At 44.3% G+C, this 72,089-nt stretch overlaps 1 protein-coding gene across 1 annotated transcript; it reads left to right on the forward strand.

Annotated features, from left to right (window-relative positions):
• The first annotated feature begins 6,842 nt into the window (after positions 1-6,842).
• LOC306662870 (overexpressed in colon carcinoma 1 protein) lies at positions 6,843-41,163 on the forward strand. Its single transcript, XM_079143071.1, has 6 exons — positions 6,843-7,028; positions 18,480-18,504; positions 36,243-36,278; positions 37,078-37,157; positions 37,918-37,955; positions 40,381-41,163. The coding sequence occupies exons 1-5, from the start codon at positions 6,983-6,985 to the stop codon at positions 37,920-37,922; spliced, it is 192 nt and encodes a 63-aa protein (XP_078999197.1). The 5' UTR covers positions 6,843-6,982; the 3' UTR covers positions 37,923-37,955; positions 40,381-41,163.
• Positions 41,164-72,089: the final 30,926 nt, after the last annotated feature.

The raw sequence follows: 72,089 nt of genomic DNA on the forward strand, positions 1-72,089 counted from the left end.
AAACAAGACATGGTTTCCACTTACCTACATATGCACAATTTTTATGTTTTGTGTATCAATTTAAAAATGATGCTAAATTTAAAAATAAAAGCAAAAAATTGGGGGCAGTTGGGCGTGGTAGTTTACCGTTATTATCCCAGTTATTTGGCAGTCTGAGGCAGGAGAATTGCAAGTTCAAGATTAACCTCAGCAATTTAGCAAGACCCCATCTCAACAATAAAAAAAAAAAAAAAAAAAAAAAAAAAAAAAACAAAACAAAAAAAAAAAAACAAAAAAACAAACAACAACAACAAAAAAAAAAAAAAACAAAAAAAACCAAAAAGGGCTGGGGATGAAGTTCAGGGGGAAAGCAACCCTGAGTTTCATCTGCAGTAGCAAAACAACAAACAACAACAAAATATTACACATTGCTTCTTGCTTATGGTGTGAGTTCTAGCTTGATGTCCCCTGGGGTCACCAGGGCCAGTTCATCCACTCAGCCCAGGCGAATCCAAGTCTCTCACGGCCTGAAGATCAGACACTCAAGGAAAACGCTCTCTGTTCCTTGGAGGAAATGATCTTTCCTCCGCAGTTTGCTTCCAAGAGGACATGACTGTGCTCTTGGTCTGCTCTCTAGGTGCCTGGAAGCAAGTACATCAACGTGCCTGTTGCAAGTCTTTCCCTAGTTTCTCCTCATCATATTCACATTGTAAATGACCAGCGACGGTAAACAGGCCCTTGTACTCCGGCTGCCCGTTGGCCCTAACGAGCCAGTAAGTTCAGGGGAGACAAAGCAACGTACACTCTGGAAGGGTTCATTTCGGATTTGTGAATTTTACTTCAACTTAAAAAATGTGAGGGTGGCGTCACTGAGGAGCGAGGGAAAGGGGGCTTGGCAGGGCCATCAACAGCCTCCATTCTGCTCTCTGCAGCTGAAATGGGCCAACTTTATACAAACTAGACAGTGGCCTGCAGAAAACGCAGTAGGTACACTGTGCGGAATAAAATGGGATCCCACTAGATGCCCGCCGGCGGACAACGACCCACCTCTCCTGCTGTGACTTCTCTCAAATCCTAGGAAACTGGCGGGCACACCTCTCCACTCTCCCTGCTCTGCCTGAGCCTTGCTTCTGAGCCCTGAGTCCTGGCCACCTGAGGTGCCCAGGCCTGACTGCAACCCGAAGCCAGGTCACTGTGAGAACCCTCGGTCTAATTCCTTTCCATTCTCAGGTCTCAGCCTGGATGTCACCATCACTATCTAAGTGTACCTCCACTTGTGTTTTTTAAGAATTTTTCTTATTTGTTCTTCTTAGGCATACATGACAGTAGAGTGTATTTTGACATATTACACAAACATAGAGTATAACTTACTCTAATTAGGATCCTATTCTTGCGGTTGTACGTGAAGGGGAGATTCACTGGTTGTGTGTTCATATATGAATATACTACTGTCTTTCCTATTCCCAGCAATTCCCTTTTGTCTAATCCAATGAACTTCCACCCCCACCCCCTGCCCATTATTGTGTTTTAGCATATCAGAGAGAACATTCTGCTTTTGAGTTTTTGGGATCAGCTTATTTAACAGATTAATAGATAAAGAAAATGTGGTGTATACCCAATGGAATATTACTCAGCCATAAAAAAGAATGACTTTATGATTTCTGCCAATAAATGGATGGATCTGGATACTATCATATTAAATGAAATAAGCCAATCCATTTGTGTGTGTACATTTTTTTTCTTTTTCTTTTTTCTTTTCCCTTGAGGGCATTTTATTTTCAAGATCAACCCACCAACTACCGTGCGCCTGTTCCCTGCAGGTCCCCACAAGATGCCAAGGCCAGGGCGCCAGGTCCCGACCCAAGTAGTTCCGAGAAATTGCGGGACGCGGGGGCGGCTTGGCCTGGACCCTCGCGAGCCGAAGCAAAGCCCCGGGACCCGCCACTCAAGCGACCCATGTCAGGGCGTCACCGCTGAGCATCCTGGGCGGGCAGGGGCGGCGGTATCTGGGTAATGGAGTCCCGGAAAAGCAACAGAACAGAGTGCTCCTGCCAGACACTCCAGCACTCACCGCCATAGTATGGCGGACGGAACACCCAGTACCCATTGGTGTTTTTAATTTTAGCCTGACGTATGGCTAAATATCTTCATTGCCCATATCTTACCTTGCGATTTGGGGGCATCTACTTGTCTTGGTTATGATTATTTTGCATATCTCCTTCTCTAGAAGGTGAGCTCCCTGGCAGCACGGATAGAGGCTCCCAAATATTCCAGAGCCCCTGCTTTGGTGCAAACACTTGAGTGAGGTGCTAGAGAAATGACCTCGAGCAAAACCAGGCCTGCTTTCTGTCCTAATGAACAACGTGTCAAGCAGGCGAGACAGATGCTTATCTAAGAATCACACATGGACAAGATGACGCACCTGGGATAATGCTTTGAGGAAAAGGAGAATCTGTAGTAAGGACATTGAAGCTCATCAGAGAGGTGAGACGAGGCTTCTCTGAAGAAGCAACACTTGTGTAAAGCCTGAAGACTGAGGAGGCATAGAGGAGCGGGAAGGGCTTGTGCAAAGGCCCAGTGGTTGAGGGCACAAAGCTTGCAAGGAGCCAAAGAAGGCACTGGAAGGAGAAAGGACGTAGGAGAGGTGGATGGAGACAAAGCTTCGTAGGTCCAGTTAGGGACTATCTTTATCATAAGAGCAATGGGAAGCCATAGACCATTCTAAGGGAAATGGGAGGAAACGCTTTGGTCAGATTGACATGCGGAAAAGTTACTCTCAAGTGCCAGCAATGGGAAGGGCAGGGCTGCTTGCCTTGAAGCCTGGATGGTCAGCTCTTCCCTTCCTCCCTCTCAGTCCACGCGGTCCAGGTGGACGAGCAATGGAGAGCCCTGGGTTTAAGCCCTGGTCTGTGTGCTAATAAAGCAACGCTGAGCGAGACCTCTGTGGGCCTGCTGGCCTCTGTTCGCTCATTCTCAAGTGGCGGCATTGGAGTCATGTTCTTACGGCCAGTGTCATACTTATTGTCCTGTCAGCTGTTGTTTTAACCACTCAGAAAGTACACCCTCTTTCAAGTTCCGGGGAACCATGATGGCAGGCAGAGCGCCCCAACACTGAGCCCGTCTCTAATGCAGGGAGGACAACTTCTTCTTCTCCCTAACCCCACGGAGCACTTGACCTTGGACTTTCCCTCCTGGGATTTTGAACCTTGAGTGAGTGGCACGTGGTTAAGTGGAGATGGGGTTGGGTCTGTGCCTGTAGCTATGGTGGGAGGCATCAGGGTGGCCCTGGGGACAGGCACCATGTGGCTGGCTGCACTGTTCCTCTCCTCCAGCCTCTTTTGCTCCTTGGCTGCTTCCCATGCCTGGCCTCCCTTGCCTTCTGTGGGGTCTGTGATGGCCGGACACCTCATGGTTAGTCCTTGTCCTGCTGACATAAGCCAGTCAGTGTCTCTTGGGTGCACCCACGTTCTCCTGGCTGATATGTACAAAACGGAGGACAAATATGTCATTAAAACGCAAAAGCAACTGCAGTGGTCTCCGTTTATCTGCAGGCATACATTCCAAGGCCTCCAGTGGATGCCTGAGACGGCAAGCCCTTTTCTATACTGTGTTTTTCCCCCTGTACATACATACCCGATAAAGTTTTGATTTTAAATTAGGCACAGTAAAAGATTATGTAATGATAAAATAGGACGATATAACAGGACACTGCCATGGAAGTTATGCCAACGTGGGATCTCTTGCTCACTCTGAAAATATTGTTCCCTACTCATCCTTGTTCTGGTGATGATGTGACGAGGGGACAGGAGGCAGATGACACAGACATTGAGGCACAGTTAGGTCACTATTGTCCTGAGGGTCATCCTGGCCAATGGAAAGGGCGGGGAGTGGACTGGGCCCTGCCTGGCTTTCCAAGGCACAGAGTAGGGAAAGGCCCTTTTCAGATGCAGAGTATTGTGTAGGGATGTGCCTGAGAGCTGAGGTGGCCATCTTGTCTCATGTCAACAGGGAAAAAGAAAAGAAAATCCAGGCTGCCAAACATTTTGTTGGGAGCCCTCTATGGGAAGAAAAGCTAAGGCTTACACAGCTCCGTGCTCTTCTGCTCCTGCTTGCCTCTCTCATCAGATCCATTTCAATCATGCACCTCTTGTCTCTCCAGATGAGACAGCTAAGTGGTGTGGTTTCTCTGTCACTGAGAGAGGCTGGCATCAGCCCATCTGGAAGTGGGGTGTGCATTAATGATTTTCTTTTGACCCTTATTTTTAGAAATGTCCAAATGCAATGACTCTTCATCAACAAAAAAATAAAATAAAATAAATCCCTGAACAGGAAAAAGGCGACCCTAGATTCCTCTTTGCTCCACATTATTTGTTGTATATTTGCGTCTTATTTGGAACTTTTCATATGCTGTCTCATCAAATGATGTTACACGGCCCTCTGTATAAATGTTAACTCCTTATCAGGTCCTGTCATAGTCAGAGTGATCTGACCTAACTCTTTCGGCTCCCCACCCCTGCCTGTGCCTTTTTCCTATTGAAAAAACATGCCCAGCATGCCCCTGCCTCAGGGCCCTTGCACTGCCGTTCTTTTTGCCTGAAATGTTCTTTCCTTGGGTTGTCATATGTCTGATATTTTGCCATCCATCAGACCTCAGCTAAGCATCCTTCCTTGGCTATCCTACCTAAAATAGCACAACATTTCTCTCCTACCCCTGGTCTTCTATTCCAGTGACATGCTTCATTTCTTTTCCCATTGCACTTATGGTAATCTGAAATGATTTATTTTCTTTATTTTATTTTGGTCTGTTTCCTCCCATTAGATTTCTCCTCTCCTAGTTCAGGGCCACATCTCAAGCATGCAAAGAAGGGGCTGGCACAAAGGAGATGCTGAATAGTGTTTGCTGAAACGTTGTATAGATGACACATACATTTTGCAACCTTGTAGCACATGCTAGTGACAGGGGTCAATGCCCTCCAGCCAAAAACACTAGGAACCCACGTGGAGTTGTGCAAATTGGGTTTATTACTGCTCACTGCAGTTAAAAAAAAAACAAAAAAAAAACCCAAAAAACAAAAAAACAACAGAAAAAAGCACAACATGGGTATCCATGAAGTATCTCAAGAGGAAGATGTAGGAAAGAATTGATAGGATTTATCAGGTGATTTTGGTTGGGATTTAAGGAAAACAGGGTGATTTTTCTGTATTGGATATCATCAGAAAACAAGGCATAATTCCATGGATATTTTTTTTTTTTTTTTTTTTTTTTTTTTGCGGTGCTGGGGATTGAACAGGACCTTATGCTTGCAAGGCAAGCACTCTACTCACTGAGCTACATCCCCAGCCCTCCATGGATATTCTTAATAAATCTCATCTACAAGGCAGAAAGACTAGAACTGATAAAAACAAACCATAATAGCTAAAGTAGCAGCATTTATATTTCCAGGACGGGAGGTGTTGGGGGTTCTTGGGGTTGGCACAGTGACTTTGTGTCAGTACTTAGACAACATTACTGACTGAGTCTTGTTTTTTTATCTCACTTCACCAATTAGAGATTGGCCTTGCGTGATGTGGTTGGTGTTCTGTGAAACCACATTAACAGAAGAATGCAAAAATCTAGTTAGTTCAGGTCAGTTTCTGGATGTCGGGATCTGTTCCTCTTTCTTACAGGTGTCCCAGGGATGACGTCTATTATCAGACAGCATAGAAATAAACAAAAGTATTTCTTTTGAGGACCTTCCAAATGTGGAAGATCACCCCTGTACTGGGGTGATCTTTGAACCAAGGCAGTGGAGGCCAAGGTAGAGAAGCAGTATTTCTAGAAGTCAACCGAAGAATATCTTTGTCCAAGGATTAATATCACCTCAGTGCATGGCCATGAATACTTAATTTTCAAATGGAGGATGGCATATCTCTGTATCCTGAATGGTAGGATAACCAAGCCTCACCATTACCTGTCTTCAGCCTGGTGAGGTTGTTTCCCATACATTTCTTTCCCTAGAACTTAACAAAGAACTTGGCACAGGCTAGGTTCTCTAAAACACTGAGTTTAAAATGGAACGTTAATTCTTGGCTTGCATTCGCTTCACAAACCACTTACTGAGTCTATGTTATGAGCCAGAAGAACAACACTGGAATATCATAGTCCTCACCTCCAAGGAATTTGCATCTACTCTTGATAGATTTAAGACTGATGATAATAATAGCCCGCATTAAAGGTCAGGCACTGTGTCGGTGTTTTACAGACCCGAGTCGAGGCCGTTTTGCAGGTGTCAGTGGGCAGACAGAGCAGGGCTTGGAACCCAGACAGTCTGACTCCAACAGTGCGGCCCAACACAGCTGGTCATTAACTCAGCGCGCGGGTTACAGCCGTCGTGACAAACACTCATTTTAAAGTGGAGTAGCTTCTATGACCAACCTGGGAAAGAACAGAGCCGCATTTAATCTCCTGTTAAAGCAGGAGAGAATTTTGTTTGTGGCTTCAGGTCTGAACATCATCTAGTCGGTCACCTTCCCTGGGCGTCCACGACGCTCAGAACAGGTGCACCCCCACTTCCTCTGCTCCCCACATCCTGGGGCAGGGAGGGGAAGTGAGGAAATGAGAGAAGGCGAAGGGGAAGCGGCGGGTGGGCGGGTGGGCATCCTGCGCTCGCCGCCCCGCCCGCGCCGGCCACGCCCTCGCCCCAAACCCACTTTAAACTCCCGCCCCCTCAGACCAGCCACCAATGCGCGGCCAGGGGCGCGCAGGACGCTGCGGATTGGCCGGAGCCGCGGTTGCCGGGGTGACGGGTGGGTCCGGCGGGGTCCCCGGCAGGGCGGGGCGGGGGTGCCGGGCGATTTCCGCCCCGCCCGCCCGCGCCCCCCGGCGGCGGGAGGGGCGTCCCCGGCGCGTCCCCCGCTCCGCGCCCGCCGGCCTCCCGCTCGGGGCGCGCCGCCCTCGGCTGGTCTCCGCCCCCAGGACCCGCGGCCGCGAGCTCCCGAGCGCGGCTTCCCGGCCGGCGGCGCGATGGGCTGCGGGAACTCCACCGCCACCAGCGCGGGCGCGGGCCGAGGTGAGCGCGGCGGGAAGCGGGGCGCGGCGGCCTGGGGCAGGGAGGGCGCACAGCTCCTCGCCGCGTCCCGGTTCTCGGGACCCGGCAGATCGCCCGATTCTGGAAAGACCGAAAGCACGGCGGGTCCCCTGCGCGGGGGCGGCCACGCCTGGACCGCGCGAGCCTGCCAGGCGAGCGGCGGAGGGCGAGCGGACGGACCGGGGCAGGGGTCCCTTGCGGGGTCAGGGCTCACGCTCTTCTGGGGCGAGGGTTCCCAGAGCGGCCCGCGGTCCGCTCCCTTCACCTCCCTCTCTCCCTCCTGGGGGCCTCGCCCCCAGCCCCTCGGATCCGAGACCCGGCACTTGGAAAAGTGCCGCAGAGCCCGCAGCACTTTCCGGTGGATGAGTGCGGGTGGGGTGCGGCTGGGGTGCGGCTGGGGTGCAGGAGGGGTGCGAACAGGGCTCCAGAAACGCACCCCTCTTTCCCGATTGCCTTTGCCCGGCTGCGTTGCTGTTAGGGTTGCTGTCAGAAGCTGCAGTAAGCTTTAGATGTGAGTGGCAGAGCTTCGTTATCAGCAGTTCTGTTGATGGCGTGTTTCGTTTAAGCACGTATCGAAACTTCGTTTTACACCCCTTCATTTGGTTGATTGGCGGGCAGGTCTAGATTCCTCTGGCTAACCAGGCTTTGTGTCAAGTGAATATTCTAAAACTCGACTCTTCCCTTTAACTCTGTTGGTGTCACCCTATTTAAGATAGTTTGGCCCTGTCAAAGCTGTCTGCTGACCTCTTCTAGTGTCGTTTCGATGAGAGCTCCTCTCCTAGCTCCTTCACTTGAGATCTGTCAGATCCCGCCCTATCCAGCAAATGCAAACAGCAGTCGGCTACTGCAGTATTTCTTAGGCGGGCATGGATGCCCCTTCAATGACTTTGTAACCTTGGGCTTGTCACTTCCCTTAACCTAGACCTGGAGCCTTATGTATTTTAAAGTTTATATTGACATTCACGTAGTGTTGAAATATGCTTACTTAATTGGCCAAGTTTATTTTTCCTTTTTTAAAGATGATCATATATGTAGAATATTCATTTTCAAGAGAAGGAGCTCAAATATGTGGGATTCTAGTCCTAGCGATGAGCCCAGGTAGTGATTCCTTGAAAGGTTTATCTGTTACATATAAACTTTACCATCTTAAATTAAATTCTGTCCTTGTGATATACAGAGAACCACTTGGGAGCAAATCTTTTATATTCACCTAACAGTGAGAAGCAGTTTATTTAGTTAGTGCCTTATGCCAGTGGGGACAAGGGCAGGATTCAAAGCTTAGAGGGGCCGGAAAGCTCTACATGGAAACCTGGAACAGTGTCAAGGCCACACCCACACAGAGAGCCCTGTCTCTTATCCTACCAGGTACTCTGGCCCCATGCTATCCACTTCATGTATACCCTACTGTGAAAAAGGTGAGAACAATTATCCACGTTAAAAAAAAAAAAAAGTGTAGGAAGGATTTGTGACAGATTTCATTAAAAGGTTGCTAGTTTATTTACTTTCTTTTTTTTAAAATTATTAATGAACTCTATCAGGTTTGGAGTTAGGTGGAGGAATACCATTGCTAAGTGAAAATCCGAATAATGATAAGGTATCTCTGAAATGTTAACCCCAAGAATATTTAAATATTATGTTTAATATTTCTTAGTCAAATATTTGATTGGCTTTTTTTTTTCATTAAGAGCACACCCCTTATTAAGTAAAGGGAGGTATAGTTACATTGAAAAAAAAAAAAAACACACTCCAAGGGCACATCTTTATGCATTGCATCACTTTGGTTTATGAAGGATGGAGCATATAAGACCATGCTGTTCTCTCTCACCTGCTCTTTGCTAAAAAATTACGTTCTGTTCAGAGAAGAATGAGCCAGTGAGGGCAGAGACTGTAGAATGGGAAGGAAAGCATCATGAGCAGGGAGTTGCTGCCTTACCTCTTTGGAGGATCTGCCTTTGCCTTTGAGAAGTCATTCCAGAACACTTCCCTGCTTGTGTGGATTTGGTCATTGTTATTTTCTGTCTGCTGATGGTGGGAATTAAGTTTCAGAAAGGCAATGCCTTGAGATGAGAGAGGGAAGGATGAGAAGAGTACACCACCGGATGGATGGGAGTGTTAAATCTTTCTCTACCCTGAGCTCTGACACCAGCACCCTACACTTCATTGCCCAAGCGCTACAAAGTTGCACTGAACCCAAGTGCTTCTGAAATGTGGTAAATAGAGGTTGTCCCTGTCCTCTAGGTACTTACAGAGCACAGCTTCAGAAATGTTCCAGGAGTCCTTCAGTTCAGTAGCCACATGGAGGAAAAAAAAGTCCAAAGAAGGGTGGTGGAAAGATACTGAACTTGAGGTTTGCAAAGCGAGGCTTACACTTGGCTTTGGCACTGTGCTGATGGTGTTCCTGTGGACATTTCATTCTGCTTTTCTGGATTTCATTTCCTTCATCTATATAATGAAAATATTTGGATGTACCCCACGTCATGGGGCTTATGTGAAACTCAGAATAATGTGGAAAAGCATTCTATAAATGGCAACTACCATTTTGTAGTAAAATATTATCATGTTAAAGATGAAGTGGCTTTCCTTGAATATTTTTCTATAAGAAAATGGCAAATCTACTTTTGTGTATTAACATGTTTTATAATGACCCCCAAACCTGAAGTCACCATTATAAACCCTCTTTTATTCCCTGAGCAATTCAGGTAAACCCAGATAATTGTTTCCTCTGTCTCTGAGCTACCTGGACTGTTGACTTACTTTGCTTTTGGCGGGTGAACTTAGTTAATATGGCAGATTGATGCACAGTAATGATGACTTGAGTAATTTTGATTTAATTGCTCACATCAGTGGAGAAAGTGACATATTAAAATGGTCCAGTGACATAAAGAAAGTGAGATGGGTCAGTCCATTAATACATCAGAGTAGATTGACCCCTTTGGGGGATTTCCAAGTGCAAGCTTATGCACGGTCTGGTCCTGTGTGCTGAGCACTCTGCTGGGAACTTTTGGGGGCAAGGATTAGGGCAGCCAGTAGTGGATGACTGTGTTATTGTCAGGGTGTCCCGTTGGGGTCCATCCAGGTCCTTGGTGTTCTGAATCAAGAGTTGAGCAAGACACACACAACTAACAGGCAAAGTAGAGATGTAGTGAAGCTGAAGGTGAAAGCTGCACTCTGGTAGGTGAAGCGGAGTGGGCTGAGCAAAAGAGGAGCTCAAGGCCAGATGTCTGGAAATAGTGTCTTACGTGCTGAGCTGTGAGGCTCTCATCTCTTTGTGGACCTGATTGAAGACCTTACCCCATTTGCCCCCATTGGTACCTGATTAGAACAGTGTCTAATTTCCCTCCGTTGGTTACTTTAGAAAACCTAATTAGAATACTGCCCACTTTACCCTCATTGGTCATTTTTAAAATTCTGAACCTGTGGCAGGAGTTGTCATGGTGATGAGTCCTCAGTGGTGGGAGTTGTCATGGTGATGGGGCTTACCGGAAACAGGGACATAACTTGTCTCTTGTCCTCCAGCAGCATCCTTCTTAAGCCCTCCCTCCGCCATCTAGGTGTCCCTGAACTCCTGCCTAACAATTGTAGAACGCAAACTTACTTGCTTTTGAGAAGCTGATAGTCTCAGAGGGGAGATCAAGCACGTGGAACCATTGCAGAGCAATATAGAGTAGAATGCACCTTGAACCTCCAGGTGCCCTGGAGGTGTTGAATGCCAGTTTAATCAGAGAAGCCTTCCTGGAGGAGGAGGTGAGCTGTTAGCGCATGAGGGAATGTAAGAATCCTTTTGAGTGCTCAAAAGCTCTCCGTTTTAATATGAGCACTCTCTCAAGGTAGGGATATGATTTTTCCCAGCCTAGAACTATACAGTAGGAGGGCTTCTTACATTTTCCATTTTGTGAGGACTCAGCACATTTTTCCTGCATAGTCTAGTCTAGATTCTAGACCTTCATCTGTGGAGATGCATCTGGATTAAATAGTCTATTTAACATGTCACATTTACTATAAGGCAGGGAGCATTTGTCACAGCCACAGAGACAGCTTCGTAATGTAAACCCAAACCCCTTTTTATGTAAACCAGGAGGTCCCTTAAACTTTCAAACGGTTCTAAATATCTCCAGTACCCTCTTTCAATGCAGACTAATTATTTGCCTGCAGGAGAGTTATTTTGTTGGCAATAGTTTGTTGAATCAGTTAGTTGTAGGTTTTGCCAGAGATATGTAATTGGCAACTCTCTGACCATAATTTTGTGGGAGGTTTATTGTCAGAATGTTTCTAAATTGGTTCTCCTGCTATTTATATAACAATAGAGGGTGAGGAGGAAGAAGAGGAGCAGGAGCTTAATAATTATTTATTTTAATATCAGTGTACCCAGGAAGTTAATAGATTCCGATTCCTTTTGAGTCCAATTATTTAGATTAGTTATTTCCTTGTCTTCAATTAGCTAGCTAATTATGTCCCCTTTTGCTGGAGCTCCATTGGTCCAGGCTTAATTGACATCTGTAGATGGTTTGGTAGTGTTGAAATGGTGCACCGGTGCTTAACATTGGTCCATGCCTCGTGGGGGAAACAATATAAAACGTTGTTGGTATCATGGAAGAAGTCATTTGTGTCTTGCATGACTCCCTCTTCCCCTCACGTGAAAATAGAAAGGTCACCATCCTCCTTTCTGTCCTTTACACATGCTGAGCTCCCTCTTGTCTTCTCTGAATTACTTTTTGCTGGGAGCTGACATTTGCCTCTTGTCTCTTGTGTCCCCCTCCCCGCTCAGGCCCACACATGTGAGCCCACACTTGGTCTTTACAGTGGACCCCAGCCTCTAGACCCATCGTCACACTTTTAGTGGAATTTATATTTTGGCTCTCAAAAATATTTGTTGAATATTTGTTGAAAATATTTGAGTATACTTGAGAAATGAAAGAAAATTAAATTCTATCTTAAGAGGCACACTGTCACTGACGTAGGAATTGAGGGGATGATATAAAACCTCAAGTATTCAGGGAAGCCTGCTTGGGAGAAGTGGGACTTGATTTGGCTTTGAAGAATAGTTAGGGTTCGGGCAAGGAGAATAGGGAGTGCTTGCGGGGTGTGTGGCCCGGCTGCCTTTGGTAGTTCGCGGTGGTTGCTGGGAGTGGGAAGAAGTAAGAATGTTCAGGATAGGGGCGAGGAGGCTGGAGAGGCAGTGAGGTTTCAGAATTGAGAGTGGGCTTTAGAGCCAGGAGGTCGGGATTTGAGACCTACTTTTGCTGTTCATCTGCTGGGTGACCCATGGGTAACTTGCTTAAGCTGTCTGTTCCTTAATTTCCTCAACTGTAAAATGGGGTGCAAGAATATAACCTACTTAAGATTAAATGAATCAGTTTACTTAAACTGTTTGGAACAGTCTCACACACCGCAGATACTCGTGTTATTATTGTAGGGAAGTCTGCATGTCACCTGTGGTCTGTAATGTAGAGGGAAAGACGTTTGTGGCTGGTGTGGAAGGAGATTAAGCTGCTGCAGGTGTGCCTATAGAAGCTGCTATCTGGAGGTGATGACAGGGAGGGGGATTCCTCTGCTCTGACTGTCACCCTGGGATGGAGGCAGGAGTTTCTGTGTGTCATCTGCACTCTGAGCTCACAGACTGGACGTTGCAACCATGTGGATGGTTCACAAAGGTGTCCCAGAGTTCCTCACTGCCACTTACGAGCCATTTACCTGCAGTTCAGTATAGACATGGTGTCAATCACATCGTAGCTGCCGACGTCAGCGCGCTACCTCATGTGGGTACTAATTATCTGGCTGCCTTTATTTTTGATTTTTACCTGCCTAAAATAGAACTGCTCAGCAAAGACAGCCTGTAAACAAAGAGGTTTTCTGTAAGAGCTTCCAGAGTCGTTGGCAGAATTTTTGATTTCTAGGACACATTGACCTGAAGTTTTTCCCATTATTTGAATAAATCACTTATGAATCTGTATTTTTTATTGGCTTCTTAAAAATAAACCCTGCTTGGGATATACTAATGAGCTGCTGTTCCAGTTCTTTTGGCCACACTGAGACTATGACATAGTTTTAGAACTATTACGGGTCAAAGGTACCCATAGAAAACTGTCAGAATTAAAGAGAATTTTGTTTATTTTTCTGTAGTTATGTTTATACAGTTGTCAATGGAACTTAAAAAAAAAAACAAGTAAAGCATTCCTACATGTTTTTATTATTTCCCATAAGAACCATAGTCATTTGTTTCTTATTATTTATGCTGTAAGAAGAGCGATTTGTAAATCTTGGGTTTTTTTTTTTTTTTTTTTTTATAAATTCTCGATGTACATGATTTTTAGTGCATGTCTGCCTGTGTATATGTGTATGTGTGGGCTGCCACCACTGAGTTTAAAGAATGAAATATGACAATACATACTTTGGCAATTTAGTTACCAGTGAATATTTCTAGGATATTGCACAAACTCTATAAAGTGTATATAGTGTAGTGATCAAACAAAGGTTTGCTTTGGTAGTCTGTTTTTTTCCAATGTAAAATCCTGTGATCTTTTAAAAGAGTAAGAGGCTGGAGGTGTAGCTCGGTGGTGGAGTGCTTGCCTAGCGTGACTGAGGCCCTAGGTCTCATCCCCAGCCCTACCAAAGAAAAAAACGTGTTTTCTCGGGATTTGCCGAGTGCGAGGAACCTCTCCCATCAGTGAGCACATGACTGTGGGCCACGTTGAAGGCGTTCTGGGCAGTGTGACTCACTCTTCTTAACTTACAAGACAGACTGATGAGATCTCAAAGGAACATCTGCCCATTGGAACCAAGATGATGTATAGCGCCACTTAAAATTACCAAACCATGCAGCTGGCTTGCTTAATCATTGGCTGGAAATACATGGTGTGTTTTGGGGATATATGATATGTCACATTAAATTTAGCCCCCCTCCCATGTTAATTTTGTTATGTTTCTTTTCCCAAGAGAATTCCTTTTTTTTTTTTTTTTTTCCAAGGAGGGAAAAAACGGGTAAGAATCAGTAGTCTGTTGAACAGTGGTCCCTGTAAGGTATGTCCATGTCCTCATCCCTGGAATGTGCAGATGTGACCTTATTTGGATAGAGGGTCTTTGCCAGTGTAATTAAGTGGAGAATTTTGAGATGAAGAGGTGATCCTGTGTGATCTGGGTGAGCCCTAAATCAAGTGTCCTCATGAGGGACCGAAGAGAAGGCAGATGCAGAGAGGAGGAGGTGCTATAAAGATGGAGGGAGAGTGGAGACGATGTAGGTACCAACCAAAGAGTGCCCAGGAGTGCCCACTGCCCCCGAGGCAGGGAGAGGCCAGGGCCTGTGGCTGAGGAGCTCCATTCTAGCTGACTCCTGATTTCTTGCTTCTGGCTTTGGGAAGTGTGAGAGCTTATGTTCCTGCTGTTTTAAGCCACCCGGTGTATGGTGGTTTGTTATAGCAACCCTAGGAAACGAATACTAAGAAGGTTCTTTTCTCCAGTTGTTTAGGAATAGCACAGAATTAGCATAGAGGAAAATATTGTTAGGAACTCTGCATCTGGAGTGTGAAAAAATACTTGCTGAAAGAAATACAGCATGGTTGGATCTCAGTGAACTTCAGGGCTGGTCAGAACCTGTTACTGTGAGGGTCCTACATTTTGATGTGAAACATGAAGAATGAGAGTTTCTTCCTTCCTGACACCCACGGATTCCCCATCATCACTGAGAGTCCTGTAGTGCGGTTAGGTTCTGATGCTAACTGCCCAGGGTTCATGGCAGACTCCAGGGCTAAACCACTGTCCACTAGACTTCAAATGCCATTCACAAGTAGGGGGCCTCCTGTTCCCCAGACTTGCAAGTTTGGGAGTCCCATGACCACCCTCTCCTGGTTTGATAATTTGCTAGGGTGGTTCTCAGAACTCAGGAAGGTGTTGCATGCATTTTGTCATAAAGGATCAGATGAACAGGTCACAGGGAAAGGCCTGGAAGTGTCCAAGCACAGGAGCCTCTGTCCCCACATGTTTGGGATATGCCACCCCCTGGCCTGTGGAGGTGCTGGCCAACTGGGAGGCTCACTGAATCGGGTCCTTTTATGGAGGTTTTAATGGATGTTCCCTTACATAGGCACGTTAAAGGAAGTCATTGGCCACTGGGGATTGGTTTATCTCCTGCCCCTCTTTCCTCCTGGGGATGGGGAGTGGGGCTCAGAGTTCCGAGCTTCTAATCAAGCCTTGGTCTTTCTGGGGTCCAGCTGCCATCTGAGGCTATCCAGGGGCTTGGCTGAGCATCACCCTAGTCAACCCTTACCATGTGGGATATGCCAGGGGTTTTAGGAGCTCTGTTCCAGGAAGCAGGGAAAAAGACCAAACCTCTTCTGTGATATCCCAATATCAGATTAAGGTTTTTGAATGCTGGAGCAAATTGAGTTTGCTACATATTTCTAAGTAAGTGAGACTTTTGACTTCAAGGCTCATGGATAAAATAAAGTCTTTTAAAGTGTATAAAGGGTAATCAATATGATCACAGTGAGATGAAATGATATTGTGAACAAAGAAACTATGTTTAAGTTTTAAAGAAAAAGATAATCCCAGAAGGAAGTGTTATTCCTTAGATATCCAGTGTATTTACAGTTTCTTTTGGGGGTGCTGGGGATCAAACCCAGGGCCCCAAGCATGCTAGGCAAGTGCTCCTCTCTGAGCTACGCCCCCACCCCTACAATTACTTTTTGGTCCTCGAATGCATGCTAGACCTTTCTGAGAACAAACCTTCCCCCTCTTCATTTTTTTAAAAGAAGACATTTAAAACTATCATTATCTTTATACAGTTTTGGAAGCTGGTCATTAAATCTTTTGACTTAAAAAAATTCTAATCCTTTATGTGTTTTAATACTTTATTTTTCCACAAGAAACATTATTCCCATCCTCATCTCTATTTCTTCTAATACCATTGATGTTAACCTGCAAGTCTCTGTTTAAACCATAAAGAGCTAGTTTGGCGGGAAATGAAGTGGTATTAAGAGGTGAATGATCCATCCCAGGGGTCCAGAAAGCAGAAGCACCACTGTAAATATTTGCTTTATAAATGATGGGTCACATAAATTGCAAATAAAATTTAAGCACTTGGGATTTTGTCACTATCTGAATAGTTCTGGTCAAAGTATTTTTGCATACCTTATCTCAAGTAGAAATCTTGATCTGATTATATAATTAAATGTGGTGTGATTAAAATATTGCAGTAACAGTGATCATTTTTCTGTTTCTGATCATTTTCTGAGTTGATTTCAGGACAAATCGACTTAATACTTCACATTTTACACACTGAGGTGCTCTGAGAGTTTTTCAAGGGTTTCTAACTATTGAAAATCTTTTTTGAAACTCCTAGGAGTTGCATGTTGGGGAGTTGTAGCCTGGTTGTAAGCGCATCTTTAAACACCAAGTTACCTTGCTTCCAAGACGCAGGATTTCTTCCCTTTTTGAAAATGGCTTGCACTTCCCAACCCTTTGTGTGTACTCAGTGGACTGTTTCTGACTTCGCCCCAGTTTACTAACTGCTGCTGTTATTAAAGAGACGCTGCCTTTGAATGAGGGACACTTGAGAACAGAAAGCTTGATCCCTCTACTTCCCTGGGAGGTGACACCCTGCCTCCTCTTGAGTCTGCTGGGTTTCCAAATGGTGAGCCCACAGGGAGGGAGAGGACTTAGCCTGGGGGTCAAGGTGAAGCGGGCAGACAGCTCCTGATGGCTGGCGGATGCGGCTGTGACCGCTCAACATGCTGCCCTTCAGGACCCACTAGCTGCGTGTTGCTGTGCCGTCCCTTCTTGGCTGCCTTTGCTGGTCCGTGTGTCCCTGTTTGTTGGCCCCTGAAGCAGAATGACGTAGTGAATGATGGGCAGGCCTCAGACCCTGACCCAGGTGTGTGCCTTCCAATTCCGGATGTCCTTACCCAACCCCTGCCGCCTGCCTCCCCTGCTGCCTTGGGGACTCTCCTACCTGCTGTTGTCCCCCGGATGGTGCTGGCTCCCCACCTTCAGGGTGGAGGACCCCAGGCCTCATCCTCACCTCCGTGAGACCTGCAGGATCACCAAGCTTCCGACCCCTCTGGCTCCCCTCCCCGACCACAGCAAGCCCCCGAATGTGCCCACTCCTTTCTGTGGAAATAAAAACAAGAGCAGGGCGTTATTTTCTTTCCTGACTTTTCCTACTTGTTTTGACTCTGAAATACAATGTTCATTTTCACGGGCTTGTGGTGGCACTAATCTTTTATTTTTTCCTATCAAAACACTCTGCTGTTGGCAGCTTTTCTGAAGATTTTTTTTTTTTTTTTTTTTTTAAATTTTAGGATTTTGTTTTAAAAGATCTCGGATTCCAAAGCACACAGCCCCCCCCCCCCATTCTAATGATAATTGTTTCACAAAAATGTTAGACGGAAGGATGGTCATGACAAAGTTCAGGTTCAGTGAAAGTCATAAAAGACTGCATGTGAGAAAGTCTTGCTTATCTTTATGATCGGCTTTTAGTGTTACAGACCTTAATGTCACGGAAGTATCGTTCTTGCAATTTCGGAGGTAACTTTTCCTGCTTTCTTGCGTACTTACTGAGTGGCACATCTTTTAAATTTCTGTGACTCGTGCAGAAGTTATTTTAGTTTTCACTTAATAGATGTGGAAGTTGAGAGGTGAGCTATGATTGGTAATGATAATTTGGTGTGCTATTTTTATGGGCCAGACTTTGCTGTTTATGCACATTGTCTTTTAAAATCTTCCCAGTAACCTTAGAGAATAACCTTTTTTATCCACTCAAAAGGGAAGTGAGGTTCTGACAGTTGTGAAGGAGGTTTGATGCCAGGTAGCTGCTACGTGTTGGAGTCAGGTTCTGTGTCCTCCAGGTAGAGATCCTGGGTGAGCAGAGTCTCTGATGGGTGATGGAATGGTGTCCAGAAGACAGGGTCCACTTTTGACACGTGGGTGGGAGGCAGAAAGGAGAAGGTTCAGCAGAAGTAGACAAACACTCGGCTCCTCGTGGAGCGAGACTGGTGTGCTTGAGACACTCTGATCCATGGATCCGTCACCTCCATTTCATCCTGTGACTTTGCTTTCTCTTTGTGGTAAGTATACAGTGTGACTTACAAGAACACAGTGTGCATGCCAGCTTAGAAGGGTGGCTTCAGAAAGAAAATGTTTCTCGGGGTCTGTCCGCTTCCTTCCTTATTTGTAAAGTGGGAGAGTGGCTTAGGCAACCTGTACGATCCTCTTTGGAACCCACTCCTTGTATAAGGTCTGATAAAAATGGGCAGAATAAATTCTAAACTTAAAATCTGGAACTTATGAATTGAATTTTGTACTTTTTCTTGCCTCTTTTCTTTTTGAAATGATTGAAAAATGTTCTTATCTCTTCTGGATGTTAGTTTAGTTAGGTTTTGGGCTTAACATGTTTGTAGTAGTTCTATTTACTGATACAAACCCATCTTTCCCCCCCTCCAGGTCCTGCAGGAGCAGCTAAAGATGTGTAAGTACATGATTTTATATTACAAGCTCTGTTTCTGGGGAAGCTGCTGTTTTTCACGATCGTGACCTTTAGATGTCTGTAGGTATGACTGAAAAGACATGAAAGGACTCTGTACTGTCACACGGTAAGATCCTCATTTGGTCACAAGTGCTTTTGAAGGATGTACTACTTGTGACTTCTGATTTTAGCCTTTTTTGACCTGGCACTTCAACTAAGAATCTTAGGAAAAGGTGATGTTTAATTGTGTTTCCATCCCAACTTGTGCAGAGGTTTCTTTTAGTTGAAAGTAAGCGATTATAGGAGAATTGAGCACAGAGCTCCCGTGACTATGGACATCTCAGGGTTGGGAAGGAAAGGCTAGAGCCAGCCATGTTAGATGGTTTTAAAGTTGAGAACGAGAAATTTGGGTGAATCCCTGTGACTGTTTACTATGGGTCCCCTGAAAGTTTATGTGTTAGAAACCTAATCCTCAGATTTACATGTCAATGATATTTGGAAGTGGGGTCTTTAGGATAATTAGGATTAGGTGAGGTCATGAGAGTCAGGCCCCCACCATAGAATGAGTGGCTTTTAAAAAGAGGAAGGGACTCAAGCTAGCATGCTTGCTCCATCTCACCGTGTGATGCTCTCAGCCTTGTTGTGATGCAGCAAGAAGGCTCTTGCCAGAAGCCAAGAAGATACTCTTAAACTTTCTGACCTCCAGCACTGTGAACCAAATAAACTTCCATACTTTTTAGATATAAATGCTTGGCCTCAGGTATTTTGTTATAGCCACAGAAGGTGGGCAAACACACCATTCAACATAGTCATCATTGAGCTGATCTTTAGGCCAATACGACAATTCTTAAGGGGCATCACCCTGCACGAACTTCTTTCTACTCAGGAAACCTTTTTAGGATTTCTGTTATGGCCTTGCTCTGTATCTTACCTGTAATCTAGATATGGACATTATGGGAATTTACTAATTAAGAGTGTCTGTGGTAGGCTAGGGTTGTAGCTCAGTGGTAGAGCACTTGCCTGGCATGTGTGAGACACTTGTTTCAATCCTCAGCACCACATATAAATAAGTAAAGTAAAGGTCCAATGACAACTGAAGAAATATTTTAAAAAAGAGAGTATTTATGGCTACCCTGTGGAGGTTGGGATCAACCCTCCTTCCCCATATTTGTTGCATGTCAAGACTGATGGAGCTACACAACATTAAGAGAGTGGGAGAAGATACATGACTCACATAATGTGACTTTCTGGGGAAACTGGTCCATTTGGTTTGAGTGAAGGAGAGGTAATGACTTTGGTTTTATTGTGGTTGGGGAGTGGGCTGGATGAGGGCTCTTAGGCAGAGGCCAAGGTCTGATCTTCCTGTTGGCACAGGATTCTCATTGGTTTTCACAGTGCATGTGTGTACACAAGGGGCGTGATGGGGCTTGAAAGCTGTCAATGGCCCAGTACTAAAAATAGATTCAGACTTTATTACAAAGACGTCAGAGAAGATTAGGATGGGGTTGTAAAGATTTCTGGGAATTAAATATTTTTTATGGGACTTTAAGCACCAAAGAAGCAGTAATAGATTGCTTCAAAATCCTGGTTGCAGGGCTTGAGACTATTACCAAAACATTTAGCAACAGTGAATTCTGCATCTTTACCTTATACCTATTATTGTAGTGCTTTAGTCTCTCCTTCCATTTCTGTAGCTGTTGCCAGGTTAATTTTCCTCAAGCTCTATATTTGTAGGCCCTCTACTCAGAACTGTTCCATTATTATCTGTTGCCCACTGGGTTCAGCTCAGAATTCCTTGGAAGTAGGAAGGACATTTGTTTTGGCCGTAAGCTAGCTGACTGCATGGTGTGGAAGGAGATGGCGGTTGGGAATGAGCAAAACCCAGGATTGGGAGGGAAGCCTGTTCAAGGAGACTGCTCTTAGAGTCCCACCTGGCTTTGCTTTCATTCTACTCTCCTTGTTTCTTGCTGTCCTTTGTTTATCCATCAGCTTCTTATTACTGTAACCAAATACCAGAGGAAATTAACTTTATAAAGAGAAAAGATTTATTTAGCTTACAGTTTTGGAGATTGAAAGTTCCAGTAGCATAGAATAGACTTGGTGAGGGCCACTCTTTGGTTTTATCACTTTGTGGCATGCATGGCAGTGGCAGGGAGCACATGTTGGAGCAAAGTGCTCACATCTCAAATCAGAGCAGAAAGAGGAGAGAGAGAGAGAGAGAGAGAGAGAGAGAGGATGGTCGAGGTCCAAAGCCCCACTGTGCATTCACCCCGTGACTTGAGGACCTCCCTCTAGGCCCTGCCTCCTCAGGGTTCACCATCTCCCAGTAGCACCAGCCTAAGGACTAAGTCTTTTAACATACTGGTCTTTGGGGGACACTCAAAGTCCAGACTCTACCAGCCTCAAATGTCCTTTTCTCCTATTCTGTTTGTAAACATGCCGTTTGTTCTTCAGGGCTTAGGTCTTATTCTTTGCAGGAGGCGTTTCCTGGAACCCTCAGCTGGATGCCGTGTCTCTCCCCCTCAACTGCTACAGCATTTGAGACCCTCTCTGTGATGCTTCACCTGAGGCTTTTGTTGCCGTTACTCATCTTCTCGTCCTTTCCCTCTTGGGCGTTGGAGGGGTGAAGTGTCTTACTGTAGTGATGTGCTGTAGAGTTGTTAGCATCAGACTTTGAACATAGTTAACATTTATTAAAGTGTTGTTGAATGATCATTTCTCTTTAAGAAGAGAGTGATTTTATGGCTTCCTCTTTTTTTTAGAGGAGTAAAAATTCCCAAAAAATTAACTGATGATTTTTGTCAACAGAATTAGCTACTTCAGGATGTAAGATGTCACTTAAAATTCTGAAATCTTGAGATTCAAATTTTAGAAGTTACACGTCATTGGATGCCATGTAACTAAAAGTTGTTTTTCATCATATCAGTGACCCTTTAAAAAAGAAATGTGATAAATATAATTGGAAAAGGTTAAAGACTATTATAGTATTACTTTTCTTTACTCAAAAGGTACATTCAAACACATTGTGTTTTTTAAAGAAGATACTTCAGATGTATAAATCTTAATGCTTTAGATGATGATATGAATGAATGAGGCGCTAAGTATTTAAGATAATTTAACATTTTTATTATGAAAAATTTAAATTTTCATTAAAAAAAACCTAAAAAAGCTGATTTGAAATCCAAAGAAGGGTCCCAAATAGCATAACGGGTGCCACAGGATGGAGAACCTCAGACTCGCCAACTCTCGCATTATACAAACCACATGAAACTCTTTTGGGAGAATTGTCATTAATTGTATTAGTTAATTAGTTATTAATTGTCGTTAATAGTAGTTAATTAATTGTAGTTAATTTTTGAAGCCAGAAATACTGTTTTACTCCCTTAATCTGTATTCGCAAATCAGTTCTTGAGAGGAGGCTGCAGTTCCTTCTCTCCCTTTTTCCACTCCTTTGCTTGCTCTCTGAAGACATGGAGCCGGTGTCCAGTGACAAGTAAATGATTCCTCTGCGCTTCAGTAGATTACTACTGGGTCTCCTGGGGACCTCATAGTGTGATAGGGCTGATTGTGAACACAGGCGGAAGGTCCTGGTGTGGGTCGTGACGCTGAGCCCGGGTGTCCACAGGGATGGGGAGCATGCAGGACCCAGGGTGTGTGAGTGGAAGGTCTCCTGGGCACAGCTGCCCAGCTGGCTCCCGCTGGAGCCTAGGGCACAGGCTTGGCAGAGGGCTGAGCCGAGGCTGGCCGGCTGGGACTAGCTTGTGAAGGACCTTTGGTGCCAGGCCAGTAATGGGACTTGATCTTGCGTGCTCTCAGGGGTCACTAGAGATTGTAAGGTGTTTTAAAGGATGGCGTTTGGGTGTAGGGCAGTAACTCCCAAAGGGGTGACAGTGACGTGGGGGAGGGGTGCGGGCACAGGAGTCATGGAGGTGAGGCTGTGGGAGGTCAGTGAGTGGATGGCGGTCACCGAAGGCGAGGTGGTCCATTCAAGATGCCCTGGGGAACAGGATAAGACTCAGTGAATGGAGGCGAGGGAAGGGAAAGGAACCCCCAGGGCCGGCACTGCAGTTCAGACCTGGGCCTCGGGAGGGATGGCGGATAATCCCGAAAGGCCAGGTGGCTGAGGAGCAAGAGAAGTGCTGGGGTGATGGTGGCCGCCTCGGTCTCCTGGGGGACGGAGGTTTCAACTGAGTGGAGTGAATGGCAACTGAGTCAGAGCAGATGTGGGCCAGGAGGCGGGCGAGCGATGCCCGGTGTTTCATTGTACGAAGGACGTTGCCCCTCGGGATGGGAAAGATGATGTTTCAAAACATGTATTTCTATTCCGAAAGGAATGCCAGGAAAACATCAATACAGAAAGGTATTTTTTAAGAATGTTTTTATGACTCTATTTTATTTATTTATTTTGATGCGGTGCTGAGGATTGAGCCTAGCGCCTCACACATGGTGGGCGAGCACCCCACCACTGAGCCCCAGCCCCAGCCCCCAGAAAAATATTTTATTTGAAAGAGAAAGAAATCAACTGTCTTCCTACCATCAGAGACAGCCATCGTTAACATCGTCTGCTGTTTTCTTTAAATTCTTCAGTTGCTTTTTTCTGCCTACTTGTGTGTATGGACATTATGCAAACTGAAGTCCATTTTTCTTCTTCTATTTATTGTTTGAAGTGGAGGAGACTCGGGTGTACCGTACGATAGAGAGAAGGAACCCAGAGAGTAAGAAGAGCTGAAGGCAGGTTTGGGAGGGGGCTCTCTGGTGAGGGAGAGAACCCTTGGTAGAGGTTGATGCTGAAATAGGCTTGCGGGGTGAAGACAGAGATAGGGGTGCCTGGAGGCTAGACTCCGCACAGAGAGAGTGCCCCCTTGCCTCTCTCCCTGGCCCTTTAAACCACAGTGCAGCAACACAGAGAAGTAAATTCAACATGACGACATTTGGCTGCTTTGCAGTCCTGCAAAAATCAGCCGTGCTTTTATTTTATTTCAGTGAATTATCTTAGCTATTTGGCACCAGTAGGTTATGTTGGGATATTTTTGGTTGGAAATGGCAGAGGCCCAGCTTGGTCTAAACAAACAAACAAAAAGGAATTTATTGGCATGTGTAGTGGAAAAGCTCCAGGGGTTTGGCTTTAGTCACAGCTGGATCCAGGTGGTCAAAGGACAGGAAGAAACTATCTCATCTCTGCTTCGTCCTTAGGAGCTTTCCCCAAGGGGTGGTTGACCTGGCCGGGTTCGCATCCTATCAGCTTAGTGTTTCTGTGGGAAACAGCTTTTCTTCCCGTACTTTCATCTGAAGTCCAGGAACAGCACTCTGACCTGCCAGGTGGGACTGTACCTCCTCTGAATGAGTCGTGGCCTGGAGAATGTGGGACTCTCTCACTGGCCAGGCCTGGTCAAGTGCCCCCCTGCTGGAGACAGTGGGGTTCTTACCCTGTGCCAAAGCACGTGATGATTCCCCAAAGAAAAATCAGGTTGGGCTACCAAACGGGGCAACTGTAACCAGGCAGGCAGAAGCCAAGCTCCTTCCCTGTACTGGTTACTTTTCATGTTAAAAAAAGAATCTCCAAACTTTCAGCCATATTTGTAAGAATATTATGAATATGTTTTGAATAAGAAACGGTCAAATAAGTCAACTCAAATTTAGTGTTTGTTGTTGAAAATAATAAAAAAAAATACCCTTTTGATTCAAACCAGATAATGCAAGCACTTCTTTCACTTAAAATTTACCAAGTGTCGTTTCACTGATTCCTTTCTTGACAAAGCCATTTTAGTGCCATGGAAGGTAACAACTATAGAGGAAAATATCTTGAAATGAACCAGCATAAAACACATTGGCAGTCTGCCTTTTTGAAAATGAAGTCATGGATCTCTAATCTTGATTTTTCCCTGGAATCCTGTATGCATTTCCCATGGCTGACGCTCCTATGTCGCTGAGCCCTTTCTACCCTCGTCGTTGCAGACCTAAGGGTACCTGGGGGGGCTCTCCTTGGTGTAGTAGGAGGCTAGACCGTATTCTAAGGATAAAGAGAGTGGGGTTGAAGTATTATTTAAAAAGCCTGCTGCTGGGAGCAGGGAGGGTTGTGCGTAAGAGTCCCTCCATCCTGTGCTCACCGTGTTATACTTGTCCTTAGAATGATCCGCTATAAGATGGTGACAGTGATTGTGCAGGGCCATCGTCTTCCTCAGTATCATCAGCATCATTCTTATGTCGGTAGCTGACCCTCATTGAGGACTGTGGGCCCTAACCTGATTTTCAGCATTTCCTCGTTGGTACATTGTCTCATTCCGTGCCCAGTCTGATGCAGGAGGTAATGCTGTTTCTTGTTCCCAATGGGATGGCATGCAGGGAGGTCAGGTAGGAGCTCCAGACTCAGGTGGTCATAGATCCTGAACCTCAGTAGCCTAGTGTGGTGCCTGGCATCGTGCTTGTTACCCTGGTAAGTAAACTTCTTAGGTGGCTGAAGGGTTGCTGAAAAGAAGTCCCAAGCCTCTGACATGATAGCAGAAGAGACAGCATGGAGAGGACCCTGCTGTGGTTAGCAGCCGCACGTGGTCAGGTCCACCTTAGGTGGGACCCCATGGGCTAAGCACAGGAAGAGAGAAAAGCAGGTCACCCAGGGACAGAGGCCTGGGTGGTGACCAGCAAGTGCTGCTGGAATGCCAGGCTGGAAGGCACAAGCCAGAGAAGGGGAAGGGAGCCCGAGGGGCTGTGGGTGGAAATGGGGAGGGAGGGATGAACTGGAGGCAGAGACCCAGCCCATGATCAGAAAGGAGACGTGCCCCTGGGGTTGGTGAGGTAGTTCCAGGAGCTAAGCCCGTGGGGAGCCCTGGGACATTGTCAGTGGCGCAGGAGCAGAGCGAGCTGTGAGCGACTGTGTTGATCACCCTGGTTTGATCATCCTGCAATCACATGCAGGCATGGAAAGGTCACACCAGGCCGGGGTCAGGGGTCAGTGGCAGAGCGCTTGCCTAGCACGTGTGAGGCACTGGGTGCGATTCTCAGCACTGCATATACGTCAATGCCCATTGACAACTAAAATAAATAAATAAAAAATCACTGGCACACCGTAACCCCACAAATAGTTACACTTATGAAGCCGTTTAAAAAGTAAGTTTAACCATTTCATGACTTATGTAAAAGTAGAAAAGAAAAAAGTTGTTAAACTAGAGAAAGTCAGCAAAATCTAAGGTGAGAGGTTGGATGGGGTGGTTTTATGAATTTTAAAATTGGTCAAGAGAGTTATGGTTAGAAGGAACAACCTTGGGGCAGGACCAGAATCTTTAGTGGTTTCGGGGTTTTTGTAGCAGGGTGAGACCTGCAAGAGCATTCTGGAGTGCAGATGAAGTCGGCTGCATCTGAGAGTGCTGTGGGGTGTCAGGGAGTCCGGGCTGGTCCCCCGTTTGGAGATCCTGGCGGTAGGAAAACAGGCTGCACATTCTTGAGGTTTGGAGAAAATTGGTGTCATTAGGGAAAATGGAGGTTTCTAGAGGTCAGTGGGTGGAGAAGGTGTTCCTCCTTTCTTCTACCACTATCCTGCATGCCAGCTCCTCCCAGGGAGCACAGTGGTGAGGAGGAGCCATGCCAGGCGGGAAAGGGTAGCTCGATTCATTGCCTGCAAACAAGAGAAGCTGGAAGCGTTCTTCTGAAGTGAAAATTACCACATCCTACAGAAACACATTCTGGAAGAAAGAAAGGGACCAGTGTTGGCCAAGGGGCTCATCCAAGGAGACAGTAAAAGATAACTTCGAAGAAGTGGTGGAATTATGAAGAAATGCATGAGATCAAAGAGGCTCAAACAGTTAATGGTAAGACATTTACTTAGTCAAGAATCATTTATAATTGGTAGAATCAATTGGAACCACCCTAAGATGCAAAGGGCACCATAGAAACATCATTAGGAAAATTAAATGATGACATACTTTCATTAGGAGAATTGTAGCGTAAATGTAAGTAAAATTTTTCAGTTAATGAATTTACTCCAAATGCCTGTCACAAATGATAACAAAAATAGATGACTAGAAAAATGGATGCCAGCGAGAATACTATACCCAGCAAAGTTAAACTTCAGAATTGATGATGAAGTGAAAATCTTCGATGATAAACAAAAGTTAAAAGAATTCACAACCATGAAAGCTTGCACTACAAAACATTCTCAATAAAATATTTCATGAAGAAGGAATGAAAAATAAAAATGAAAACCAGCAAAGGGAAGAACTACACTAGAAGAATAGTCAATCAAAGGAGAAACTAAGTCAAAGTAAAAACCAGAAATAAATCAAAATGGAAGGGAATAAAAATCATTTCTCAATAATGTTGAATGTAAATGGCCTAAACCTATCAATCAAAAGACATAGTCTGTCAGATTGGATTAAAAAACAAGGCCCAACAATATGCTGTCTCCAAGAGACTCACCTCATAGGCAAAGACATCCACAGACTGAAGGTGAAAGGATGGGAAAAAACATATCATTCACATGGATCTCGTAAACAAGCAGGGGTTTCTGTCCTCATATCAGATAAGTGGACCTCAAGCCAAAGTTCATCAGAAGGAACAAAGAAGGTCATTTCATACTGCTTAAGGGAACCATATATCAATAAGACATAACAATCATCCATATTTATGCCCCAAACAATGGAGCATCTATGTACATCAAACAAACCCTTCTCAGTTTCAAGAATCAAATCGACCACAACACAATAATACTGGTTAGTAGCTTTAACATGCCTCTGTCACCACTGGATAGATTCTCCAAACAAAAACTAAATAAAGAAGCTATAGAACTAAAAAATACAATTGATAATTTAGACTTTACATATATGGAATATTTCATCTATCAGTGACTGAATACACTTTCTTCTCAGTAGCACATGATCCTTCTCTAAAAGAGACCGTGTTATGTAAGCTGTCACATATGTTGGCATGCAATTGTAATATTACCTTAATATATTTTTAGCATCTGTAGGGTTATTTTGAGACCCCCTCCATTGATGTTGACTTTTGTGCTCTTGATTTTTTTCTTGATTAGACCTGTTTGATTTTTACCAACTTTTAGCTGTATTATTTCTTTTCTATTTCATATATTTCTGCTCCTACTCTTATTTTTTCCTTCCAATCACCTGATTTGAAGATAATTTGATTGTTAATCTAGCTTTCTGATACAAGTACTTTAAGTTAATAATATTCATCTGAGTACTGTTTCATCCCAGAATTCTGATATTTTAAGCTTTTATTATTACATAGTTCAAAGCACTTTTTATTTACTTTTCTTGTGCTTTCTTCCTTGACCTCTGAGATATTTATAAGTGTGCCATTTAATTTTGAAATAGTCGACATGTGGGGGTGGGGTTCTGTGTATCTTAAGGGGATTGATTTCTAATGTAATAAATCACGCAGGAAACAGTCTGCATGATTTCAAATTTAAAAAAGTAATGGAAATGCTTTTTATATTGATCATGTTGGTTACATGTGTCAAAACATGTCAAAACTGATCAAATCATATACTTCAAATATGTGCATTTTATTGTACTCAATTTTACCACAGTAGAGCTATGAAAAGAAATAGGTGACTGGAGTTACATGCATGGTCTCCAGAGGTTCCCACATAAATCCATACTGCTTGCAAATCAAAATAAGTTTAGCCTCTTCAGTGGCACTGCAGATATGGGAAAAGGAAAGATGACGAACCGTTCTCTGCTTCTTAGAGCAGCTGTAATAAGAATAGCTCTGTACTTAGAACATTCTGGTGAATAAGTAAAAAGTGCATCATGCCTTTGCCACATAAGTATGACCGTTGTGGAAAGCAAAGGGAAGTGAGACCTTCTGAATTTTCAGGCAGGTTGTAGCTGGGACGAGTTGAAAATGTTAATTGGAGTGACTGACTGCCGCCAGATATTTGCCATCTGTGTTTGTCCTTGAACATGACATGGTTCCATTATTTTACCTTTGAAATTTTAAGATCACTTGGGATACCTATTTTATATAACCTAGAAGCTAAGAAAATATGGTGATGGAAATATTTTGAGTACGCTATATTACTGGGGAGGAAAAAAGTAGTAGCTTATGTTTAATATGTTAATTTTGAATAAGATTTCATATAAGTGATAATAGTGACAGAATGACAATCATAGTGTAAAATAATCAAAGGTGTAGGTGTTCCATACAGACATTTTATTTTTTATTTTTTGGTACCAGGGATTGAACCCAGGGGCACTCAACCACTGAGCCACATCCCCAGCCCTTTTTTTGTATTTTACTTAGAGACAGGGTCTCACTGAGTTAAGTACCTTGCTAAGTTGCTGAGGCTGACTTGGAACTCACGATCTTCCTGCCTCAGCCTCCCCAGTCCCTGGGATCACAGGCGTGCGCCCCCGCACCGGGCAAGACATTTGATTTAAATGGGCATGTACAACTTGCACACCGACTGAAAGGACAGGAGAAGTTGAAATCATTCTTCGTTGTGAATGTTACTCATGTTCTCCAGAAATACATTCTGGAAGAGACAAAGGGACCAGTTTTGGCCAAGGAGCTCAGGCAAGGAGACAGAGTGAAAGATAACTGTCTAATGAAGTTTTGAAATCGTGAAGAAATGAATGAAATTCAGCGTAGACCCACCTGCCCCAGGGAGCAACTGCAGACAGTGGCAGGCCTGGAGGCAGCCCACCTTCCAGGACCCTGACTCCGAAGAAATCGGGCTTATTTAGGGTTCAGGAGAGAGTCAGTCTCTCTGGTTCACTTAGGAAGAGTTTATAAGATGAGCATGAAGCAGAAAGGTGCACGATTACCTGGAGACTCTGGATCCGTACATGCATTTGACCTGAGCAGCGTGAGAAGGACAGCCTGCTGGCTCAGCGGCTTCTCAGGAAGTAGGTTAGAGGTGGAATTAATGGGGCACTGTCTGTAACCTTAGCTGCAGTGGTTGCCTTTGGTCCCCTACATCTCACTTCCCTTTTCTCCTTGCTTTGCGCTTTCCTGGTGCCAGGTGCCAGGTGTCAGGTCAGCGTTGGTAAGATGGATCTTGAGCATTGTCTCGCACTGCGAGAGTGAGTCACACTTCAACTGTCAACTGGGGTGTAGAAATGGGGGCATCTGAGTCATGATGGTCCACTCCGCCTTCAGTGTTACTTGTTCCTGCAAACATTTTTGTTGGTGCTGTGAGTCAGAGTCCTGGAGCATGTGATCTTCAGCTAGGAGATGAAGATCCTCCATGGGTGCGTTTAGCCTTGGCACATTTTTTTTTCCTCCTTGAATATGTTTTGTTATTTGATAAAAGAAGCTAAGTCTTTGCTAACAGAAAGAGACCTGTTTAAATTAAATGCCCCGTGTGTTTTCCAAACCTGGTCCAAAATGGTTAATACATAGGCCATGGTTCTTAGGAATTGTTCTTGTGGTTTAGAAGGGTTCTTTTCTTATAATGCTATGTGGTTATGACTAAAAAATAGCCCACTCTTAAATTTTTTTCAAATATTACATCGCATTCTTCACATTTTTCAAATGATGTATATGACCAGAAGTGGAACATTGTCTTGATACCAGAGAGCATTTACCAGTACTTCAGCCATGCTCCTTCTGGGAAAAACAAGTCTGTCACGCTAGTTTGTTCTCAGACTAGTGGTCACGTGTAACTCGAGAATGGATGGACTGCTCACTGGAGCTGACCCAAGTCCTCGAGAATGACTTTCCTGTGTCATTCTCAGGACTAGAGAATTCAGTCTTCCTGCTGAGATTGGTCCTGGCGCTGACTGATGTTCATACTCAAACTCAGCTTGTGCCCCCCACCCCCCTACCCTTACTTGGGTCTTACCTCTTTTCTCTGTGGGGTGCCTCTCCCTTCATTGACTCTGGGGCTTCTTAACTGGTAATGGATAACTTGAGTTTGAATTAGTCAACAGGTAAAATTAAACTATATTTAAATCTTGGCATTTCTGGGCCCTTGAAGGTATTCAAATAGGTGGTTACTTACACTGCGGAATAGAAAAGGCCGGCCTCCCTGTCTCTTTATGTCTTTCCTTCCCTCCCTTTACTCTTTACTTGGCTGTGGAAGACAGAAGTCAAGGCCAACTGTGACTTTTTGAGTTGTTGTGTGCGTGTGGTCCTGATCTTAGAGCATTAAAGCTGTGTGAAATTGGGGCTGGGGATTAGCTCAGGCGTAGAGTGCTGCTTAGCACATGCAAGTCCCTGGGCTCCATCCTTAGCACCAAAAGTGCAGACCAGAATTAACCCCCAAACTGTGTGTTTACATGGAAAGGTTTTCTGTTTGCTGCTTTAGATTTCATTCCACATTGTGTGTGTGTGTGCGCGTGCGTGCGTGTGCGTGCGTGTGTGTGTGTGAGTGTGTGTGTGTGCTGCAGCCTTTTAGGCTCTGGTTAGGTAAGGTACATCTATTGTAGCCTCTTCAGTTTCCCTTTTCCTCTCTCCAGAGCACTAGACTAAGGTGAAACTAAGACAAAGAACTGACTTTCTTTCCCCATTTTGTCAATCAAAACTTTGTTTCCCTGGCAGGGCCTTTGAGAAGCTGCTGTTGGTAGCAGGCCTGCACCTGGGTCCCTCACCTGGGGTGATCACCTTGCTCAGATGCTCACCCTCCTCAGCACCTGTCTTAGCTGTTCCACTGGTTCTTAGGTTCATCGCTGGAATGGGCATAGCCCTCTGACCTGTGAAGTGAGGGTGATCACAGTAGGGGGACCAAACCCCCAAATGTGGCTGGAGCTCACTGTGCTGCAGAGGATGCCCATGAGGGCTGCCTGGGGCAGAGAGCTCATATGGCACAGTCACAGCAGGATTTTACAGTTGGCAATCCTGGAAACCTAGAGAACATCTGTGGGAATGGATTCCCAGGGTGCAAGACCAAATAGGAACGAGAGTATACTGAATTAAGCTTAATTTATTAATACTGCTGTAATTAATGGACTCTGGGCTTAATAAGTTAGATTTATGAGTGGAACACTAACAGTTTCATTTACTTGGGAGGATATGCTAGAACTCTCCTGGTATAATGTAGAGGCAGGAACCCAAAAGCTCCAGGCAGGGAGGCTGATGTGAGTCTCAGGGGGACCTGCTTGCCCCCACAGGGCATGCCCCTTCTCTTAGGCACTAAGTTAGTGAAAGAAGTGTCCTGAGAAGCTCTGAGGTGGCCGTCCTAGGTGGGACAGCTGGGTCAGGGGAGCTGCTGCCGCTGAGATGGGCTCTTTGTAGCACTGGGCCTGGTGGAATCCAGAGGAGCAGAGGCCAAGCGGTGCAACATGAAACCTCCACACATTTGTGAAGAGGACAACTCTGGGTCTGGGGGCCAGAAACCTGACCTGAGTCACCATAATGAGAAAGCCACAACGAAACCATGTGGGGAGCCACACGGACCATTTTAACGGAGAGAATATACTGTCAAGGGATTGACTAAGCAGGTCATGGAGGACCAGGCAGGTGAGAAAGAAGACAAGGTAATAGAGAAAGAAATAACAGGAAGCAGCTCTCCCCCAGGCCTGGAGCAGCAAGCCAAGAGATTGGGGTCATCAAAATGGAGGAGTTTGGGGGACGGGGATTCCATGGAGCTGGGACCCAGACTCGGTGTAGAAGTGTTGGCTCTGCTGCTGACCAGTCAGGGTCTTGACAGAGGGGCCTCCAGGAGAGGGCGGCACCAGCTGGGGCTGTCAGCTCCAATGTGGAGCCCAGGAGTAGTCACAGGAGCAGGTCACACAGCAGCATGGCGCACCCACCTGTAGTGACCCGAGGGGGTCATGGGCTCTGTGAAAGAAGTGCTGGAAGGAGAATGGGGAGTGGGCCATTTGCTGAGTGATGCTGGCAGAAGCAAGCGAAGCTGGAGAGAGCAGCCCGTCCCCTCCTTTGGCTCTCTGTCCTCTCTAGCATCCCCACTGGGAGCCAGGTGGCAAGAAGAATGTGGCTTTCAGAGTCTGTGCAGTGTGGGTGGGTGGGGCTTGGAGCAGGCTGTCTTGGTGTGCTGCGGAGTTGTCTGCAGATCCCCTGACCCTCTGGCAGTTCCTGCTGGTTTCTCTTTCCCCACTGGCTGCAGCCTCTGGCTCCATGATGGTGAACTGGAGAAGTCCTGATAAATCCCAGTACCTGGAGCCAGCAAGAGATGTGGGATGGAGACCGATGGAACTGACCTGTGACTTATTGGTTTTAGCTGATTTGGGTTATGGTACGTGGTCCCTTATTGCCTGTGACTCTGCATTCTGGTTCTCTTGGATAAGCCCTATTCTCAAAGTTTCCAGCCTGACATTCTGGATCCTCGGCATTGGGAATGGGCTGTAAACTACTTCCAGGACCTCTTAGAAATCTGCATGTGCTTCCAGTATGGTGCACAGGTAACCAAGGTTGACGTTTACTTGCCTTTGACTGAAAGGACATGCATTCTCATGGGTACCTGGGTTATCCAGGCTCATCAGTGCTTGCTTTGGCACTTGCCTATTTAAGAAAATATTAGAAAAGGAATTATTTATGCAGGTTGATAGGCAGAATCTTTCAAAATACGGAGTTTTGTGAGGGAAAAAAGAACAAGGGTTGGAATTCTGAAGACTTAGCGTTCCTTGCTAAGTTGATGAGCAGTAAGGTAAATAAATTTAACATACCAGTTTGGAGCTATCCTAGGATAATGTCCGCTTTTTTTTTTTTTTTTTTTAAATCATGGAACATCTTAAGGGAAGTCAGTCCCCCACACCAGAACATGCATTTGTGTGTGTGTGTGTGTGTGTGTGTGTGTGTGTGTTGGGCTTCTGTCATCACATTGGAATGTGCCCTGTACTGGGCATGTCTTCTCTGATGGTCCAGCGGGGGAGTTACTGGAAATCCAAACATGTCTATGTCTACTCCTACTCTGGGACGTTAATCACCACCTCTTCTTCCAGCTCTCACATGGGCTGTTCTTGGGCACTGTAGCACTATAGGCCCACAGAGAGACCAGAAGGTGCATTTTTTGGACTCCCATCTGGGCCCTGAAAACCTAATAATGTTGAGGCAGTTTCATCGGCTTGTTGGGGAGTTCAGCATAACGTCTCTGGGCCTTCCTTTTACCAGGAATCTTGCTTGCCAGATTGCTTGCTGCTTGCCAGACCATTTCCTCTTCCTCATGCTTTGGTCTGTGCGGTTGGGGCAGATCCCTGTCACCCTAGTTGGGGGACACTGCTGTCTGGACGCTGGCAGGGCAGGACAGCATTTGGCTCTCTACAGGCAGCTAAACAGTGGCTTGGATTTAACCTTCCATAAGGAGATTTGGTTAGATCAATCAGTTGTTTTTGTGATTTAACCTCAGTCTGGACCTAGGTGTCCAGATGAATAGATCTAAGGCAGCTCCTGATTAGAACAACCCTTGTACCTGGACAAAAAGGAGTTAGGTAGCAATTTGACAAAATCTGCAAAGGGTTTTGGGTGGCTGTTCGAGGTTTCTTCTAATGCTAGGGAAACGTGGACTAGGACTCTCCCACCTTCTTGGTTCCCCCTCTCCTTACATTGGAGGATAAACATTGGAGCGATCCAGCTAGGGAGCTGTGTGTTACTTCGCTACAAACACGCCTGGGCTCAGGAAGCTGAGGAAGCAGGAGCTAGGATCCTGCTAACCTGGGTGCGGATTCGGGCTGCATTAGTCTTGTGACCTTGATCCCACTCCAGGCTGTCAGAGGCTTAGTCTTTCATTTTGAAGATGAGGCTGATACCTGTCTTGCAGGATAGGGGCGAGGATTAAGGGACATAATATGACAGCTTTAGCCAAGTGCCTGGCATAGCCACAAGCAGGTCACCTGTAGGGATGATGCTCAGTCTGCCGCCCATCAGGAGAAGCTCCCGCTCTCACAGGGTCGTTTTTGACTTTTGTGTCCTTCTCCCATCGAGGCAGAGTGGTAAATCAGAATGTGGATTTGAATGTTGGTTTTGCTCGTAGGTCTAAATCTTTACTAATTCCATGGTTGTCTGCATCCGGTTCCTCAGTTCTGAGCTCTCAGAGCTGTTGTGAGGAATAGTGCCAAAGCCTGTGAAGTCCCGTGCTGTGCCTGACACTCAGGAGGGACTCATTAATGATGCCATTTTAAAAGGCCAGTTCTCCAGTCTTGGAGTTAAGTGTGATTGTTGGTAGAAGGAACAGGTGAAGTGGCAGCCCTGTTCATGTGGGTGTATGTACAGAGGCCACCATATCAGTTATTTGGAGGTTTTAGGAGAATGGACATCTTATAATTATATAATTGGTATTTTGGGAGATTTTGTATTATGTCTAAAGCTTAGTTTACTATTCAGTAGATACAACAGCTGTGTTGTCATTTCATGCAAATGAGGTGTGTAAGGTTGCTGATTAATTTTATACAAGGGACTACAGATTGGGTTGTAGGCTATTGAATAATTAATAAGAGATAATAGATTTAAAATAATTTATTTTACTTATATTTGGGGAAGTTAAACTGTATCTTAAGCAGAATTAGGCAAATGGGGAAAGAATTCAAATCAACAGGTGATTGAACGTGAAGAGCCGCTGTGAATGGGTACGTGAGACACTGCGTTCACCTGTCCAGTTACATGGAGAAATGATGCTGTGGTGCTGTTAGTCACCCAGGACCAGAGGAAGCACGTGGAATCGTCTTGAACAAGTTCGTCACGGTCATTGTCCCATTATCTGCTCGTAAGGTTAATAAACCCATTTTAATTAAAGTAGTAAACAACTATGTTAGACCACATAGATAAGCATCTTGCATTTTCTCATAAAATAAGACTTTGGCACTTTGGAATTAAAGAACAATTTAACTTCAGCAAGAGGCAAATGAAGTCTATCATTATCTGGCAAAATGGAGTTGTGTGCCCAGTGTGTGTGAACGAGAGACCTCAAGGTGGACTTTGTGCCGGTTGGAGTTACTGTGTTCTGGCCAGTGTTCACAGCTGCATCTGCACTGTTCACAACTTCGAGACCATCTCTGGAATCACAGGGTTCCGTGCAGATATTTGGATGTGTTCAGTCTGCTTTCTTCTTGAGAACTGGATGTGTTGCGTTCAGCCATGTACACTGGAATTTTGTTGGGGTGGTAGTTTTTTCTTTCTGAAAAGTAACTTATGTATGTGCAGGCTTCCCAGTCCTCTTAGAAAATGCCAAGGAATTCTGGTAGAATGTGGATTCCTCTGTGCAAAGCTATGTGGTTTCAAGTAGTGGTTTCCTCCAGGACCTTCCTCTGAAACATTTCCCCTCTCTTTGTAGTAGTGTGTATTATATGACTCATGTTTTTGATAAAAGAAAATCAAATTAGTGTCAACTCTTCTGGGACTAGAGAAATCTTTCACTGCCCACAATTGTGCCATTAAATCGGCATGAGAGATCCAAAAACACAGCATGGGAACTGGGAGGGCCCTCAGGGTCATCTGGTCGACCCCATGCTTTACAGAAAAGGCACAGGCTGCTTGCTTATAGCTGTCAATCACCCAGGGCGCCGTGGCACAGCTGAAGAGAGCACATACTTCCTCATGATGATCCATGCGCCCTCTCCAGTCTCAGCGGCTTCCAGTTTTCCATTTGGGTTGATGGTTGGGCTTTTTGACATGTTCGCTGAGTTGCACATTTTAATAAGTAGAGAACTACCAGGTGTTGAGTGTGTGAGTGTTTGAGATGGAGCCCAGACACTGTGCTATAGAAGTACTTGGTGGAAACACCTGAAGCAAACACAGGTGACTCTAACTTGATGATCCCTTTTTTCTTATAAGCAAAAATGAAGTCTCTGGCCATGTAACCAAGTGACTCACTGCAAATGTTTTTAACCTTTTAGAACAGAAGAATCGATAACAGAAGATGACAAGAGGAGGTATGTTTGGTGTTGCACCTGGTTTTAATTTAATCCTTTTGGTCATACCAAAGGAATTGAACATACTATAGCACATTACCAATAATACGGATTCCATGAGGAAAGCCTTTGGCACACAGATCACAGGTAGGAGTTTGAGATCTGAAAAGGATCTTGCCCAGGATTCAGAATCTTTGCTTCTTTCAAGCAAATTTGGGTTTTGTTTTTTTTTTTTGTTTGTTTGTTTTTTGGTGTTTTATTTTATTTTATTTATTTTTTTGTTGCAAATTTGGGTTTTGTCTTGCGGGAAACCTCTGCTAATTGCCATCCTGTGGCCTTTGAGTGGGCCGTTCTTCCTCAGGGGTGACTTCCCCAAATCTCCCAGCCTTCCCCGTTCCCTCCTCCTCTTCCAGTCAGCTACACCCTGTTCTCCTTAGCCTCACCTTTCCCTCCTCTCATCTCATTTGCAGAAAATATTTTTGTGGTGCTAGCAGCTAATACCATGGTGACCACTCTGAATTCTTGATAAATATTGATCGATCACCTATAATCTGTTACTCCACTGATACTTACTGCCATACTAACTTCTAACATCCCAACTTCTTTCTCACTGCAAGTAAAAATCTAAAAATTAAGTTTTCCTATTTAACTTCTTTTTTACATAGAAAGAAGCTGTATTTCCATGGACAATAATATTCTGAATTCTTCTTTTGAAAAACCATGAGTTATTTTAATAATTAGATCATTGAAGTACTTTGTGCTTTTCTCGATTCCTCTCTATATAGTACTATTTAAATTGTTCTGAATTCTTTTCTTATAGAAACTATGGAGGAGTATATGTTGGCCTCCCATCTGAAGCTGTCAGTATGGTATCCAATCAAACCAAGACTGTACGAAAAAGTAAGATTATATGGTGTTTATTTTCTCAAAATATTTTTGTATGATGAAAAATATGAACTTTGTATTTCTGCTAGCCTGAATCAGTCTATGAATACACAGTGGACACGAGCCATGTTTAAGTACTATCTGTTCACTGTAATCATTTCTTGAAATTGCCACCTACATGCTAAAAGAACTTCAGAGCAAATTTTGCTTTTATTTGTGTTTATGCTCTATGTAGTCTTAATTTCTTATTAATTTAAGTAATGATCAGTATGAAAATGAATGCTAACATTTAAATAGGTTTTTGTAGAAGACAAAGGTACCTTTCTATAACATCTTATAACGATGACTAACTGATAAGCAGTCTGGTGATTAAAGGAAAATTAACTGCCTATGTATAATTAAATGAAATGAGGTTCCCTTTTCTGAGTTTTAATAGTAATTATAGGGCTAAGGAAGTTTTTCTGAATAACAGGAGACCACATGGATGGTGTCTTGCTATGAAATTCAAAACGAGGCTTATGGTAAAGAACACTGCTTTACCAACCAGTGCAGTGATTCGTTATATGATACATAGTTTTAAGTGACTATTGATATGTTTACTTGCACACAAGGCTGTATTACCTTATTTTTAACCTACTAGAGTTATTTGTTTCTCATTGCTATTTCTCTAAGATTTAAATTGTGAAATACGTGTTACTACTGCCTGTAGTTTGGTAGGAAATTAAAGTATGTTCTTTATATCTGAATGCTTAATTTTCTTAATTTTCTCTTTAAGATTAGAGGAAAATAACATCACGACGTAGTAATCAAGAGGTACTGTATATTTCTCTCTATATGTTTAGACTTGAATGAACTGTGGATATTATTGCTTTATATTTCTAAGAAATCTTGAACTTCAGGATTAGAAGGCAGGGTCTCATCCGATGGATTTGAGTATGTAAAGAGGCTAATACTGAGGACATTTGTCTATACAGCTACCCTTTACAAATCTCATTTTGTTTTAAATGCAGTTTAATATATTTAATAAGAACAAACTGTGTGTCCATGTGAAATACTGAGATCTCACCTTTTTTGCTTAAAACTTTGAGGGCCCAGGACTTCAGAAATGATAGCTAGTTAGAGATCAGAGAGGCTCAGACTGGTTAGTTTAGGATCCACGTGAAATATTGAGAATAGCCAGGGTTCAGTTAATGCACAGAGGGAGGTGTACCTGCTGCAGATCTCCAGGAGAGACGGGTGGTCGCCACTGAGCAGAGATGCAGTAGGCAGGAGAGACTCGTTGCCGGTCCCCACTGTATTCAGTCCTTCCTGGCGATGCCAGCCTCTTGGCAGGACTATCCTGTCCGCTGAGATAGCCTTTTCTCCTTTGGGAGTTAGACAGCCTTGGATTTGAATTCAGGCTTTTTTACTTATTACTCAGGCATTAATCCCACCCCCTCTTTGTGGCCTCTGTTTTGTAATCTGTAAAATGTATTTAATGCTTAGATTTAAGAATCATTATGAGGGTTAAATGTGAAATAAATGGTGGCTTCTGGTATCATCATTGCCACCACCCTCATCAGCCTGTTATTCTGTTTATGTGACCTGTACTTGGCCATTGGCAGACCAGAAACATGACTTTTTGATACTGATCCAAGTTCTTGCTCAGGGCCAGTACAGGGTCATCGTTTGGGATGGGGTAGGATTGATAAGCTCACAGGGGGAGATTGACATGCTCGCCCTGCTGGAGGAAGGGGCCCTGGCAGCTGTGGGGAGCTTCTTCCTGACAGGAACCCTAACAATCTTTCCGCAGCCTGTTCTTCCAAGACCTTCTTCTCATCAAGGCAGCAGCATTGTGGAGGCTTAGTCCCCACTGCCTACGCCACAGGGTGTTGAATTTCTCTTTGGGAATTTGTTGAAGGTTTTTTGTTTCTAGGATTTAGTTCTAACTGTCCATATAGATTTCTGAGTTTGCTACACAAGCACTTGAATTGTTTGCATCATACAAGAAGGTAATCCAGTTGAAAGCAACCATACATCGCCCTCTCCCCTCCTGCACACAGGGCGTGCTTCACAGAGTCCAGGCGTAGAGTGGAGGGAGGTGCCCTGGAGACGGGTCAGGAGCCCGGCAGCTCTGCTGCGGCATAGGCCTCGGTTGAGCGTCTCGGCTGAGTGTCTCGTGGGCGAGTTGGGCAAGCTGACTTTTGTGTGGGGGTTAAAATCCTTCAGAACAACCCACCAGCATTACTGGTTACCACATCACTTCAAGTAGCTAGCTAAAATATTACTTTACTATTCCTGGTTTACAAATTATGTCATTTTTTCTGCCCCTCTCTTCTGAGTTCTCCCCATTCTTTGACTCTCTTTTCTAAATAATTGCTTTGGTCCTAGTCTCTCTTTTGCCTCTTTGAATTGCCTGAAAGGTTTTCTAAGTTGAATGGCTGACCATTTTCCTGAGTGGCTGAGTGGCCTTTGAGATGCTTGTCTGTGACATGTCTAGCTTTCTGGACTTAGTTATCGGATGGACACCCTGATGAGAAGACTGTCCTTTGGAGAAGAAGACTTATGGAAAGAATTATGGACAAAGATTAGCTGCTCTTTTTTTGGCCAACACGTAGAATCTCTCAGAACTGAGCTTACTTACTGACCCAAGTTCACATTTGATTACTTTCTTAAGCAAATTCAGCAATGACTTCGGAATCTCTTATGATTATTTGTATCATGATACAATGTGCAGTTTCTTTGTAAAAGCTTCCCTTTTACTCTAGGGTGAAAATCTTATGCACGTAGACATGCAGAGTACTTCAGCACATGAGCCTTAAGTCATGGTTCTCAGATGCCATTGGAGGGACTAGCCTCCTCAAAATTCCCCAGGGGAGCTCAGCCTGATGTGGGCAGCTAGCACAGCCCTCCCTGGAGTTCTGACCACATAGGGAAGGAGGATTTGTGACTGAACAGTTTGTTCTTCAAATTTGGTGGTGCCGACATGCATGCAGCTAGGTTTGGTCATTTTTTATCATGCTGTATTTTAATTGTAAATTTATAAGTCTCTTTTGCCACCAGTGTTGGTCTCTTTATATAAATATCACCAGTGTGTAGTACTATCCTGGCCACATAATAAATCTCCAATAAATATTGGGTGGATGTTAAATATGTACTTGACTTAAAAAAAACAGAAATTGTGAGATCAACTTATAGTTGATGCGTTTTTGTCTGTTTCACCTTTTCAAGTTTGCTGGTTCTTCTGTTCTCTTCACAGCTTGCTCATCGATTTGGAAGGAGACATTTCCACGTGCACAGACATCCCAAGGAAATTCTAAAGTTCCCCCTCTCCCTGAATCTCCCAACGTGAAACAAGCCTGGGCGCAGGCTGCAGGTGACAGCAACGTGCTGTTTATGGAACTCCGTGGCTCGCCCACGACAGACAGGGCAGACCGTCCGGGGCCATCATCCAGTCTGGGCTGTCGGGCTCCCAGCATTGTCTTTGGCCACTCAGTGCCGCCGGTGGACATCATGTCTTCTCACGGATACTTTTTGGATAATTTTTATATAACAAAATCCTTATTCTATTTATAACTTAAAATAATAAGGCATTACAAATGCATTATCTAAAGTAAAATATTTGCCTCTTATCTTTCACTCTTTCTACTGCCCATTAATTTTTAGCTGTAAAATTGGTAAATGGATTCTTACTATTCTCTTTCCCTTTTTTAACTATTTGGTTTTCTAATTTTACTTAGATGTTAGGGAATTTTCTTTATAAACTAGTTAAATTTGCATGCCCCAAACACAGGTTGCATTCCTCTTTTCTTTGGTCAGAGGCTTGTGTGACCACACACGCTTCCTGGCCACTGAATTTCTCATTCCACCTTTGTGTGATCATGGCATTTCGCCATATTAATTCCATACAGTTTTCAAGGACTTAATAACCTGATACCTGGAAAGTTCTTAATTTGCTAATGACATGTATATCTATTTATTATTGCAATGTAAAGTACTCAGTTTACCAGTGTAGTTCAATAATTAAACATTTTTATCCCTCTTTCCTGTGTTTCTTAATTGTTTTTAAAAGAACATTTTCAAAGAAGTCATACTTCTTTGATGGCATTTTGATGTAATAGATACAATGTATTGATATGAAAAGATAATAATTTACAAGTTTATAGAATACTATGAAAAAAAGTTTTTTTTGTACTAGAAAGGCATTGCCTTGTATATTTTCTCTCAATGATAGCCACAGGACATCAAAAGGATTAAAAAGTAAAAATTATTAAGAAATCATGATACATATACTCCTGTACTATATGCACAAGTCCACATGATGTTTAGATGGACTGTAAGCAATTTAATTCATAAGAATAACCAATAGATTGAACTTTTGAAAACTTTCAATTTCGAAATAATTTTAGATTTACAGAAGACTTTAAGGATTATACAGAGTTTCCTGTGTGCTCTTAGCCCAGCTTCTCCGTATGTTAATCTTGCATAACTATGGGATGTTTGTCAAAACTAAGAAATTAAACATAGACAACACTATGAACTACAACCTCTAATCAGATTCCATTGTTTTCCCACTAATCTCCTTTTTTTTTGGTCCTGGGAACAAATCCGAGATTACACTGTATTCTGTTATAGTTGTTCATCTTGTCTCCTTTTTCCTCTTCCTGACATGTTCTTATTACCCTTTCTTTGTTTCCCATGACCTTGGGAAACAAGGTCAAAAAGCCTGCTGGTTAGATATTCTATATTATGCAAAATTTTGAATGCAAAATATGTAGAATTCAAACTGAATTTGCTTTCTTATGATTGGGCTGGGGTTACAGATTTTTGGGAAGAGGCCCACAGAGATGAAATGCCCTCTTATCACATTATATCATAAAGCCTTGTGATCCCAAAGTGACTTCTGCCTGGTGATGTTAACCGTGGTCATGTAGGTGGTGTCTGTCGGCTCTGTCCACTATGAGAGTTTCTGGTTTTCCTGTTCTGTCCTCTGTTCCTTATAAGTGAGTCACTGAGTTTAGACTTAGGACAGAGGAAGTAAGCTCCACCTCTAGGAGGAAAGAGTATCCAGGAATTTGGGTGCCTTCGTTGAAAGCATCATGGTAGTCAGTGTTTTGGGAAGGATACATTGGGACTCTGTGCACACCCTCTTTCTCCTTCGGGTTTTGCCTACTTGAGGTAGAATCCATCCTGGATCCTGCCTGCAGCCGCTCTGACTGTGGTGTTCCAATGAGGATTTCCCCCATTCCTTCTACAGGTATTATTTAGAATGCTTCTCTAAGGAATAGTTATCCCTTCTCACCCATTGACTTATATATTCAATAACTTTTTATGTCAGTATGGACTTCTGCGTATTTATTTTGTTTTCAGGCTGTAATCCAATACCATTCCGACCTTCTTGCTTAAATGGTTCCAGTTTGGACCACTGGAATTTTTTCATGTTGGATTCTGACACTGCCCCATCCTTTTGTTCTCCCCTAGGTTGACTCTTAATAAAGAATCCTATAAAATAAAAACCCAATTCAAAAGTTAGTTAAAACACATTCCTGAGACATCATCAGTTTCATTATAAATGAGCAGCATCTTCCATATTATGACAGGTCTTAACATTTCCTTCAACGAGACATCATTTCTATTTAGAACCTTGTGATTCTTACATGTTAATAACACTTGCCACCCACTTCTATTTCTTCAGGTGGATGATTATTATCATCTTTATTAAGTGCTGCAAGAATCTTGAGTGAAAGACTTTGAGAAGAATGAACTAGTGACATGAAGATCTTGCAAAAGGAGAGTGAGACCGGCAAAGGCCTGATGCTTGAATCTTTGGAGTTAATGATACCTTTTTCAATACTATTCTGTCCCTTTGCAAGATTATTATTTAAAAAATCGAATCAAGAGATGTGTTTCAGAGAACTTGTTGTTTATTGCAGTGGCTGGGATGGAACCCAGGGCCTCACACATGCCAGTCAAACTCTACCCCTGAGCCACATCTCTGGCCCTCAGAGAACTTCTGATTCATTAAGAATAATTAGAAAAGTCTTTTTTATCAAACTTTCTAAGCGAGGAGGTGCTTAGTTCTTAGATCTAGTTAAGCAGATATGTAGAATTGAGTTTGGGAGAAATGGCTTGTAATTCAGAAATACAGAAATCCAGTTCTGGAAACTGCAACCAGTTTCTGGGGCTTCTGGAGAATGCAGCCTGCTGAACTGAGCTTCCGGAAGTGATCTGGACTAGGCTGTGTGGGGAGAGGTGAAGTTGGAGGTGCACTCAGTCAGTGTGATGGTGTGTGGGGGTGCTCTTATGGGTGTTTGAATTGGTAGGATTTGAAGAGGAAGAGGAAACAGGCTTGGTTTTACAAACGGGAGCTGTGAGTTGCAGTATTGTTCCCATGCCCAGGTCAGGGTACTCCTAAAGAATTCAGTGAGTGAAAAGTTCTGTAAGGAGCTCATTCCCAGGAAGATAACTAACCTAGTTATGTATGTTTACTTTGTGCACCTGAAGAGTTCAAGCAGGACCGAACAATGAAGAGCTTCTTTATGATGGTGTTCTGATGTCCAGCCGTGCTTTTCAGCCATCTGTCAGCCGTTGTGTCCCAGATGGGTACTGGTTCTGAGGGGCACAGCCCAAAGACCCAGTCCATTGTGCCTCAGAGTCCTGGTGGATGTACTAGGCAACCTGGGGTCAAAAGAGCCATGGCCAGGGTTGGCACTGGGAGCCCAGAGCAGGGCCAGCTGTGTCAGACGGCAGGTGGGGAGAGACGTCCTAGGGAGCAGACCCCGTGCACAGCCTTCGTGAAGGGAGCGTGTTTGCCAGTGAGGGGAGGGAGAGGAGGGCAGCGGGCGGGCGGGGAGCTGCATATGCCCAGGCCAAGCCCTGAAAGCTCTGGTCGTAACCTGGCAACTCCTGGGACTGGAGTGGGATGTGATGGTGATGGGGTGGAGCTGTGAGACCCGGTGGCCTGCTGTTGGGACTCTGACATCCGGGGGGAAGCCACCAGGGAGTGGAGCAGTCTTGGAGCCCAGGTGCTGGGTGCCCCCTTTTCACCTGTGGCCCTCAGGCATGGTCTCTTTTTCCAAGGCCTGTTTGGTGGATCGCTCTGTAGGAGACGTGACTAATACTTCGCCGGTCTGCTTTGTGAAGGTGTGGCTCTCCCACTTCACCTGGAATACAAAATACTTGGCATCTTGATGTGGATAGATTCAGGCAAGGAATGTGACAGGAACATTCCCTGGGGGCAGGGCCATGCCTATCCCAGCGTCACGCGTCACCAACAGAGTGAAATTTAGCAATTAGGTCATCCTATTTCTTCACCATTTCTCCTTCTTTTTCTCTGAAACCATTCCTTTAAACTTCTTTCTCCATCAATGGAATCATCAACATGTAGTAAGTTAGTACTCAATTATATATTTTGCTTGTTCCCTAAATATTTGATATGACAGTACTACAGACTCTTTAGAAAGGCTTTGCATATTCTTTTCCACTCTTACAAACACCAGGAACCCACTAGGAAGAAATGGGTTGGGTTGGTATGAAAGTGAAATAGTTGTGACATTTTTCCAGAGGGGGCCGGACTTCCGGGGAATTGCAGTGCCTTCTTTTTTTGGAGTAGTAGTATTTTTGGAATTTTTTTAGGGTCTTTGGTAAGTTACTTGACTTCTGTGCTTTGGACATTTTCAATCAATAGGATAAAATTAATTCTAATTAATTCTAAGATTGGTGACAGAATTCATATATTCATTGATTCAATTCATTTATCTCTTGTTTCCCAAGTGTCTATTCTGTGCCTGGAATCTTTACAGGCATTGGAGATGCAGGAGTGAACAAATCAAACAAAAATTCCCTGACATTGTGGGTTTTATATTCTGCACAGGGAGATGCTAAATGAATGAATATATATCCGTGGTTATCAGAGAAGTATCAGAGAAGAGAGAATGGAGAGCCAGTTGGGAAGGTGGGCATTGCCTTTTTCATTTTAAATGGCATGATCAAGGAATTACTCATCTTTTCAGATGACATTTGAAGGCAAAGACCTGAAGGAGAACTAGCCACCCACATGGGTATCCAGCAGAACATTCTAAGGAGAAAGGACGAGTTAAAATGCCCCATGTGGGTGTGAGTCTGGCGTATTTGAACAGAATTCAGTGCAACTGGCAAAGATTGCAAATGGCAGTCAGAAGGGGCAGGGGGTTGCTGGGTGGGGGGCGGATTCTGGAGGCAGACCATGGTTTTCACTGAGGTGGGTGATGGTTTCCAGCAGAGGAGTGATCCCGGCTTAGCTGGGGTTACTGGCTGCTGTGTTTGGCATGATAAGGATAGAAGCTGGGAGGTCAGTCAGGAAGCTGTTGGAATAATGTAGGAGAGAGCTGAGGATAGCTTGGAACAGGGAGATGGCATTGCGGGCAGTGTTGGATTTTGGATGTTGTTTGGAAGATAGAGTGGACAATTGGCTGATGCATCAAATAGGGAGCAGGATAAGAGTACTCCAGGGCTGGGCAGGGGCTCAGTGGCAGAGCACTTGCCTGGCACGTAAGAGGCACTGGGTTCAATCCTTAGCACCACATAAAATAAACAAAATAAAGTAATGCTGTCCATCTACAATCACCAAAATAAAGAAAGGAAAAAAAGAAAAAAAACTTTTTTAAAGAGTACTTCAAGGATTTCAGTTGAGCAACTGAAGAAAGGAGTTGCCATTTGCTGAGATGCAGGGGACTAGGAGGAACAGGTTCAGGGAGTGGGTAAGAAGATGATTTGGACACAAGGTTTGGGATGCATCTTTTAACTTCCCTGTGGAAACAGAATAGGCAGATAACAGGAGAGAAGTCGAAGCAGAAGATAAAAATTGGGCTTGTGTGTATTTGGCTATAAATTAGGTGAACGGGTGGTATTGACAACCACAGGGCTGATGAGGTCCCCAGCAGGGTGAGCGGATGAGGAGGCGATCCAAGGGCTCATCCTAGACTCTGGAGTCCAGAGGATGAGGAAGTACCAGTGAAGGAGAACCCAGAGGGGATGGAGGGAGAGGAGAACCAGGAGATCCGGTGCTGGAGAGCACACGAAGAGCGCTCTGAGTGAGGTGCCGCACCCGATGTTCCATGCAGGAGTAACGGTGGGAGTGGGCACGTTCTCACCACCACAGATTCCAGAGGAACAGAAGAGAGTCTGGGATCAGAGATTTCAGTCTAGGCAGACAGTCTGCTGGGCACAAACACCCTCTCCTGTTTAGTTCCATTAAGGGTTTTGACTTACATATATTTTGCGACTGACGTAGGTTCTGTCTGGAGCTCCAGGATGATATCCGTCACCTGGACTTCCTGATTCTTTTTTTTTTTTTTTTTTTTTTTTGCAGTGCTGGGGATCGAACCCAGGGCCTTGTTCTTGCAAGGCAAGCACTCTACGGCTGAGCTATCTCCCCAGCCTTCCTGATTCTTTACACAATAGTGATATTCATTTAGAGCAGGTTGTGTCCTTGAAGAACAAATTATCATCTTCCTGTGTTTACTTCTAGTTTTAGTGCAGTTATAACCACAAAGCATGTAGATCAGGGGAGTGGAAGCAAGAGGAGAAGGTGCCTTGCTGGACAGCAGAGCATCGGCCAGACCACAGCAGCCACCGTGAGGCCATTATAGGAATAGACAGGTCGATGGGAGAGAAAACAGGAATATATGAGGATACTGTGAATACAAATTCTTCATATGATGTCTCAGAATGTAAAGAAACTCATTTTTTAAAAAAAATGATACAAGAAACAGTTGAATAATTGGGTGGAGAAAACAAATATCACATACTATCCTGTAAATATATTTGAGTGAATTTGAACATATTGTAAACAACGAAACTGTGAAACTAAGGAAAATACTCTTTGTCTGAACTGAGATTGGGAAAGAGATTTACAGAGTGACAGCCAAGCGGAATTCATCGATACCGATGAATTGACTGTGAAAAATGAAAACATCTCTGACGCGGCTCAGTGGCAGAGCATCTGCCTGGCATGCGCAAGGCCCCGGGTTCCAGCCTCCAGCACTACAAACAAACAAACAAAAATGTCTGTGTGTTACAAAAAGCAGCCAGGAAACATCTATAAGGCAAGTGGCTGGCAAGCAAGATGGCTTTTGTGACAGCCAGAGGGTTAACTGGCTGGTTAACGAGCTCTGTGAGAGCGCTTAGATGAAGGGCCCCAGAGAATCACCAACAAGGAACCAACAAACCAACACGGGGAACAGAAATGGCCGTGAGTCAGAGGGAAGCTTTAGCCTCATTAAAATCAAATGACTGGAACTCCCAATCCCAAAAGGAACTTCCCCATCAGAGTGCTGCCCACCACCCCTCCTCCTGGAGGTCAGCTGGACCACACGCTGCAGCCGCTCCACCAGGGAGTCTGCCCTGGCCACTGTCACTGTGCTGGTGACTTCAACGTCCACACGCAGGAAGCTTCCCATGCCCTGGTCTCAGCTCCTTGACTTCCCTCCTCCTATGAGCGGGCTCTCTCCTCAGCCTCTGGCATGGATGCCCATCTTACGCCCCAGCTCTTGATGATAACTACCTGTAGGGAATGTCCCACAGGCATACTTGGCAGCAGTCACTGAGTCAATGGTGTGAGCAAAGGCCACCACTCAGGCTGGATTGGAACGCCATCCAGTGGACTCGGGATGTGTGCCCTTGGCCTTGGGAACATCCGTGATAAGCGGAGTTAATGACCTTTTCATTGGTTGATGCAGAAGGGCCTCCCCTCACGTAAGCAGCTGCATAGTCTATGTAACCAAAAGCTTGGTGCACAATAAACGGATTTTTCTTCACCACCACCTGGAGCAAGTCCTCGGTGTCTGTGTGTAGGTGACACAGTTGCCCTCACCCCTCCAAGGAAGAAACCCGTTCAATAACTGCAGCTTTCTCAGCATGGTGATTTCTAACAGCCAACACTCCAGCCATCTCCTTTCCCTGTCGCTCCAACAATTTTTCGCCCCCAGTGGAACCTCTTGCTGCCGTTTCACTGCCAGCTTCTTGTGTCCCTCCTAAACCAGCTCAGAGTCCAGCCTTGTTTGCTCTGATTGCCCTTTCGTACACACTCCTGATTTCCTTGCTCCTTCTTGTTGTTTTCACTAGCCATGAGCCGGGCTGAAGTCCTGCCCCTGCATGCCCACGTCCAGCTGAATAGGACTGCATGGAAATGGAGAGTCGTGTGGACAGGACTCCAGAAGGGCCATCATGCTGCCTGACCAGTACCCTCACCTGTGGTCCATTCACTCCCCCTTGCTCTCTGAGGACTTATTTCCTGTCTTCTCACTTCTCCAACCTCCAGCAAGCCCTTCCCAATCCTCACTCTGAGCTGATCTCCTCCCTATTTTCCCCAGAGTAGACAAAACAAAACAAAAATAGAAACATGGGGGGCCAGCCTCTCCGTGGCTGGCATGGCCCAGGACCTGCTGGTGAATGATCCTCACGTGGTTGTGGCCTGCATCCTTTCACCCAACCAAGGCCTGTCACCAACACTTCCCTCGGGTTCTCCAGCAATCCCCACACCAATCTCCCTCCTCTACAGAATCATTTCTGTGATCATACAAGCAGCATTTTCTTCCTTTCACATTAAATACAAAACCAGCAGCTTCTTTGACTAATGCCTCCTTTTCTCCTTCCCTGTGCCTGAGATCTCTCGGTAAGATAATTCACGGTCTCTAGTTGCGCTCTGGATCCTACTTCGCCCGGTTTTTGCCCCCTCACTCCACCAAGACTGGTTCTACAGTCACCAGTGACCCCCTCGATGCTGATGTGAAGGTCAGTCCTGACTCCGCCTGAACCACTCCTCACTTCCACTGCCCCCCGCCGTCTCCTGCTGGACCTCCGACTCCGCGGCTGCGCAGATTCCTTCCATCCAAACCTCCGCGCTTCTCTGGACGGTTCCTACTTCCTTTCGTCCTATGCGCTGTTGATCCCTCAGTGTTTTGCCTCAGCCTTGATTTCGACCTAGACTTTGGTCCTCTGTCTAATGGCTTAGCTGACATCCGCACTTGGATCTGATCTTGAACACATCCATATCCGAGTTCTTGACCTTCCCCCGCAAGTTTGCTCCTTCGCAGGCTTCTTCAGTTTAGTGAACGACAACTTCATTCTTCGACTGGGATCACCCGGACGCTTCTCTTTCTCACCTCTGCCTCATCCCTGCATCAGCCAATCTGCAGGTGTCACCGCCACCTCGACAGTGCACCCAGATTCTGATCTTCTCACTCCATCTCTGCCGCTTCTGGTCCATTCCCACCGTAGCCTCCAGCAGCCTCTTGCTTCCTTACCTGCTTCTGCCTATTCTGAACCCAGCAGCTCGAGGCACCCAGGTCAACCCGCAATTGAAACCCTGCGGCGCCTCCCTTCCCTTCCTTCCAGGGAAAAAGCGCAGCCGGTGGAGTCCTGCCGTCCCTCCTCTGGCCTCTCCTGCTCCCACGAGGCTCCTCCCCTGCTGTGGCCACGCCCACTCCACTTCACCTTGAATTTGCCCACCAGGCTCTTGTCCACGCCTTCGCACCTCTAGAATCTTGTATTCTGGATGTTTGTGCGCCTTTCTCCCTTCCCCAAGGAGGGGGGCATCTGCCCAGGGAGCCCTTCCCTGCCTGCCCCTTCTAAGGTTCACCCCCAATTCACCCAACACTCACCTGCTCCTTCCCTGATTCACTTTCCTCCTTAGCATTTGTCCTAAACAGAGTCTTTGATTGACGGAATTCCCTTATTTACTGCAGCTCCCCCTGTGGAAGGGAAGCGTCCAGAGTCAGGAGTTCTGGTCTCTCTTGCTCTCTGGCCCAGCTCCTCGCCCGGAGGCAGCTGTGACAAAGACACCAATGGGGTAATTCTCAACCTGGGCATGTCTGTAGTGAAACAGACCCTCTTGCCCAGGTTGAATTACTAGTCTTTTCTACAGGGCAGTTTGGTCATTTGAATCGAGAACATTAACAAACACTAATGTCCTGGATCAAGCAATTCAACTTTGAGGAACTCATTGTAAGAAAATTTATCGTAAGAGATGTAGAAACGACAACCAAAAAGCCCATCAAAATTACTTATAGTAAATAGACATTGAAAGTGATATGAGTTCCCACAGTAAAAATCTGCTTAAAAATTACAAAACAGTTATTGAAGAGAATACTATATGGTCATAGAAATCATGCTTTTGAAGAATATGTGATTTAATGGGAATATGTGCATACTATATGTCAGAATGCAAAATACAAAATCTTATGCAGAATTACCTTGATATAATGTATGTGTACATATATACACACATACACTTATACCACTTGCAAACATAAGTGATAAAAGTGTGTCTACATAAAAAAAAGAAATACTGCATTTCCGTGTGTGTGTGATAAAGTGTGTATTCATTATGTAGATTGCCAAAATGTTTATTAAAATGAGCAATCAAAAATACTTAAACCTTTTCTTCAAGAAGGAAAAGTTTTACCACCTGTCTGGGTGCACTCTTCTTGGCTGGGTGGGTGGGGAGTGGTTGGAGGGGCAGGGGACAGCAGTCTTTCCTCCCTCCCTTCTTATTCTCCAAAGGCACAAGGGTCATGCATGCTCCAAAACCATGGTCCAGAGTGTTTCTTCATGGAGTCTTCCCCTTTCTTCCATCTGCCCTCCAAGCTCCTTTGTATCCATTAAAGCCGAGTACCCGTGTCATCTACTCTCTGCAGGACGAGTCCCTGCCTCTCCTGTGTTCTCCACCACCTGGAATATGGGTTAGGTATTGCCTTCCAAATTCAGTTGCTGCAAATGTGTGCTTAACACAGTGACTTCTCTTGCCACACTAATGATCAAGACAGCACTGCCTGTTGTCCTTTGACCCAGAATGAGGGAGAGTGCAGGGTGGGACAGTAGTGTGGCAGGCGCTTGCCTCTCACTGTTCAGTGACCTTCATGCCCTTACTTCTCAGTCCCTAGAGATCCACCCGCAGCACAAAGTGGGACTTACAGGTATGAAGAGCAACAAATGGTGTATTGAAGGTGGGCCGAAGGCCCTTCACTCATTTGACAGTTTACATACCTGGTCACACTGAATCCTCACAGCAATTTTCTACACTTTAAGGTAATAGAAAAATAGAAAAAACAGTTTGTATCAATTTCTTCCTTAGTAAGTAGCATAAAATGACAATGAATTTTCAATATTCAGCATATAAAAAAGGAATTCCACGGGTTGGAATCATACCTCTTAATGAGTGCATCTACTGCCCTCTGGTGGAATCAACTTCTAACAGCAGCTTGGTTGCCCGGCCCCCCACTTCCCTGGCCCGCACTTCATTGCTGTGCCAGTAATCTGCCTCTTGTTTCCTTAATTAATTTGTGGATTCTAGGATGCAGCAGTTACTTCATAACAGCAAAGAGTTTACATCTTGATTTTTCCCCTAGTAGCTGTGTATCTTGGGCAATTTACTTAACTTCTCTGTGTCTCAGTTTCCTAACTTGTGAAACGGAGACCGCATCCATAATAAAATATTAAAAACGAACACATGAGAAATTACACTCCATTTATATATGGCCTATCAAAATGCATAAATGCATTCTACTTTCATGTACAACTAATTAGAGCAAATAAAACATTTTAAAAAATGAATACATATGAAGTGCTTACTGCATGCCATCTCTTAACTCATCGAATTCCACAATAATTTTATTATGGAGGAACAAATATTATTTCCATTTTACAAACAAGGAAATCAAACGTCCAGAAAAAAATGGTCTCCAGTTCCCAGAGAGGTGTGAGTCCACTGAGTTAATACAGGGAAAATGATCAGACGGCCTGGCGGGGAACCAGCGTCCAATAACATGACCACCACCAGTGCTGACGCCTCCGCTTCACCAAACACCCGCTTCCTCCCTGAGGTGCTTTGGAACACATGCATCCGAGCTGTGCAGCCATAAAGAAGAATGAAACCATGTCGCCTGCAGGAAAATGGATGGAACTAGAGACCATCATGGGAAGCAAAATAAGTCGAACTCAGAAGGTCAAGGGTCGTATGATTTCCCTCATATGTGGAAGCCAGAGAGGAAAAAGGAAAAGAAAGTGGGACAGGATCTCGTCAAAGTCAAAGGGAGATCGCAGAGGAAAGGGAGTAGGGCGGGAGGGCACGTGTGACAGAATGATCGTGGCCAAATGAAATTGTGTGCATGTATGAATATGTAACGTCACATCCTGTGTCGTGTACAACTGTGGTGCACCATAAAAAATGTGAGAAGTAAGCCACGTGGACCTTTGGGAAACATCCCTGGTCCAGACCAGAGCACTGCTCCCACAGAGCCCTCGGCTCCCGGGGACGTGTCTTTGTCATCAAGTGCAGCGGTGCCCGTCTACCGTACTTTCCATCACTTCTGTATTTCTGATGAGGAAACCGAGAGGCGGGAAAGCGAAGCTCAGCCCTGCAGGTTCAGATCCCATGGTGGACTTGGCTGGCACCTTTACTGAGCATCTACGAGGGGTTGGGCTGTGGGACTTGGATCCGGGTCTGTGCCACCTCAAAGTCTTTCCTCTGCAGTGTGGCAACACTTGTCAGAGATCTGACTCACACAGGAGCAGAGGAGAAAGAGGAGGCTAATGACCTAAGCAGGGTGTGTGCAGAGGTCAGGGGTGGCCAATGCTCACGTGGAACAAGGCTCCTGGGGATTCAGTCCATAGAGAAATGACCTCCCCCGGTTGAAACGGTATTAGAGATAAATACACAAATCAGATGAGTTGGGGATAAAAATATCACTTTATTAATTTGATTTTGTTTTGTGGTGGTGGGGGTAAAACCCAGGGCCTCGTGTGTGCTAGGCAAACGCTCTACCCTTCAGTCCTAAGAAAATCACTTTTGCAGAAAAAGAAATTCAATTGAGTTGAATAGCTTCCAATTCATGTTCACTCAGAACCTCAGAATGTGACTTTATTTGGAAATAGGGTCTTTGCAGATGTAACCAGTTAAGGTTGGGGTGTGTGTGTGTGTGTGTGGGGTGTGCTAATTCAACAACTAGTGTTCTTATAAGAAGGGAAACAGAGACATGGGGACAGAGGGGGGGAGGCCACGTGAAGACAGGCAGAGCTGAAGTGACACAGTTGCAGGCCAAGGGACGCCAGCCACCCACCAGGAGACGCCAGAAGCTCAAAGGACCAGGATCCTTCTTTCCTTCTGAGGGAGCATGTCTCTGCTGATGCCTTCAGTTTGGACTTGAGGCCCTAGAACTGTGAAATAACATATTTCTGTTGCTTTAGTCCACCTATTTGGTGGCACTGAAAAGGATTTAAAATGTCACGAAAATGAGGTCACTAAATTCTTTAGCCCGAGGCGGGGGGAACATGAGGCATGAGGCTGAGGCCACATAGGTCATTCTGACCTAGTATGGCAGGTTTCTTCAGACTCCCAGACGCCAAGCAGGTTATAAATAACCCCAGGAAAAGCCTTTTTTTCTGCTTATCGAAATCCTTACCTGGAATGTATAACACAAGTGACCAATCAGATTCCTATGCTATTCCTATCAACCAATGACATTGAAATGACCGGTTGGCTAGAGTCTTTCTTGTTCTTCTGTTTTTCAATCTTTATCTTAAAAAAGCCAGATGCCTCAGATGCCCTTTGGGAAGTACTTACTCCAGGCAACCCAGGTCCCGTTTCTGTCCTTGGTGGCCATTCTCATTTTGGCTCAAATGAACTTTTAGCTCTCCTACTTGAAGTGCCCTGACTTGCCTTTTGGTTGACAGTGCTTTGTCATGGTGGTCACAGGAAGCAAAGCCATTTGGAGAACAGGCCTTCTGCTGGCAAGGCAGTGGGGCCTGTGTAGACTTTCCCATCCAGGGAAGTAGAGGCTGGTGCTTTCTGTGGGCGGGAAGGAGAGAAGCTGAGCATGCCCAGTACTTTCTTGAAAACTCACCAATCACAGGAGACAGATGGGTGGTGGGCTGGGGGGTAGTCTAGCTAAAATTCCTCCCATGGGAAACATGAGGAGTGAGAAATAAGAGTTCCTGCTTAACATTGGACTACTGATGCCAATTTTTTGGCCTTCCTAGAGTTTTTTAAAAAAAATATCAAATCGGTAGCCAACATTCAATCCTTGGAAAATTCCATATAAAATACAGAAAGTATTTAAAGTTCTCCTAGAAAATGGAACCATCTGGCACAATGGCCCACCTTCCCACAGGGTACGGCTGGCTGTGGTTGCAGAGGGGGGTGTCTTCTTCAAGTGCGTGGCTCACTGACTCGCCTTACTGGCCTCACTCCCTGTGTCTTACCCAGGGTTGGGCCACTCATTCCAGAGTCCTGGGTAAGAGCACAGACTGCAGTCAGACCAGTCCTGGGCTCAAATGTGCCTCCAGTCACTTCCTGGACGTGTGGCCTTGGGTGGTTTCCTTAACCTCCTTGAGTCTCGATTTCCTCGTTTGTAAAATAAGAATAATAATAGGACTGCCTGATGGAACTGTGATGAGAATTAAGGAATGTAATCATGTCAGTCTTTCCTTACACATAGAAGAGGCGTGCTGGATGGGAACCGTTTTACTGCTTAACGCAAAGCAAGGCCCGTCAACCTGAGGGGAAACCTGGACGAGGACCCAGGGCTGTGGCCTGAAGCTGGCTTTGTCTGCTTTCAGCACTGACCCCCAGTCTCATCAGTTTTCAGGAAAACATTATAATAAGCCAGCTTCCAAGGAGCCCCCTTTCTGCAGCCAGGAGCCCAATGGCAGTTTGGGGAATTAGAGGTCTAATTAAGGCGGTTTCTCTCCTCCCCACCATTTGCATCTCTTCTGGAAGGAGGTTGCAGTGAGGCAGGAAACTCTGGATTCCATCCAAATACTTTGATGTCTGGGTTTTAAAACAGCTTCAATCTTAGCTGGCTTTACAGACTTCCTAGTGGTCCTCAAAGGACAGCTTCTGCTTTGACAGATCACTTCTCCTGGGAGGCCCAGAATGATGGAAGATGCAGAAGCAACCAAATGACTGCAGATAGCCTATTTCCAGGTAGAGGCAGGAAACCAGATGGAATTGGGAAGGAGAAGGGGGCAGGGAGGAAAGCTGTTTTATGAAGAATGTTGTGAGGAGGAGGACCCAGGGAGGAAGCCATCCGTCTCTGAAACGGTTGCCAGCTTCAGAAACCCACTAATGTCAGTCCTTGCACATAAGTGAATTGATTTGGAAGTCTGGATTATTCCAGACTGCCCAAGGACAGTGAGCCCCTCTTACAGACAAGGATCAGACCCTGGAAGGTGTAGAAGTACCAGGTGAGAATTGTGGGTACAAGTGAGCTGTTGACATAAAGATGGCTGCCCGCTTGTTCAAGCTCCATCTATCAAGTAGCCCGTCTTTTCTCAGCTGGTTTGAAATGCCACATTGATCACTTTCTAATTTTTTTTTCCTGCATTGGGGGCAATTTCTGGTAAGATTCTACTCCACCTGCCATTCTTCATTGTCGTGGGTTGAAATGTGGACCCCCAAAAGGCATGGAAAAGTACTGACCCCAATACCGAAGAGTGTGATCTGGTTTGGAAGGAAGGTCCTTACAGAAGCAATCAAGGGAAATTGAGGTCACTAGGGTGGGCCCTGTTCCAATATGACTGGTGTCCTCAAAAAGGGGGAAATTTGGACGCAGAGACAGATGCACACAAAGGAAAGACAGCCACGTGACTCCTAGACACCAAGGAACACCACAGATTGCCAGTGGGCCACCAGAGCCAGGAAGAGGTGTGCAAGGTCCCTTTCGCGACCGGCTTCAAGGGATGCGTGGCCTGCCAGCACCTTGTTTTCTGACTTGTAGCCTCTAGGGTGGCTGACAATAAATTTCTCCCAGTTTGTGGGTTTTTTTTGGTTATGACAACTCCAGCACATGGGTACAATGCTTTCGGATTGACTGTTTTAATGATGATGGTTTCATTATCTTTAAAAATATCTGGTCACATTAATCCAAGGGAGGATATGTTTTACTTATTTATTTTTTTAAATAATTGCTTTTAGTTGTAGATGAACACAATACCTTTATTTAATGAGTTATTTGATTTTTATGTGGTTCTGAGGGAACGAACCCAGTGCCTCACACGTGTGAGACAAACGCTCCACCACTGAGCCACAAACCCAACCCCAGGAGGGTGTTTTAAATGGGCAAGATGAGATCCAGTGGAAATGCTGAAGATTACAGCCTAGATGATCAGTTTAAAAATTAATTTTTAACTATTTTAAAAACTCATAGGATATACTCTTCAAATGGTTACATTTTATTGCATGTTAATTATATAACCTCAGCAAAACTGATTTAAAAGAACTGTAGAAACAACCCAGATTCAAATGTATTGTATACTCACTATAACTTGGATCTCAAATGTGCCCCAAAGGCCCATGTGTTAAAGAAGAAGGGCCTAATGATGGGAGACCTTCGGGTCACTGAGGGCATGCCCTTGAAGGGGGTTACGGTACTGTTATGGTTTGGATATGAGGCGTCCCCCAAAAGCTCCTGTGTGAATACAGGAAGTTTAGAGGTGAAGTGATGTGGTTATGAGAGCTGTGACCCACCCAGTCCCTTGTAGTTTGAATGGACTGACTGGGTGGTAACTGTAGGCGGGTGGGGTGTGGCTGGAGGAGGTGGGTTGTGGAGAGCCATCTGTATCTAGCAGAATCAGACCTGGTTGAGCCGTGGCATACTGAGGCCTGATTCCCAGGAACTGGCAGCCGTGGAGGCCTGTCCCAGATCTCAGGGGGTATGTGACCCTGTGTGTGAGTGGTTCCCCATCTGGTTCTATGATAGTTTCCCTGAGCAAATTGGCTCCCCTAACTCCACCCTATCCTGTTCATGGCAGAAGAAGCCCCTCCTGGTCTGAGCCCCTTTACCTGTGTGACTATAAATGAAGGAGAGGTGGGCAACTCCATGTTGTTAGAGGCCAGAGCTGGTTCGGCCCCATCCGTCACGCCCCCTCTCATTTAAAAAGTGCATTGGCTTTTGTGTGTTTATTGATTTGGTAAGTTTATGGATTATTGCTTGATTTATAGCCAACATCATCCTCCGGCATCTACGCGGGGCCTGGCTGAAAACCCCAACAGTGGGTCACTGGGGGCACGCCCTGGGAGGTGTATTTGCCCTGTGGTCCCCTCCCCACTTCCTTCCTTTGCTGCTTCCTGGCCACCATGTCCTCAGCAGCTTCCCTCCCCCACACCCTTCTGCCTCATCTTAGGCCTAAGGCAATGGACCTATCTGGCCGTGGGCCAAAGCTCTGGAACCAGGAGCCCAAATAAACTTTTCCTTCTCTGAGTCGTTCTCATCAGGCATTTTGATCATGGTGATGCAAAGCCGCCTAACACAGGTACTCTGGCCCCGTCTCTGTTTTGTTTCCTGGCTGTGCGGTGAGCTGTCTTCCTCTGCCATGGGCTCCTGCCATGCTGGGCTGCCTCACCACAGGCCCAAAGCAACAGGGTCAAGTGATCGTGGGTTGGGAACTCCAGCCTGTGAGCCAAAGTAAACCTTTTCTCTTCATAGGTTGATCATCTCAGCTTATAACACAATGCCAAAAAGCTGAGTAGCACAATACCAAAAATGTGGCAAATGGTGACCTTTACCATTTTGCTTTTTGATGTAGGTTATCTGGTTCATGCAAACTTTGGACTAGAGCTCTGCATATATTTACAGTTCTTGTGGAGATCTCATTGACTTGGGAGGCTGGGTGTTACACTAATATTTAGAAACGATTTAGGCCTATACTCCACCGCTCACCTAAAACTGGGCTGTGAAAAAATTCTCCTAACACATGTGCAGGTTCAAGTACAGGCTGGCAAGACTCCGTCATGACTTAATAGATCAGTCAGTAGTAACAGTGGAACATGACACGTGCTGAACTGTGACAATATGATGCCACCAACCATTTCCGTTTTTAAGTTTTTCTTGCAGTTCTGCATTTAGTAAGCAGAATGGCTTTGGATAGCAGAGTGGGGCTCTCGATATTTCCATGCCCACAGGAGCAGCTTTAAAGCTTCCTTAAAGTAATCCGAGGGTTAAACTCTGGACTCAATATTTGAGACAAAATGAGTTAGAGGATTTGGAAGTATTTCACAAATATCTGATGGAGACAGGAATTGAGATTTCTAATAATTAAAGATGTCGAATGTGTCAAGATAGATTTGGAAAGCTTTTTGTTTTTCTTTCAAAAACACGGCTAGAGTTGGCTGCAGATCTTGTTCATTAAATCCCTCCTGAGTCAATGCTTCATCATTAAAGAATGTGAACAATCATGAGGGTAGTGATTCATTGTTAGACCAAAAATTCCTTCCATCTCTTGCCCCCTGGATCGATTCCATTGTGCGTCCGTTGAAGGTGAGCTATTGAAGCTGTACGTGAGCAACCATTCAGGTAAGTTCAGTGGGCTGTGGTAGCAGTGGGTTGCATCTGCCTAGAATGCTTTCCTTTTCCCCCTTGTTCTTCTTTCCAATGGGAAACCCACTCCCCATGCAAGGATGGGGCTACCCTCACCCCTCCTTCCCACAGAGGTGACATCATGGCCCTGACCCGGCCAATCAGAGTTCCTGTTTTCCTTGGCTGTAGTCAACTGTGCTGAGCAGGGCACCCACCTCTAAACGGCCCTATTGGCATCTTCCCTGAAATTTTCTCTGGGACTGTGGAAGAAAGAAGGTATTCTTCTTTCCTGCTAAGACCTGAAATTGAACTATCATGCAAGTCCAGAGGCTCTGGGGTCATCTTTCCCTTTAGTGCAGGAAGGCTGTCTAAGTACAACAACAACTCGAGGGAGACATGTTCAGGTGAGGGGCGGAGGGCAGGGGAGCGGGAGAAGGGCCATGACGGAAGCTCTCCAAGTCCTTGGGTTTTCCTTGGGTGAGGTGATAAGTGCTCCCCACTCCTTTTTTCCTTAATCTAAATTGAATTAAGTTTCTTTTGTTTGTAATAGAAAGGTCATCGACAAATATATTGTGAAAATCACGATGTTCATGTAATCGTGAAACAGTGACTACAAAACAAAGACAGACAGAATCGAGACAGAAGCTGACATAGAACTGAACCCTCATGCAAAAACCCACAGCGAAATCACACTCAAGTCAGGCACAGAGGTGCACGCCTGTAATCCCAGCCGCTCGGGAGGCTGAGGCAGGAGGATCAAAATTCAAAGTTGGCCTCAGAAACAGCGAGGCACTAACCAACTCAGTGACACCCTGTCTCTAAATAAATACAAAATAGGGCTGGGCCTGTGGCTCAGTGCTCGAGTTCCCCTGAGTTCAATCTCTGGTAACCCCCACTCCAAAAAAAGGAAAAAAAAAAAAAAAAAAAAAAAAACCAAAACCACAATCAAACTCATTAATAGTCTTGTAGAATGTTAATTAACTTGAAATTAAAATGATGCACTTATATGAATAATAATATTTATCCCCTTTTCTATTTTCTTTGATGGGTTTTTGTGTAAAATTTTATTTGACAAAAGGATTCTCTTGCTAAAAATTATTTGAAAATGACTATATTGGACGATCCTCAGAGTTCTCCTAACCTGGAAATTTTGAGGTTCAAATATCCTCCTCTAGATTGAATGGAAGAAAGAAAAAGAAGAAACGTGTCATGGAGGAGGAAGTGCTAGTCCTCTGGGTTTCCTCCTCTTTTGTTTTCCCCGGACTCTCGGGTCGTGTTGGCCTCACTGAGCTAAGCCAGGAAAGAAGCCTCTTGAGAACAGGCATGACTGCAGCCACATGGGTGGTCTTGCCAGGAAACTTGAAATGGGGCTGATGGTAAGGAACACTGATTTACCAACCAGTGCGGTGATTCGTTACTTGATACATAGTTTTTAAAATTTTTTAAAAGTTTTTTATTATTTTGTTCCAATTAGTTTTACATGACAGTAGAATGAATTCATACATTTTGATAGATCATACGTAGAGTGTAATCTCTCATTTTTCTGGTTATACATATTGCAGGATCACATCAGTCATGCAGTCATACGTGTACATGAGGTAATAATGTCTGTTTCACTCTACTATCATTCCTTCCCCCATACTCCTTCCCCCGCCTTCACTTCCCTCTACCGAATATAAAGTAACTCTATTCTTCCCTATTCCCTGCCTCCCTTATTGTGAATTAGCTTCTGCATATCAGAGAAAACATTTGGTCTTTGTTTATTTTTGGGTTTGGCTTATTTCACTTAGCATGATATTCTCTAACTCCATCCATTTATCAGCAAATGCCAGAATTTCATTCTTCTTTAAAGTTGAGTAATATTCCATCATATATATGTGATATATATATATATATATATATATATATATATATATATATATATCACATTTTCTTTATCCATTCATCTGTTGAAGGGCACCTAGGCTGGTTCCATAGTTTAGCTATTGTGAGTTGAGCTGCTATAAACATTGATGTGGTTGTGTCACTGTAGAACATTGATTTTAAGTCCTTTGGGTATAGGCCAAGGAGTGGGATTGCTGGGTCAAATGGTGGTTCCATTCCAAGTTTTCTGAGGCATCTCCATACTGCTTTCCATAATGGTTGCACCAATTTGCATCCCCACCAGTAATGTATGAGTGTACCTTTTTCCCCACATCCTCACCAACACTTATTATTGCTTATATTCTTGATAATTGCCATCCTTATTGGAGTGATATGAAATCTTAGGGTAGTTTTGATTTGCCTTTCTCTAATTGCTAGAGATGTTGAACATTTTTTCTTATATTTGTTGATCGATTATATATCTTCTTCGGTGACATAGTTTTAAGTGACTTGATATGTTTACTTTGCACACAAAGCTTTATTACATTATTTTTAACATACTATAGTTCTTTCTCATTGCTATTTCCCTGAGATTTAGACTGGTAAAATACATATATGTTACTACTACCTGTGAAATAATTTTGAACCTTTAAGTTTGTATCTGACCAAATTTTCTTTTAAATGTAAGGGTACAATATGTTTTCTCAACCATAGAAAGTCTCAGGAAGTATTGTCACAAAAGACCTACATTGAAAACATTTTTGGGGGAGGAGTCTTCAAGAGAAAAGGAAAATAGATCCAGGAGCTGCTCTAAGAGATATCCAAAATAAGGGTTATAAAATGGTTTGGTAAAGTTAGTTTTATAAAAAAAATTAATAAAATTATGCAAACTCAGAATATAAATTCTAAATAATGTAACATGACAGTAGGTCCTACTGAGTGAGAAAGAGACCAAGAATCCTAAGTGTGCTGTAATTCTTTCCTATTAGGAACAAAAGAGTATTACTTCAAAATAAGAAAGGAAAAGCAAAGACCCAACAACATACTGTCTCCAAGAGACTCACCTCATAGGGCAAAGACATTCACAGACTGAAGATGAAAGGATGGAAAAAACATATCACTCACATGGACTGTGTAAACAAGCAGGGGTGTCCATCCTCATATATCAGTTAAGTGGACTTCAAGCCAAAGTTAATCAGAAGGGACAAAGAAGATCATTTCATTCTACTGAAGGGAATTATACATCAACAAGACATAACGATTGTAAATATTTATGCCCCAGACAATGGAGCATCTAGGTACATCAAACAAATTCTTCCTCATTTCAAGACTCAAATAGGTCACAACACAATAATACTGGGTGACTTTAACACACCTCTCTCACTACTGGAAAGATCTTCTAAACAAAACTAAAGAAACTATAGAACTAAATAATATAATCAATAATTTGAACTTAACAGACATATGTAGAATATTTCCTCCATCAATGAGTGAATACATTTTCTTCTTGACAGAACACGGATTCTTCTCTAAAATAAACCATATGTTATTCCACAAAGCAACTCTTAATAAATATAAAAAAATGGAGATAATACCCTGCATTCTATCAGATCATAATGGAATGAAACTAAAAATAAATGATAAAATAGAAAATAGAAGCTACTCTAAAACCTGGAGACTAAATAATACACTACTGAATGATGAATGAATACTAGAAGAAATCAGGGATGAAGTAAAAAAATACTTAGAGGTAAATGAGAATACCAATAAAACATATCAAAATATCTGGGACACTATGATGTCAGTGCTAAGAGGAATGTTCATGCCATTAAGCTCATTCATTAAAAGAATAAAAAGTCAAGGAATAAATGACCCAACATTATGTCTCAAAGCCCTACCAAAAATAGTAGAAGACAGGAAATAATTAAAATCAGAACTGAAATCAATGAAATTGAAACAATAGAAACAATTGAAAAAATTGAAAAAACAAAAAGTTGGTTCTTTGAAAAAAAATCAACAAAACTGATAAACCCCTAGCCACACTCACAAAGAGAAAAAGAGAGAAAACCTAAATTACCAAAATATGTGATGGAAAAGGAAATATCACAACAGACACAACTGAAATACAGAAGATAATTAGAAACTAGTTTGAAAATTTATACTCCAATAAAATAGAAAATATTGAAGACATCAACAAATTTCTAGAGACATGTGACCTACCTAACTGAATCAGAAGGTCACACATGATTTAAACAGAACAATTTCAAGAAGTGAAATAGAAAACTCCATCAAAAGCCTACCAATTAATAAAAGCCCAGAACCAAATGGATTCTCAGCCAAGTTCTACAAGATCTTCAAAGAAGAATTAACGTCAATACTCCTCAAATTATTCCATGAGATAGAAAATGAGGGAAACTTTCCAAACTCATTCTATGAGGCTAATATCACTCTGATACCAAAACTAGACAAAGACACATCAAGGAAAGAAAATTTCAGATCAATATTCCTGATGAATATAGATGCAAAAGTTATCAATAAAATTCTGGCAAATCACATACAAAAACATATTAAAAAGATAGTTCACCATGATCGAGTGGGGTTCCTCCCAGGGATGCAGGGTTGGTTCAACATATGGAAATCAATAAACGTAATTCATCACATCAATAGACTTAAAAACAAGAATCCTATGATCATCTCAATAGATGCAGAAAAATCATTTGACAAAATACAGCACTACTTCATGTTCAAAACACTAGAAAAACTAGGGATAGTAGGAATATACCTCAACATTGTAAAAGCCATATATGCGAAATCCAAGGCCAACATAATTCTAAACAGAGAAAAATTGAAAGCATTCCCTCTAAAAACTGGAATAAGACAAGGATGCCCTCTTTCACCACTTTTATTCAACATAGTCCTTGAAACTTTAGCCAGAGCACTTAGAAGAAAGAAATTAAAGGTATACAGATACGTAAAGAAGAACTCAAACTATAACTATTTGCCTGTATTTAGAAGATCCAAAAAAATTCCACCAAAAAACTTCTAGAACTCATAATTGAATTCAGCAAAGTAGCCGGACATAAAATGAATACTCATAAATCAAACATGTTCCTATATATCAGTGATGAATCCACTTGAGAGAAATTAGGAAAACTACCCCATTCACAATAACCTCAAAAAAATAAAATACTTGGGAATCAATCTAACAAAAGAGGTGAAAGGTTTCTACAATGAAAACTACAGAACACTAAAGAAAGAAATTGAAGAAGACCTTAGAAGATGGAAAGATCTCCCATGCTCCTGGATACGCAGAATTAATATTGTCAAGATGGCCATACTACCAAAAGTGTTATACAGATTTAATGCGATTCCTATTAAAATTCCAATGACATTCTTTATAGAACTAGAAAAGGCAATCATGAAATTCATTTGGAAAAAATTAGAGACCCAGAATAGCCAAAGCAATCCTTAGCAAGAAAATTGAAGCAGGAGGCATCACAATACCAGACCTCAAACTATACTACAGAGCTATAATAATAAAAACAGCATGGTATTGGCACCTAAACAAACACATAGATCAATGGTACAAAATAGAAGACACAGAGACAAAACCACATAAATAGAGTTATCTCACACTAGTCAAAGGTGCCACAAACATTCACTGAAGAAAAGATAGCTTTTACAACAAATGGTGTTGGGAAAAGTGGGAAGCCACATGTAATAAAATGAAATTAAACCTTTACCTCTCACCCTGCATGAATCTCAATTTGCAGTAGATCAAAGACTCAGGCACTAGAACAGAGACCCTGTGACTACTAGAAGAAAAAGTAGGCCCAAATCTTCACCATGTCAGCCTAGGATCTGATGTCCTTAACAAGACCCCTAAAGCTCAAGAAGTTAAATCAAGAATCAATAAATGGGATGAATTCAAACTTAAAAGCTTCTTCTCAACAAAAGAAACAATCGATAATGTGAAGAGAGCCTACAGATTGGGAGAAAATCTTTACCACATGCACCTTGGATAAAGCAATAATCTCTAGGATATATAGAGAACTCAAAAATCTTAACACCAAAAAACAAAACAAAACAAACAAACAAAAAGAAATAACCCAATCATTAAATGGGCTAAGGAACTGAAGAGACACTCCACAGAAGAAGAAATATAATTGATCAACAAATATTAGAGAAATGCAAATCAAAACTACTCTAAGATTTCATCTCACTTCAATATCAGAATGGCAATTTTCAAGAATACAAGCAACAATAACTGATGGTGAGGATGTGGGGAAAAGGTACTCTCATACATTGTTGGTGGGAATGTAAATTGGTGCAACCATTATGGAAAGCAGTATGGAGATTCCTCAGAAAACTTGGAATGGAACCACCATTTGACCCAGGTATCCCACTTCTTGGTTTATACTCAAAGGACTTCAAATCAGCCTACTACAGTGACACAGCCACATCAATGTTTATAGCAGCTCAACTCACGATAACTAAACTATGGAACCAACCTAGATGTCTTTCAACAGAAGAATGGATAAAGAAAATGTGGTATATATGTATGATAGAATATTACCCAGTTTTAAAGAAGAATGAAATTCTGGCATTTGCTGATGAATGGATGAAGTTAGAGAATATCATGCTAAGTGAAATAAGCCAATCTCCAAAAAATATCAAAGACTGGACTGAATATTTTTTCTGATATGTGGATGCTAATTCACAATAAGGGGGTCATATAGGAAAGAATAGAGTTACTTTATATTAGGTAGAGGGGAGTGAAGGGAGGGGAAGGGGTATGGGGATAGGAAGCACAGTAGAGTGAAACAGACATTATTACCTAATGTACATATATGACTGCATGACCAATATGGTCATACAATATGTATAATCAGAAAAATGAGAAATTATACTCCATTTATGTATGATCTGTCAAAATGTATAAATGCATTCTGTGGTCATGTGCAACAAAGAAAAAAATTTAAAAAAAGAAAGGAAAAGGAACTGGAGAAAGTGAGATAAGCTGAATTTTTAAAAAGATGGTAAAAATAAGCAAAAACATATAAAATTACAATAAACATAAATGAACTAAATTCCCCAAGGTATGTTTTTAGGTTTACTTACAATGTTGAAATTCAATTTCATGTTATTTGTAGGAAGCATAAGGACACACAAATTTGAAAGTAAAAGGATGGAAAAAGATATAGAAGGCAAATATTAACTAAATGAGAGTTGGTTTAAATTGTATTAATATTTGACAAATATAAGATAAAAGGCATAATTATGGATGAAGAGTATCACTACATAATAACAGAACTTTAGTTTTCCAAAAAAGACAAAATAGTATATAATATATATATATATATAATATAGTATATAATAAAAGAGGCTCAAAATTTCTAAAGCAAAGATTAAATAAAAATATTTAAATCTAAAATTATAGAGAAAAATCGTAAATCCAGCATAATAACAGGTTTCAACACTCTCTCATTTTATTGGCAAAGACAAATATAAAAAATAGATTCACATTGAAGAAGATTTGAAAAAAGACTATAAAAATCTTGGCCTAATGGACATATACAGACTTTAACATTTAGTAATTAGAGAATATACATTCTTTCTGATCACACGTGGGATTTTTATATACAAGACAAGTGAAGGCGGAAAGCAAGTCTAATCTCTGACAATGTAATGCTAAATTATAAATTACTAATAATGAGGGAAAAGAAGAACCCCATATATTTGCATATTAAGATGTACACTTCTGAAGGTAATGGAGTAGTTTAAATTAGACTGCTTCTCTTCCAAGAAGCACTAGAAAAGTGGGAAAGTATACTGAAAAAATTTTGTTAAGGCATGAGTCAACTTCATAGACAGTCAAGACTGAAGGGGCCCAAAATCCTAAAATAGAGAGAATCACAGAGAGGGTTGTTGATATTCTACAGTAACTCTCCCTCTCTGGGTATTTTCCAGGCATGGAATGAGACCTTGAGGACTCAGGCAGAAGGATAGACAGAAGGGCCATTAATAAGAGGCAGAGGTTTGGGTTGTCCTGTAAAACTAGACAGACAAAAAGTGGAGGCTTTGGGGCCCGGATCCTGGGGCAAAGATGAACCTGCGAACTGAACCCATATAAGGTCAAGTTCCCCCTTGAGATAATTGTAGATTTCTCAAATGGCTTAAGACAGAAAGCAAGCAGCAAGTCTCTGAAATTGACAGAATATATATTTTCATGCCACTTTGTGACATTGAAGGCAAGTTTTATAGTTAAGGGACTTTAGGGAGTGGGAGGGAGAGGAACCCTGAGTTAACACCCAGGTTCCCTACTGATGTTTCTGGATCGACTGAAATCAGTATGTCTGATGAATTGTGTCCTTATTCTCTTCTCCCCGGGATTCTTTGAGTTTCCTGGTAACTCCACACCTAACTCCATACCTGTATTTCTTAGGATCTGCCCTTCGATAAGAAAGTGATTTCCTGTGCTCCAATATAAGCCAAGCCCACCTGGACCTTGGCCAGAAGCCATAGCTTGCCAACCTCATAGTTCCTTAACTTGACATTATAGTAGTATTATCCTAATTAGCAGTATACAGACCTCTCCCCCTTACTCCTCCCCATGTTTCCTTTCAAGATGCACAAAGGTATTGTAATCCATTAGCATTTTAACACCTAGCAAGTCCTTTACATATCCTTTCCCCTCTTGGAAGCACCGCACATGCTCTTTGATGTTATTAGCTAAGAAATCATTACTTTCCCTGGATGAGTTGCCATTTGCAACTATGCCCTAATTTAGTAATTGAAATCTGTCTGCAAGCTAACCTCTTCTCTGTCTGTGCCACCTAGCTTTTAAGATGGTTCCAGTGAACCTTGCCTCTTGATATTAATGCTCCTGTGTAATTATTTACCACATCAAATAGAACTGATCTTTGCGATCAATAGAATATTGCAGAAATGAGGGTGTGTGACTTTTGAGGTTAGGTCATGAAAGACACACGGCTTCCACCTTGCTCTCTCTTGGAGCATTTGCTCTGGGGGAAGCGGTTACCCTGTTGTGAGGATATTCAAGCAGCCTATGGAGGAGGCACTGAGGTCTCTTACAATCGACACGCTCCATGTGGGTGAACCATCTGGGAGCGCACCCATAAGCCCAGTCCAGGCTTCAGGTGAACATGCTGGTCCTGGCCAATATCGTCGCTGCAGCTTCATGGGACCCTGGGCTGGAACTACCCAGCTGGGGTGCTCCAGAATTCCTGACCCATAGAAACCGTGTGAAATCTTACATATTTGCTGTTGTTTGGGTGAATTTATTATGCTGCAATAGCTATTAATACAGGGTTCTTTCCTTGTTTGCATTTCCGAGTTCTTTTTCCTTTTCTTCTTCATCTGGCCTTCAGATGTGTATCAGTGTAATCGAGTTCCTTCCATGGCCCACATTTCTGTGCATTTATTGAGAAGTCTTTTTCTTTTTGACTTTGGTTGTTTCAGAGAGATTTCCAGTGATGGAAACACTTCAATACTGGTTCCTTCTTCTCCCAAGATGCAGTATAGGGAGTTTAATGTGTAAGTGATATAAATGTGGCCTTGGAGTCTCTTCCCTGGGAGAGTGTACCGTAAGGGATTTCAGGTGCTGGTCTTGCTCAATCATCTGTGAAAGTCACACGGACGGGATTGGTTTATTTTGGCTTTGAGACCAAAGTTGTACTTTTGCTAATTGGTGAGGGGCAGTGAGAAGATGCTAGCTGTGGGGTAGGTTTCTCTTTGCTGATCCACGGAAAGTGACTTTCCCGGCAGGGACCTTCCCAGTTGGCCTTCATACGGGTGTACTTTCAACTAAGGTCAGTGGTTGAGAGTCAAGCTGTTGAAAAAGACTCTCGGCAGACTTGTGGACCTTCTGATGAACTGAGTCCTTCCCCCTGAATTTTCTGCAGGACCCTTTTGAGCTCATTTCAGGAATACCCAGAAATCCCTGTTCAAGTCATTCACTTTTGATGGTTGGGAATATTATGTTCATTAGGATCAGCATTTTGTCCCAGTTCAATAGCTGGACATTTTTTATGTGAAGAGAAGATAGGTTCTGATCTCCAGCTGATCATTGAGTCTCTGCTCTTGCTGTTCTTGTTTTTTTGGGACTGGGTTGGGCTTGATAGTTTCCTGTGCGAAAATGTTCTGGTGTCTTCCAGTGAGGATAAGATCTGCCTTTTCCTTAGTGTTTAGTCTGGGTCAGGTACCATGGTCAGTGGTGCACCCGCTGTATCACGTGGAACATTCTATACACCTACAGGGTGAGGACCACACCGCCATTTTCCAGATGGGGAAACTGAGGCTGTGATGGGTGAGGTGCATTGTCTGGGGTCCTGTGGTGCCTCGGTGAATGGAGATGAATTCCTTAGGCCAGTGGATTCCAAAGCTGGTCTGTTTAACCACAGCACAGTGAGGCCAGCAGTCCTTTGGCCAGGACAGTGTGAGTAAAGCCGAAGGTGATGCAGAGAGTCCACCTGCTGACTGAAGTCCTGCCTAGGGCCTCTGGGACCTGGGATTTGAAGCACTGCTTTCCCAGCTGGAAGAGCTTACAACAGGAGTCGCTAGGACCGTGACCACAGTGACAGCCACGCAGGTCATTTAAGCAGTTCTACCTTTCTCCAGGGAAGTGCATGCTGAGGGGGATTGTCACACTCCGTTTTCTTGAGGAGCATCGTGTGTGTGTGTGTGTGTGTGTGTGTGTGTGTGTGTGTTCAGAGATGAGGATGCATTTGTGAGGACTTCAAGCAAACATCCCTGCTAGCTCTCCTTTTCTCCCTCCCCTGTGTCAGCACCCTGGGTACAATAGTCTGGGGTTGTTTCCAAGTGCAATAGTGCCCTGCATCCTGGATACCCCAGCCACCTCTGATGGACTTACCAATACCTTGACTCTCGTTCCACTGCATGGAATGTAGTGTCCTTCTCTGATGCTTTAAGGAACTGCCCTGTATCTATCCCTCTCCTGAGCTCCTTTAGTGTTTCCCAACCTTTTTAGAGGCAGGGTGGTGGGGTCCTTCACTGAGGAACTATGGAAGCAGGCTGCTCTTGGTTACTCTCCTAGCTTTACTCTCTGCTCGCTGTGTGTCCTTGGGCATGTTGCTTAACCTCTCTGAACTTTAGCCTCCTCCTGTGTGAAGTGGAGACTGTGATACCAATCCCATGGCTGGCAACAAAGAGTAGCATTTAAGCACTAGTAGATAGGATCATCTGGGAGATGGAGGCCTTTTTTTTTTTTTCTTTTCTTTAAACCAAATATTTTATCTTTATCCTTCCCATGCCTTGAAAACAGGGACCGTCTTGTCTTGAAAACAGAAGTTCAGGATGCTAAGGCTCCAGTTTTTCACAGTCTGTGGACAAGCTGGTGTCTCAGTTGCAAAAAACCCAGAGTTCTTCTGTGGGCTTCTCTTTTCATGGGTTCCCAAGTCTAGCTCAGCATGGGGGGGGGGGTCAATTCTTAGCGCTGGCATTGACCTTCTGGTGAGACTCGCTCCTCCCCACCCGTGCGTGACATCCATGTGACATCCTGCGGGACACCTGTGTTGCGCTGGCCTCCCATCATCCTCCATTCAGTTTCCCTGTCATTAGACCGAGGGACAAGATTATGAAAGGGCCCAGGAGCAGACACTGACTGTGTCTCTTTCCTGTGACTGGAAACCGGTCATTCAGGCAGAAAGACATTCTCAAATGACCAGAACCATGGAACGTGGATGCTTCTGTGCAAGGTCCATTTTACAGGTGAGGAAACCGAGGGGTGGAGATGGGAGACACCTGTGCCTTATCAGAAGGCAGAGCAGCCTAGTCAGGAGGGCTCCTCGGGTGGAAATCCTGCCTCCCTCACTTCTCGCCCTGCGATCTCGAGCAAGTCGCGGTTGTCTCTCGATCTCCATTTCCTCATCTGTCAGTACCTGCCTCATTGTGGGGTCACGGAGAGGGTTCGTGGAGATCGTGTCCGTGGGAAGCTCTCAGCCCACGCCTGGCCCTGAGGAGGTGCCCAGCCAGGTCAGCTCACGTGCCCCTCCTAATCCTCCTTCACCCTCTGCTTCTGTGCAGTGGCCTGGCCTTGGCGTACACTCAGCCAGCACCCGGGGCCGCTGCAGCAGCGTTATGGTTTAGGTGAGGCGTCCCCCAAAGCTCACATGCGAGGCAATGCAAGAAGGTTCAGAGGAGAAATGATCGGGTCAGGCCTTAACCTCATCAGTGAACTGCTCCCCGATGGGATTAACGGAGCGGTCACTGGAGGCAGGTGGGGACTGGGGCGTGGCTTAGGGTGCATAGTTTGTATCTGGAGTGTGGAGTCTCTGCTTCCTGATCACCATGTGAGCTGCTTCCTCTGCCACACTCTCTCCCCATGATGTCTTGCCTTACCTCGAGTCCCCGGGTAATGGAGCCTGCTGTCTGTGGATGGAGACCTCTGAAACCGTGAGCCCCTTTCCTCCTCTACAGTCGTTCTGGTCCAGGCCTTTTAGTTACAGCAATGAAAAAGCTGACTAAAACAAGCAGGAAGCCCACTCCTCCCGCTTCACCATCCCCGCATTCTAGAATCTGGGGACCTGGGAGTTTCCTGCATCTTTTTAAGGTTTCCACAGAACCCAGAGCCACACGTGCCGCTTCAGCTTTGGGGATAACTTTGGTTTTCATGCCATACTAATTACAGTGATGATGTCATAACCACACTCGCTGTAAAGAATGTCACCGAGGAGGGGGATTCAAGATGGCGGACTAGAGGGTGGCTGCGTTTCGTGTTGCTCCAGGACTCAGGACTCAAGAAGAGGAGATATAGAGAGCCTTGGGACCAACTCAAAGTAGCCGGGCGAGAGTCTCCCACTGGGCAGGCGTCCCGGACGGGGCAGGAGTCCTGGACGGGGCGGTAGCCCCAAAAGCAGGGATCTTTGCAAAGTAGAACGGCCGGCGAGGCGCCCCTCCCCCCGCCGGAGCAGTGATCGCAGACAGCTGGGAGCATTGAAGAGGGGGCTGCCCAGAGGAGAAGGAGAAATACGGGCTCGGCACGTCGCTTGGAATTGGAGCAGCTGCGCCAGGGCTCCGGGCGGCTATCCGGAGGAGCAGCGTGGGTTCAGGACTCAAGAAAAGGAGATATTGAGAGACTTGGGACCAACTCAAAGCAGCCGGGTGAGTGTTTCCCACTGGGCAGGCATCCCGGACAGGGCGGTAGCCCCCGGACAGGGCGGTAGCCCCGAAAGCAGGGATCTTTGCAAAGTAGAACTGCCGGCGAGGCGCCCCTCCCCCCGCCGGAGCAGTGACCGCAGACAGCTGGGAGCATTGAAGAGGTGGCTGTTCACCACAGCGCTTGGACTCGGCGCAACCCACCCGCGCTCTGGGAGGCTGCCCAAAGGAGAAGGTGCTTGGTGAGCTGTTTGGACTGAACGTGACCACCCCTGAACACAGGGGGCTGCCCAGAGGAGGAGAAATACGGGCTCGGCACGTCGCTTGGAATTGGAGCAGCTGCGCCAGGGCTCTGGGCGGCTAGCCGGTGGAACAGCGTGGTGAGTGGTTTGGTCCCAGAGCATCCGCTCCTGAACATAGGGGGGTTGTCTGGAGAAGGAGGAGGAGCGCGGCGGGGTGCTTGGGCTCGAAGTGACTGCACCAGGGTTATGGGAGGCAGTCGGGACAAGAAGGTGCACAGTGAGTTCTTGGGACTCGTGTCGCACCAGATCTCTGGGTGACTGCCTGGTGGAGAAAGAGGTGCGTGGTGGGTCACTTGGTCTTAGAGCGACCACACGGAACAACAGGTGGCTGCCGG

The sequence above is a fragment of the Sciurus vulgaris genome (assembly GCF_902686455.1).
Source record: "Sciurus vulgaris genome assembly, chromosome: 5".
NCBI lineage: Eukaryota > Metazoa > Chordata > Mammalia > Rodentia > Sciuridae > Sciurus > Sciurus vulgaris.

Coding starts and splice junctions, on each gene's coding strand:
- LOC306662870 (XM_079143071.1), top strand. CDS start 6,983: ATGGGCTGCGGGAACTCCACCGCCACCAGCGCGGGCGCGGGCCGAG. Junction 18,505..36,242: donor GCAGGAGCAGCTAAAGATGT/GTAAGTACATGA, acceptor TTAACCTTTTAG/AACAGAAGAATCGATAACAG. Junction 36,279..37,077: donor ACAGAAGATGACAAGAGGAG/GTATGTTTGGTG, acceptor CTTTTCTTATAG/AAACTATGGAGGAGTATATG.